This window comes from Mercenaria mercenaria, chromosome 17, assembly GCF_021730395.1.
Source record: "Mercenaria mercenaria strain notata chromosome 17, MADL_Memer_1, whole genome shotgun sequence".
Lineage (NCBI taxonomy): Eukaryota > Metazoa > Mollusca > Bivalvia > Venerida > Veneridae > Mercenaria > Mercenaria mercenaria.
This window is the reverse complement of record NC_069377.1, coordinates 57,370,895-57,435,873: the sequence shown is the minus strand read 5'-3', so window position 1 is coordinate 57,435,873 and position 64,979 is coordinate 57,370,895. Positions and strand designations below refer to the sequence as shown.

General features: G+C 35.4%; 2 protein-coding genes and 2 long non-coding RNA genes across 11 annotated transcripts in view; 2 read left to right on the top strand and 2 right to left on the bottom strand.

Moving 5' to 3' along the window:
* The window catches only part of LOC128550109 (uncharacterized), a 15,693-nt gene extending 10,551 nt beyond the window's left edge, over positions 1-5,142 (top strand). The window contains exon 12 of one of the 2 annotated variants that reach the window (XM_053528271.1): positions 1-5,142. This exon is cut by the window's left edge and continues 777 nt beyond it. In XM_053528271.1, coding sequence (XP_053384246.1) covers positions 1-3,435 — 3,435 coding nt within the window. In that variant the 3' untranslated portion in view covers positions 3,436-5,142. The other variant, XM_053528272.1, reaches the window with a different exon arrangement.
* A 2,719-nt stretch (positions 5,143-7,861) lies between these two features.
* LOC123543500 (uncharacterized) lies at positions 7,862-10,991 on the top strand. Its single transcript, XR_006684984.2, has 3 exons — positions 7,862-7,922; positions 8,433-8,528; positions 10,610-10,991. It is a non-coding gene; the product is annotated as an uncharacterized LOC123543500 (long non-coding RNA).
* A 12,338-nt stretch (positions 10,992-23,329) lies between these two features.
* LOC128550108 (MTRF1L release factor glutamine methyltransferase-like) lies at positions 23,330-47,545 on the bottom strand. 4 transcript variants are annotated; one of them, XM_053528267.1, is made up of 10 exons: positions 47,498-47,545; positions 30,907-31,059; positions 30,559-30,641; positions 29,909-30,002; positions 29,453-29,572; positions 29,063-29,177; positions 28,549-28,654; positions 25,845-25,943; positions 24,436-24,543; positions 23,331-24,040 (listed from the first exon to the last, which is right to left on the bottom strand). In XM_053528267.1, the coding sequence occupies exons 1-10, from the start codon at positions 47,525-47,527 to the stop codon at positions 23,995-23,997; spliced, it is 954 nt and encodes a 317-aa protein (XP_053384242.1). In that variant the 5' UTR covers positions 47,528-47,545; the 3' UTR covers positions 23,331-23,994. The 4 variants fall into 4 exon arrangements, with proteins under 4 accessions (XP_053384245.1, XP_053384242.1, XP_053384244.1 ...); XM_053528269.1 differs by lacking the exon at positions 47,498-47,545 and adding an exon at positions 36,710-36,834; XM_053528268.1 differs by lacking the exon at positions 47,498-47,545 and adding an exon at positions 46,253-46,488 and having other exon boundaries at positions 23,332-24,040.
* Positions 47,546-54,006: 6,461 nt separating this feature from the next.
* LOC128550107 (uncharacterized) lies at positions 54,007-62,419 on the bottom strand. Of its 4 annotated transcripts, XR_008368066.1 has the most exons (9): positions 61,883-62,419; positions 58,481-58,619; positions 58,133-58,215; positions 57,428-57,576; positions 57,074-57,188; positions 56,705-56,819; positions 56,188-56,296; positions 55,859-55,911; positions 54,007-55,396 (listed from the first exon to the last, which is right to left on the bottom strand). It is a non-coding gene; the product is annotated as an uncharacterized LOC128550107 (long non-coding RNA). The 4 variants fall into 4 exon arrangements; XR_008368067.1 differs by lacking the exon at positions 55,859-55,911 and having other exon boundaries at positions 61,883-62,417; XR_008368069.1 differs by lacking the exon at positions 56,188-56,296 and having other exon boundaries at positions 61,883-62,417.
* Positions 62,420-64,979: the final 2,560 nt, after the last annotated feature.

Genomic DNA, 64,979 nt, shown 5'->3' with positions numbered 1-64,979 from the left:
AAAAATCAAGAGGAATTAAAAAGAGCTAACGACTTGAAGAGGAAACGACCAGATAAAATATTTAAGCATTCTGTCAATAAAATCATTCCTCAGAAAATAGAGGAACTCAAGGACACTGAAATGATGTCTGATATAAGTCTTGAATCTTTCCTTGTACATTGTTTACCTAATAAGTCAAAAAGTTCCATTAACAACATGGAAGATCAGTTCATTGAAGCTGAAAATTATCAAGAGAAGTCTGAGGAAATTAAAGACTGTCTTCTTGACTTCAGAATGAACAGACTTGATGTTTCAGCCAAATGTTCCAAAGACATTCTAGAGAAAACATCTAATAGTGTCAACAATCTTTTTGAACAGTCAAAGATTTTAAATTTTCTTAGCGGAGATATAAAAGCTAAACCTGAACTTTTCAAAGGAACATCAAGATTTGAGTCAAATTTTCTTGATAACTCTCATGTAGTAACATCATTAAGAAACAAGACCTGTCATTTATATTTGAATAAAAACTTGATGGAACTGAAGAAATTTTATGCTAAATGGTTTCCAGAATTATGTGAAGAATTAAACATCCCGGACCAGACTGTTGATATTCCAATAAACCAACCAGTTACTAAACGACTGAAAAAATCCAACAATATTAGACCATTACAGATAAGAAGAAAAACACTAGAGGAGAAAGTACCAGTGTCTGTTCAGTTTCGAAAACCAGGAAATCACACAATTTATGAAAGTTTTTGTTTAGCTTTAATTGAAAGGGGAAAGTTGATTATTCAGTCAATAAATGATTGTGGCATAGTTGCTTGTATGAATGATTACAGTGACATAGATGGATCTTTTAAAGAAAATAATTTTGTTTATACAACGAAAATATCACAAGAAACTGGCGAGTACTTTTACTGTAGTTGCAGTATATACAGGACACTTATTAACTGTGATGAGACTGAAAGTAATGGTGATGAATTTCATGTAATTGATTTGGAGGATGAAAGTGTAATTACATGTATGCATTGTAAGTTTCTGAAAAATTCTGTGATTCCTTGCATAGTGAATGGAGAAGAGTTGGTTGAAACCAATCTTAGTAAATTCATCAAAAATGCTCTAAGTTTTAAAGGAAAAGATATTGTGGAATTAATACGAGGGAAGGAAACACGCAAGTTTTCTGTTTTAACTGGAGATGATGACTATCCAACATTTGTCCATTTAACCTACAAGAAACAAGTAAAAAGGTATATTGCCTCATGTTTGAATGGTTATTGTAAGGCTTTAAAAGGTCACAAAAGAAATATAGAGTATTTATCTTCTGCAGAGGTCTGTAAACATCTTTCTGTTTTGAAAAGTAATAAAGATTGCTGGGAAGACATTCTTGACTTTGAATCATTGCTAACTAATGACATTCCCAAAAGTGACTCTGTTGTTGAAGAAGAAGATGAATTATGGATAAATACAGATGTTTTGGATGCAAATTTTAAAGGAAACTTTGATGTGAACACAGGGTTATGGAATTTCGAATGTAGGAGTGATCACCCACCAAGTAAAAGAGACAGTGAACTTTTACAAAGTAACTTGATTTGCCGTGATGGCTGGAATGATAGAACTTTAACTCGACTGGATGATGGGTGTTTGAAAGGCCCAATACTGTGTCCTGACATTCCTGAAAATACATGTGAATGTGGTAGTGGATGGCTTAAAAGGGAGGATGATGATGAGTATAGTGAACTAGGTTTGACAGAAATAGAAAAATCACCAAAGAGCCGTATTTTGACTATATATACACAATTAGCTCCAGTTAAGTGCGAGGTTCATACACGGGTATGTTATAATAAAGAAAGTCCTTGTAAAATTATGTGGAATGAAGGTGAATTAGACTCACTGCATGTGCTGAGCAGGGAAACTGCTGCAGGGGATGAGATAGGCTGGGAATTTGTTTCAATGGTTATGAACTCTGGTTGTACCTTTGCGTCTTTTTGCAAATATAAGACAGAAAATTACAAAATTAGACATGGAAATGCAAAGTTTATGAGTCCAACACTTTTTATAAGATGGTGGTTCAGTTGGGCAGCAAATATGAAAATTGAGTTTAGAGTGCCTTGCAAAAGTTGTGGTTTTAAACCACGGCGCTTGTGTTGTGATGGTACAAGAGTAGGTGTGGGCTTTCGTCATGCCAGTTATGAGGAAATAAATAAAACTGATGAAGGTGCCCCTGTTAATGAAACTTTACATAGAAGAATGGATAGATGTTTTCTAAAAAACATGAAAGAATTAGAAAAACAGGAAGTTATTCAGTTTAGATCTACTTTAGATTATTTAGCACGCAGAGTTATACAAGGTGTTAAAGATGATGAAGTCATACCTGATGTTGAACTGGAAGAAAGAGTTAATTCTTTGAACGACATTCTACCTGATGAAATTTCACCTTCATTTTCTAGATTTATAGCTATGGCAGACCATGACAATGAAAAGTTGGCTTATGCTTTTGTTTTGAAAATGTTAGCAACCACAGCATCTATAACAAGTTTGTTACCACCACCATTTTGTGGTCGGTTACAGCAGTTTCTCAACAATCCAACAGTTGAAAATACAGAGTATAATTTTATTATGAGTGAAATGCGTACTTATGCACCTGAAATAAGAGATCTCATTCATGCTGCCTTAAGGAAAAATAATTCTATGTTACCACATGACTTGAGGTTGTTCTTACAGTATATAGTTAATGAATCTTTGAGTTTAAAGGTAACTGAACCAGAACCAGCAGTTCCGCAAGCAGATACATACAATCCTGAAAAGTTTGGCAGGGCGTATTACTTCAATGAATATGGTATGAAATTGAGAAATGTGAGAAAGTTCAGTATTGATACTGACAGAACTGTTAGAAATAATGTTGATCATGATGATGAAACTATGGATTTTGATAGGTGTCATAAACTGTTCTCTAAAACTCAGACCTCAGCTCGTGGAACTTCAAATTTATTTCTTTGGTTTTGTGCAGATCATGGACATTGTTATGGATTTCATATGACAGGTGCAGAAGGTAGAAAAGACCCAGCAGCATCTCTTTATTCCTATCTCGAAAAGCCTCCTCATGACATTTTTTATGATTTTGCATGTAATTTACAGGAGTATTGTTTAAACAGAGAAAGTGGTTATTACAAAGATGTTCGTTTTTTTCATGACATTTTTCATGGCTATTCACACAAATGTTCATGTGCATTTAGGTCAAGTAGGCTGCAGGGTTTTGAAACTGTAAATTCTGAAATATGTGAGCAGTTCAACAGTTTCATACAATGCATTAAAAAATCTGCTCGACAAATGTCACAGTCCCATTTCTGTTTTTATCTTCATTTTTTTTTGCATCCGTGGAATGAAAAAGGTCACCATATCAAATCAAAGGAAAAGCTAGTTAACACTGTAGAGGCCACATTTATGACCATATCTTAATGAAACTTGGTCAGAATGTTGATCTTGAAGATCAATAGCTCAAGTTCAAATCTGGGTCAGGTGGGGTAAAAAACTAGGCCACTAGGTCAAATCAAAGGAAAAGCTTGTTAACACTCTAGAGGCCACATATATGACTGTATCTTCATGAAACCTAGTCGGAATGTTAATCTTGATGATATTTAGGTCAAGTTCGAATTTTGGTCATGTGGGGTCAAAAACTAGGTCACCAGGTCAAATCAAAGGAAAAGCTAGTTAACACTTTAGAGACCACATTTTTGACCATATCTTAATGAAACTTGGTCAGAATGTTAATCTTGATGATCTTTATGTTAATAGGTCAGGTGAGTGATACATGGCCATCATGGCCCTCTTGTTTTTAAATAGCTGTGTCATTTTTTTATGTCAGCTTTAACTTCTTGTCAACTTTAACTTCCTTTATGACTGAATTTTTTTTGTAGCTATGTCAGCTGTTATTTCCTCTATGTTTTTGTTTCCTAGCCATATCAGATGTTGTTTCTTTATGTGCTGCCTTTTGTCATTCCCATATCAATTGTAATTTCCTATCTGTATTTTTATTTCATAGCGATGTGACTTTTTTTTGTTTCCTTCATGTATTTATTGCATAGCAATAACAGTTGTAATTTTCTTCATGTTCTGTATTTTTTCCTAAGACATATCAGTTGTAATTTCCTTTATGTATTTTTTTTTCATAATGATGTCAGTTTTATTTTCCTTCGTGTATTTTATTGCATAGCAATAACAGTTGTAATTTTCTTAACATATTGTTTTTTTTTTTCAGTTAGACATATCAGTTGTAATTTCCTTTATGTATTTTCATGCCCCCAAAGGGAGGCATATAGTTTTTGAACCGTCTGTCAGTCTGTCCGCAATTTTCGTGTCCGGTCCATATCTTTGTCATCGATGGATGGATTTTCAAATAACTTGGCATGAATGTGTACCACAGTAAGACAACGTGTCGCACGCAAAACCCAGGTCCGTAGCTCAAAGGTCAAGGTCACACTTAGACGTTAAAGGATAGTGCATTGATGGGCGTGTCCGGTCCATATCTTTGTCATCCATGGATGGATTTTCAAATAACTTGGCATGAATGTGTACCACAGTAAGACAACGTGTTGCGCGCAAGACCCAGGTCCGTAGCTCAAAGGTCAAGGTCACACTTAGACGTTAAAGGATAGTGTATTGATGGGCGTGTCCGGTCCATATCTTTGTCATCCATGGATGGATTTTCAAATAACTTGGCATGAATGTGTACCACAGTAAGCCGACGTGTCGCGTGCAAGACCCAGGTCCGTAGCTCAAAGGTCAAGGTCACAATTAGACGTTAAAGGATAGTGCATTGATGGGCGTGTCCGGTCCATATCTTTGTCATTCATGCATGGATTTTAAAATAACTATGCATGAATGTGTGGCACAGTAAGACGACGTGTCGCGCGCAAGACCCAGCTCCGTAGGTCAAAGGTCCTAAACTCTAACATCGGCCATAACTATTCATTCAAAGTGCCATCGGGGGCATGTGTCATCCTATGGAGACAGCTCTTGTTCTCATAGCGGTGTCATTTTTAGCTCACCTGTTATTTCCTCTATGTATTGGTTTTTTCTCTGAGACAAATCACCCGTAATTTCATTGATTAGTTTGCTTCTTAGTTAGAATAAGTGCATTCTAAATAAACAGAAAACTTTTTCGAAGTTGAATCTAACCTTCCTGATTGAGACCTTCCTTTCCCTTACTTGTCTGTCGACCTCATCGTGGTGTAAGGGTGTGAACATTATACCAATAACTCGAGTATAGTGGCCAACGGACAGACACTACTGAACAAACTTTGTATTTGAAACTCGAATACATTTTTCCATGCTATATGAAAACAAATCAAGTTTGTATTTTAGCAAATAAAATAGGGTTATTATAACAGTAGCTTGATCTGGGATGCAGTATTCGGCTCGAGTGGATTTTGCCAGATCGGATCTCACGAGGCGCGCAAGCTAGGGGTGAAAAGATGCCACGCCCTGGGGTTTTAAAGTTGTACATAGACTTAAATAGGATTTTTGTTTAAAAAATCTTCTTGTCTGAAACCACAAGACCTAGGCTTTTGATGTTTGGTATGAAGCATTGCCTTGTGGTTCTCTACCAAGATTGTTCAAACTATGCCACTGGGATGAAAAGAGGCCCAGCCCAGGGGGGTCACAAGTTTTACATAGGAAAAACAAAATCTTGTCAACATCCCCACGTGAATTATATTATTATTATTATTATACCAGATTTATATAGCGCCCTTTTCATGATCAATTTCACGTTCAAATGCGCTTTACATATTTCAAATGCAGCCACACAGGGCGCATAATTCATCCTCTACAAGTACAGACACAGAGCGATCTGACCAGAGGGACAGAGTGAGACAAAGCCCCCACGACAGAGAGATCAGAAATCAGATACAGGCTTGTCCGGCTAACTTAGCCTAGCTTGTTGCGAATAGACAGCCTGGTTCTTTAACGTGCCCAGTGTAGAGCACTGATACATGCAAGGATTGCCTGGGTTCCTGACCAGTATACCTCTAATTGGGTGGGAAACACTGAAAAGCGTTTCTGAAAATTCCCGAGTAGCTGCCGGGGATCGAACCCCGACCTCAGGATTGGAAGGCCAGTGTGCAAACCACTGAGCTATCTGTCCACATATGAGGACGAATAATATCAAGACGCAGTGTCTTTTATCAAATCGTCACTAACAGCATACACCTGCCTGGGGATTGAACTCGCAGCCCCGCGATCCATAGACCAACGTTCTCCCTACTGAGTTAAGCTGGCGGGCTCTTATATTGTTGTAGGATATGTACATATCATTCTGTATATCTGTTTTTTGCCTGTAAATGCCATTCAAGAAAGGGGGTAGGTTTGTCTGAAGAAAAATTGTAAGAAATTAATCGGATAAGCCTATATAGAATTGCTATTTTTATGTGTCTGAAATGCGTTCTTACTGAAAGAATCACATTTTAATGGTCATTTCTCAATTTTGGGTCATGTGACAGGGTAATTTCTTATAATGGAAGTCTATGGGAAAAGTAATAGGAGTGTCTGACCTAAAGTGAATTTTCTACACTAGTGAATTAAATGAAAGAACTGATTCTGAGGGAAGATTTCGTGATTATACATTCTTCTGTTGGATTGTTTTAGGATAATCAAAGCCTCTTAGGTTGTTCAGCAATAAAATTACAGGAATTAAGTCCATTAAGTAAATATTTTCAGTCATTATCAGCACCAGGGGTCCTCAGTTTTGGCATTGGTATTATTTCAAACAGGTGATTGCATGTGACTAAGGTGATACTTGCAGTATTTGATGTCTGAGAATTTTCTTTGTGTGCAGAACATAAGGAGGGGTGGAGTGTAAGATGAATGTATAGTTTTCTTTTCATAAATCTTTCATTTAGGTCTGCATACAGATTTGACCGGTTATGATTCCATGAAGATTTTATGACAAGACTGTAGGAAACCTGTTTACTGACAGTGCCAGAGTGGTTATTGTTGAAGAATAGTAAAGGTAGGACACTGAAATACATTCTTTTAGACAGGCATAACTTAAAATTTGCTCCTAAAACCTTCTGCATTATATATGGAAACTTTTTCTCTTTTCCTTGAAGCAATAACAGTCTGCGGGATGTAATTTTGTGTTTTATTTGTCCTTTTTGGGTTTTTACTGATAATGTTTAATTCATATCAGATGTTTTTCACTGATTCAGTCGCTCAAAAGTTGAATTGAAAGCAGGAGTTACATTGAAATTTGAATATTAAGATATCTTTAAGCTTCCTGCTCATAAGAGTATGTCAAAAAAGTGCTTGAAGAAGCACAAGAAGTTTAATTGTCATATATTCTCAAGAGAAAAAGACTGCCCCAGAATCACTAATCCTGTTAAGGTGTTGTTTGTTTGTTTCAATTGGAATTTATATTGCAAAATATAGCTATTTTACTTGTACTTGTAAGTGTTCAGGCTACAGTCACATTATGTAGGCATTCTGAGGATCAAATGTTGGATAGAGCTGGAAAATTATTTCTCATTCTGACAAAATGACTTCTGGATAGGTTTACACATGTCTAAATAGATTTACAGCATTATGTACAGGTTTTATAACTTATTTTCAGTGCTGGTAATACTGACTTTGTCAGAAAAAATGCCCAAATTGAATCTTGGAGTAATCAGAATTGAAATATTGGTACATATTAGAAGTGAATTATCTCCCTTTAAATCTTTATAATTATAATATTTCAACTTTTAACTGTTTCAGTAAGGTATTTTGGGCTTGGAAATGTTATTTTATGTACAAGTAGTTAGACAGACAGTCTTAATTGTAAAAATGTGTTCTAAAAGATGCATTTAGGCTGTCCATGGTCTAAAATTGTGTGATTTCAAATAAACCTAAAAATGGCACTCTAGGGATGCTTGACAGCTATTTATTTGAGAGTAAAGTACTTCTCAAGGGTAAATTTATTTATTTTTTGGCAAGATTATGCTTCTCCTTATTGAATGTTGCAGGTTATTTTGCAAGTGATTGTGTCTTTATTAGTAATAGCAGCTTTTATCTGTGGCCCTATGGCCAGAAACTGATGAAAACATTTAACTGCAGTGGGGCTTTATCTGAAAGACCTGTAAGTCCTAAAATATTGTAATGGTAGTGTAAATAGTGTGTAAGCTCTATATAAATATCAGCTAGTGTTTGTTTTCTGTCTATTTAATGCTTAAGTCACTTTCAGTAATCCCCTAGGATGAGAAAATGTGTTGACAATGAAGAAATCACTGTTTTTAGTGATGGGTGGGGTATGAAAACAGTACCCTGCTGCAGCATTTATGTTTAATATTGTATGTAAGTAGTGTTTATTTAAAGGGGACTACATGCACTCAATACAGGAGGGGTTTTAGACATCTTGCATCAACACTGACTTCCTGGTGGTCATTTGAATAAGAAAATGCAGTTTTATTTCATATTTTCAGTACAGTTGACATAAGACACTGTGACATACTATACAGAAAGTGGTACTGGTGGCTAGAATTTTGGATGGGAGTGAAAACAACACATTTGTTACTTTGGTAAGTGTTTACTTTAAAGGTATAATAACTGAAAGGCATGTATATTGAAATTTTATATTCTCTAGGTCAGAGATTTCTATTACAAGCCGGCTTTTGATTGGTTGAAAAAGTGTAGGGAAACCCCTAAGATTCAATGAGGCGTAAGCTGATTGGATAAAAAGGTTATGTTTACAATTATAAAATTTGTGTCAAAATCAAGCAATAAAATGTTTTCTGAGAAATGTGGAATATTTTACTAGTGTCTGGCTGAATGGTAGACTTTACAATTCTGTATTTAGAAAAGTAGGTGACAGTGGGCATTTTGCCTCTAAATGCCATTCAAGAAAGGGGGTAGGTTTGTCTGAAGAAATATTGTAAGAAATTTGATCGGATAAGCCTATATAAAATTGCTATTTTTATGTGTCTGAAATGCTGTCTTACTGAAAGAATCACATTTTAATGGTCATTTCTCAATTTTGGGTCATGTGACAGGGTAATTTCTTATAATGGAAGTCTATGGGAAAAGTAATAGGAGTGTCTGACCTGAAAGTAAGAGTTATACTTGCAGCATTATTTATTATCCTGTTCACAGGAAGAAACAATACCTATTTAAATACTATATAGATAATTTTACAGAGTAATCTGACTAAAGACAGATCCTACTAGCCACTCAAATTCATTAACTAAAAGAAAGAGTTCTATTTAACAATATGACCCTATATTGAATAAGTAATGTTTAATTGACCAGTAATTATGTTAAACAAATGATATTAAGTTATAAGTCAATTCCTACAACTTCTTTATGGTCAGTCTATACAAGCTTTATTAAAGATCTTTAAAATTTGTCTTTTCTTTGTTGTTTTTAGCTCACCTGAGCCAAAGGCTTATGGTGAGCTATTGTGGCCGCTCAATGTCCGGTGTGCGGTGTCCGGCGTCCGTCTGTCAACATTTTCTAAAAAAATCTTTTTCTTGAAAACCACTGGGCAGAATTACACTTAACTTCACAGGAATGATCATTGGGTGGTCCCCTTTCAAAATTGTTCAAAGAATTGAGTTCCATGCAGAACTCTGGTTGCCATGGCAACTGAAAGGAAAAACTTTAAAAATCTCCTTGTCCAAAACCACAAGGCCTAGGGCTTTGATATTTGTTATGTAGCATCATCTGGTGGTCCTCTACCAAAATTGTTCAAATTATCCCCCTAGGGTCAAATATGGCCCCACCCCGGGGGTCACATGGTTTATATAGAGTTATATAGGGAAAACTTAATCTCTTCTTGTACAAAACCACATGGCCTGGGGCTTTGATATTTAGTATGTAGCATTATCTAGTGGTCCTCTACCAAGATTGTTCAAATTATCCCCCTAGGGTCAAATATGGCCCCGCCCCGGGGGTCTCAAGTTTTACATAGACTTATTTAGGAAATAAAGTTTTAAAATCTTCTTGTCTGAAACCACAACTCTTAGACCTTTGACATTTGGTTTGTAGCATTGTCTTATGGTCCTCAACAAAAATTGTTCAAATTGTACCCTTTGGGTGAAAAGAGGCCCTGCCCTGGGGGTCCCAAGTTTTAGAGTTATATAGGAAAAACCTTTAAAAGTGTCTTCTTGTCAGAAACATGACCTAGGCGTTTGATATTTGGTATGATGCATTGTCTAGTAGTCCTTTTCCAAAATTGTTCAAATTATGCCCCTGGGGTTAAAAGAGGTCCCTTCCTGGGGTCTCTTAGTTATGTTGTGAGTTATATAGGAGAAATACTTAAAAATCATCTGATCCTATTTTCAAGACTATTTAATTATATAATTACCTGATGACCCAAGTAATATGATGTCATTTGATTGTGACCTTGACCTACTGACTTACTTTCTTGTTTTTTAAGATACAGCCTTGAAATTTTGATGACTTTCACAGTTTTGCACACAAATTGTAAAACTGAATTTCATTGACCATGAATGTGACCTACTGACTTTTTTAATATTTCATCATCAGTTTTACATTTGAAACATGTAGCTGATATTACTCAGGTGAGCGATCCAGGGTCATTATGACCCTCTTGTTTTTATGTTAATATATAATGCCTAATGTGGGTATTTTCATATTTCAGGCTTCACAGTTTTTATTTGTTTCAAGAAGAACAATGTCATTTACAGGTGAATTCCATTGGGTTTACACATGTTCATATGATGTAGCTGGAACTGAATTGAGTGCCGTGGAGAGCAAATGTAGGTTACCTTTGCAGGTTACATTGGTAGAATTACTAAGCCTTTTATTTTATTATATTTTAAGTAATCATTGGAAAAATATAAAGCGGTTATCTTCATAGTTATACATTTTTCAATCAAACTGTGATTATTAAATTTAAAACTTAAACTTTCAAGAGGGCAGAAACCCACTATGAAGATAGTTTCATGCCACCTAAAAATAAGTAAAATAATTCATCTTAACAGCACAGTGCCAAACCAGGAATAAGAACTAAAGAGTATAATGAGACATTCTTGATACATAAATTCCCTTAATTTGAGTAGAAGTATTATATAATTCCTGCTTTGTTTTAGCTCGACTGTATGAAGTATATGGAGAGCTATCCTTCTCGACCTGGTATTGGCAACACTCCAGGTTCCAACCTTGGTTAAAGTTTTTTTACACTTTCTCCTTTTCTAGCTCATCTGTAACGTAGTGACGGTGAGCTTTTGTGATCACCCTTCATCCCTCCGTCCACAGTTTTCTTGTGAACACGATAGAGACCACATTTCGTATTTTATTATCCCCCGCTGATGAAATCTGGAGAGGGGTATTGAAATGGCGTTGTCCGTCCGTGTGTCCGTCGTCTGCAGCCATTTCTCAGTAACTAGCAAATAGAATTTCATGAAACTTGAAATAAACATGAACCAACATACTGCAATTATGCCCGTCAAGTTTTTTTTTTGGATTGGTCAATTTTCATTACAGTTATTGCCCTTTACTTACTGAAAAATGCCCAAAAAGGTCCTTCCACAGCCATTTCCCAGTAACTAGCTGGTAGAATTTCATGAAATTTGAAATAAAGATGAACCAACAAACTGCGATGATGCCTGTCAAGTTTTTAGCTCACCTGAGTTTTTCTGATCGCTCGATGTCCGGCGTCTGTCTGTCATCTGTCAACATTTAGCTTGTGTATGCGATAAAGGCCTTATTTTTCAACTGATCTTCATGAAATTTGGTCAGAATGATAACCTTGATGAAATCTAGGCCGAGTTTGAAAATGGGTCATCTGGGGTCAAAAACTAGGTCACTGGGTCAAATCAAAGAAAAACCTGGTGTATGCGATAGAGGCTGTATTTTTACACTGTTTAATATGTTGTGTTAGGGTGTGTTTCTCAGGTGAGCGACCTAGGGCCATCTTGGCCCTCTTGTGTTTTTTTTTTGAATTTGCTTGTTTTTATCAAACTTGCACACAACTTGTATGGGTATAACATCTCAGTTCCTTTCGAAAACTGGGCAGGTCACATCATAAGTTATGGCCCCTAAAAAGCGAAAATTTGCCAATTTTAGCTTGTTAACACGATAGAGACCATATTTTGCGATCAACCTTAATCAAACTTGCACACAACTTGTAGTGGCATAATATCTGGGTTCATTTATTAAACTGGCCAGATCCCATGATGGGTTCCAGAGTTATGGCCTCTTAAAGGGCCAAAGTTGCTATTTTTGGCTTGTGAACATGATAGAGACCACATTTTGCAATCAACTTCAATAAAACTTGCACACAACTTTTATTGGCATAATGTCTCATTTCCTTTTGAAACTGGCCAGATCTAGTCCTGGGTTGCAGAGTTACGGTCCCTTAAAGGGTTAAGAATTGCTAATTTTGGCTTGTGAACACAATAGAGATAACATTTTGTCATCGACTATAACCAGACTTGCATACAACTTGTATTGGCATAATATCTCTGTTCCTTTGGAAAACTTAAGAGGTCCCATTATAGGTTCCAGAGTTATGGCCCCTTAAAGGCCCAAAATTTGCTATTTTAGCTTTTGCAGTCATAGAGAGACTTCATTTACGGTTTGATTTGATACAAACTTGCTAAGTATCTTCAACAAGAATAGATCTTGGATTCCATTATGAATTTCATGTCTTATGATGAACAGATTACTATATGTCTTTTCCCTTGCATCTGCCTTAGCATCTTCCCTTAACCAACATTACACTTGGTTCACATCTCAGGCAGATATTGAAGTTTCAGGGCAGATATATCTGTAGTAATCTGTGTTTGTCCATATCTGGTTATAAGTTATATAGGAAATAATACTTCATAAATTATCTGATCATCCTAGACTGTTTTATTATACGCCTGAAGGGACGTATTATGTTATACCCCCGCTGTCCGTCAGTCCATCTGTCCATCTGTCCGTCAGTCCATCAGCAATTTTGTGTCCACTCTGTAACTCATGAATCCCTTGAAGGATTTCAAAGAAACTTGATACAAATGTTCACCATACAAAGAGGACGTGCAGAGCGCATGTTTTGGATGTCTCTCTTCAAGGTAAAGGTCACACTTAGGGGTTAAAGGTCATATCAGTTTGTTTTGTGTCCGCCCTGTAACTCATGACCTGCTGGAAGGATTTCAAAGAAACTTGGCACAAATGTTCACCACACCAAGACGGCATGCAAAGTGCATGTTTCGGATGACTCTCTTCAAGGTCAGCGTCACACTTGGGGGTCAAAGGTCATGTGTGATTTCTGTAGCTACAGGCTTCAAATTTAGACCACATGCATAGAATTGTGTACCGAAACAAACTTTGACCTTGACATTAACCTAGTGACCTACTTTCACATTTTTGAAGGTACAGGCTTCAAATTTGGACCACATGCATAGATATGTGTTCTGAAATGAAATTTGACCTTGATTTTGTGACAGCTCTTGTTGAATTACTTCCCTTTTATATTACTATAAATATTTTAATTTTGAAACTTGTTTATTATTGGCCGTAAGGAAAAACCGAGACCAGTTTTCTGTGGTACAACATGGATGGTACCTCCAATTTTTATGTGTATTTTGACATACCTGTACCTAGTAAGGATTTTTTTGTGAACTTAGAATATTTTTTTCGGGAGTTTCTTCCCTTTATTGTTCCTGTTCTTTGGGCTTCAACAGTCATTTTGCTGCCATCCTCTGATGTAACCCTTCGGGCGTATATTACCCCATTGGCGAAGCTCTTTTTATAATTACATTATGACCTCTTATATAATAAGAGGTCAATTGACTGTAACCATGACCTACTGACCTACTTTCTTGTTTTTAGCTCGACTATTCAAACATGGGAACATAGTCACTGACAATATTTCCATACCTACATGTGAATATACTATATCTACAGTTGCAGCAATTCCTCTTGTGGTGGAGGTTTCTGATGAAGCTCTTAAAACACCAGTAATGCATTCAGGTCTTCCTTTCTTTGACACATCCCTGCCAGTGGCTCCTTTTGAAAAATCATACTTCGATTCACCAGCACACCTTGAACTGAAGACTGCAGTAAATCCGATGATCTGCATTGTTTCGAGTCATAAGTCAAGAGACGTAGCTGGCCTGAAAATCAGCATACGCACATGTGATTTTTTCATATTTCCAAGAGGTTACATATAATGGGGCATGATCCCCCTGAAATAATTGAAATCTGTATCCCATTAGGTGCATTCTGCAGTACTTTGCGGCAAAATTCTAAGTAAATAAATCTGAACAAGTTTGAAGGTTTTTGTTAGCTCTATACACAAAAGCGGACAAACGTTTAAACATTTCAGAAGGTATAGGTCTATATTAAACGTATGATTATATTTCCTGATGAAATTCGCAATAAAATTGGTCAGACTCTACCCAAGAAGTTACTGAGGTTTTAGCTCATCTGATTTTTTAACGAAAAAAATGATGAGTTATTGTCATCACATCATCAGCATCGGCAAAGAAGTATAAAATACACAGAATGGCAACTGGCTGTAATCTTGCGTGATCTCATGTCAGAGCGTGAATCGGCGTGATCTTAGTAAACCAAAAACAAACAGGCGAGCATGGAGTTAAAATTTGTACCTTTAAAACTACATTTAAAATACATGTTAGCTTCTAAAACAACATTACTGGTACTGATGATAAACCCGGACAGATGATAAAGTTGCCCACCTTGGAAATATTCAATTGCAATCGGTTATTTATAAAATTGAACACACCATCTAATAGTTTCCGCTGACAACACCAACTGGTGTAAATAAAAACAAAATTGGTAAATATTACATTTATCCATATAAACAATTTTTATTCAAAATTACTGGGGAAGAGGGTGTTTTTTGTGCATGCTCACTGTCGCCACATGAAGGCCTGACATTGGGTCACTTTTCATTACTTGATCAGGAATGACTGTTGCAGCTTTTTGGGGAAAGTTTCAATATAACACTACGAAGAAAATTGTGTAAATGACAAAGTGTTCGAATTTATCATCAGTCAACCTGCTTACAGTCCCCATTTTACAAACCCCTTTCAGGGCCTCACTTCGTGTGAGTTTGCTTACTAAATATAAATTTGAATTATGTAAAGTTTTCAGCAAATGTTAAGCTTTATTTTGATACCGACAATTGTTTACATATTGCAGAAATAAAAAAGTTACAGGTAAAAAAACCTCATTTTCTGTTCGGGTTTATCACCTGTCCAGTAGTTTAATGTGAAATAGTCTTAAGACACAAAGTACACGTTTCTTACATCAAAAGAAGCGTGGTCATACGGTGATAATTAATTTACCGACGAACAATTGCTTTCGCCTACAAAATGTAAGTATCCTGTTTTCTCATATTCTAGGGGGCCTAAGGGGTTGTTTTTATTCCCAGTAACAATTTCATAAACATCATTTAGGTGTTATTTTGTAGAAAATTCAATTGTCTTTCAGATAAAGCCATAAAATGTTACAGAAATTATCCCATTTAATTATTTTGTTACAGTATTTGATACCATCCTCACCCGCAGAAATGGACCAAGATTTTCTCATATTCCCGTGGATTTAGATTTGACTTTCCATCACAAATAAGTTGTAGAATTTAAAACATTGAAATTACCATTATGTAATAAAAAGGTATAATCTGTAGTAAATGTATCAAAAATTATGAAAATTAATTGTATAATGAATAATTTATGGCAAATTTGCTAACACCACCAGAAAAAAATAAGGATTTTCTTGAAAATTCAGTAAAATGCCGATAGTTTCGTCAGTTAGCATTCAAATCACTTGAAATTTTCAGTGTGTCAGTTTTGTACCATTCCTTTGTAGACAATTACAAACATTAGATTATTTGACAACTTTAAGGCAAATAACGAGAATATGAGAAACCCTGAGAATACGAGAAACAGGGATAATGTAAGTAAATTGTGTATCCAGAATAGCGATAAACTATCTCATTAACTGTGTATTATTAAAGAAATAAATTTAACTGTTCCTCAAAAAGTGTATATACCGTTCCACTGTTGTAAGGTGTACATAACATTCTATTTTGGTGGAGGGATTCTACGACGTTTACACAGTAGACGGTTCTCCTATACTGGAGGTGAAGACTTGGATACAGATACAGAATGGCGCATGGAGAACGCATCACTTCCGGTAAACAAATCTCATTCAGTTCTCACGTTTTTTTGGTGAGATTTGCTCTATATGACTTTCAAGTTGCCGATCTATTTATTTTTTATAGCTCTTTGGCGTCGGCCTTCTCTGGTTAAGTTTTATGTTTAGGTCAGCTTTTCTCCTAAACTATCAAAGCTATTGCTTTAAAACTTGCAACACTTTTTCACCATCAAAATTTGACAGCAAGAAACATAACTCCATCCTACTTTTCGCATGAATTATGACCCTTTTGGGACTTAGAAATATCAGATTTAATTCTCGGTTAAGTTTTGCAATTAGGTCAATTTTACTTCTGCCTTGAAACTTGGGAGCAAATATTTGCCATTAAAAGCTGACTCTGCACAACAAGTACAGTTACTCTACATTGCTTTTTGCAAGAATTATGGCCCCTTTTGGACCTCTGAAGTGAAAATCATGGGTGGAACAATATTTCTATTTTACAGAGGCAGAAAAAAATCAGATGATTGTCTGCATCTGAATGGCAGTGCATTTTTTTTTTTAAATAACACATTCTTACACCTTTGATATGTTGAGTGTTAACTAGTTTCTGTGTCTGTACCAGGTTAGGTATAGATAGTTATTGCATTTTTGGGACACTTTATTTTTCATCATCTTTTTAAACAACGCACGCTTGTGCGTATTTGTGTGGGTGTGTTCGGGTTTAATGTCTTTTCAACAACTTTTCAGTAATATAAACGACGGTGTCTACTTGTAGCAGTGAGCACAATGCCCAACTTTATAGACTATAGTGCTGCCTCACTGAAATATCACACTGTAGACACGTGAAATGATACCCCACCTAGTCACATTATACTGACACCTAGTCATAGCTTCTATTCCGTCTAAACAGCTGATCCCATGTACTGACATGCTGCTTTTTGACTGAGGCCCGATAGGGGTAGCCGAATTAAGAGATCTATGTATAGATCTAACTGGCACAGGGCTGACCAGTCCTAGCACTACCCTCTTAATGCTGAGCGCCAAGCCTTAGCGTGCGTATTTGTGTAGGCCTGGTAAGTGGGTTGTCCACGAGAGATATTGACCTGTCATAGCTGTCAAGGCTCCACAAATGCCATGAGTGTGATCGGGGTTCGAAGGAAAGTTTGTCCCTAGTGGGGGTCTGGAGGGTGACGATCCCTAAAAGCCGGAAACGCCCTCAGATGGAAAATTTAGATTTTTAACACAAAATAGATCTGGTTTTGAATAGTCTCCCACCATGTTTACTTTTTGTCACGTTTATTCATGCGGTAGAAATAACATGTTGCACCGGTGAATGTAAAAGCTGTATTATACGGCATGAAAACACCGTGTCAACGGCGCCTCACACGTTTGAATCAATAATTTTCTACGAAAAAAAAAACACTCGATTGCTTTACTTATATAAAATGCGTGTGACCTTGAATAGTAGGCGTGTGAGCGTGATCTAGGGCCGAAATGTGTGCGTGTGTCTTGACAGGTATGACCTGTGCCAAAATAACCATGATATCACGTCTGGCGTACAATTAGTTGAAATAGTTGTCATTAATTGAAGCGTGCTGTAATTGATTTGGCCTACTGCTGGTCTGAGATCATATTTCAACATAAAAACAAAATGGTCAACAAAATATACAATTTATTACATTATTGTAGTAAATGTCTTTTGATGGAGATTTTAATGTATAAACTGACCAACTCACCAAGACAGCCCTCATGACTCAGAACATTTTTTTAAATCCATTCCTCTATAAATAACTACCGGTAACCCACTCTCGACGCCATACGCTTGGCGTTGACGACTTCGTTCTAAACTTTGCCCGCTTACGAAAGTACAAAAAAGTTAAAAAAATCTTTAAATTTAGTCCAAACAATTAGACGTGAAAAAGTTGTCATTTGACATCAAAGAATACATTTTTATAGCTCTTTGTTTGACATTTCAACATTCAGTATTCTGACATTTTACTATCAAAGCCTTTTTCCACACATGGAAAATAAAAAATGTAAAATATCAATTAAAATGAACTTATAAAGTGATATGAGTTATGTCAGGTGGTCTTATATTTAGGACTATGTTACTTTAAATTTAGATTATCTGTAAATTTATGGAAAATCTGTAAATATTCCACTTTCCTAGACCCGGTTAAGGTAGGCAGTCTGATAGTAGACAAGCTTACTGTCGCTGAGTAGCTGCTTTTTAATTTCTGACTTTTGCAGCCGTTACAGTTTGACCGTCACAATATAAAACAAATTGTATACGTCGGATTTAGTTCGACTCTGGACTAGTCTGATAGCTCCAGTAGCCTTCATTGCATAGGGGAATTGAATACCCGCTTCCTTTAGCCTTTTCTTTGATATTTACCAGTCGAGCAATCGGTGTGACTTCTGTCTGTAAGAGAGTACTAGCCCTCTTGTTAAATGACGATTGTATAAATTTAATATATCATACGAAATTTAATATGTTAACGTGCTGCAGCAGCCATCTTTGCATGGCTGACGTCACTGCGCCGCCGAGCATGCGCATTGATTTCTTATATCAGCTTTGGGCATTTCTGGTGAGAGACCATAGATCAAGTGATCAGACAAATACGAAGAAAACCATCTGATAGAGGACTCTGTGAGACCCAATGCTCATAGTTTCATTAAAAGAATTGAGTGGTTGACGGTATCAAACGCCTTTTGTAGATCTAAAAGAACCATACCCACAAGATGACCTTTATCCATCTGAAAACGAATATATTCTGTGAGGTGAATAAGGCATGTATCAGTTGAAAACCCATGTCTAAAACCTGACTGATATTCATACAAAAGACTATTTTGAACAAGGTACTGTTCTAACTGATCATAAATTCTACCATTGATATGCATGCTAATAAATTTTACTACTATTTTAAAGAATTTGAAATATAATTTACCGTATTTTATACACATCAGTTTACCGCAAAAGCTTGCACCAAAAACATTTACGGCGTATTCGCCGAAAACATTCACCGAGTATTCACTTCAAAAGCCATGCAACACCAAGTATTCGCAGCAAACGTTCACCGAGTATCTATTTCCAACAAACATTCACCATTTCTTCGCGCAGCAAATCTAATTTCCATGCGAAATCTGAACATAACGTTAATACATAAAGTGGACGTATTTTGACATAAGAACAACCAAACACAAATAATTTCACAATGCATTCACTTCTTATTCGCAGGTAGCATTCACATTTCGTAATTTGGTTACTACAATTCATACCCATCCTCGTAATATAACAATAATAATATCTTTGACAAATATTTAGATTAAAATAACCATGAACAGTGTTATTAGTTTTGAGAAAAAAAATGTACAAAATAGACGACATGACGTCCGTTAGGACGGCAACGTCAACGTGACAAAAAGAACAGATATTTTGCAAATCAGACCGATAATTTTGGAATAGACGAAAGAAATCACCAATACTGTATCGTCACTTCATTATAATTTATATATTTATGTCCAATGTGCTTTAAATGTAAACTACATATCATCTAGCCGTCTGCTATAAGAGAGAATGCACTTGCTTATTAGATAATCGTGAATGGGAGAACTAAATTTCTTTCTCTCCTAAAAAGTGCTTTTTCTCAGCTTTTACATGAATACAGTACTGAAAATGTTTCAGTAATAAGATAGAAAAAAAAAATAGACATAATATAAAAGTTATTGAAGTATGTTATTACAGTGTCTCAACAGCATGTAAATTAAACATGATAACTTTGTTAGGTAATTAACAGGCGCCCCTCAAAACCTACTTACACTTATACGTTCAGCCTGTTAGGTGGTTTCGGTCAGGTGTTTGATATCTCCTTCGATCTCAGTTACGTTGCAGTTACAGACTTCCTTGGACCGCTATAGACTCTTTTCTTTATATTTTTCTCTTTACATTATATATACTCCACTTTTTCTTTATGATACTTTTAGTACGAATTATATGCTTGTCTTGTTGTGTTAATGATTTTTCTGTATTATAAGGGTGATTGTTTTATGTTCATTTTTTGAGTTTTCATTTCGATATGATAATGTTTGTCAACGAGTTGTTTTAGGAGAGTTTCATTGTCCCCCGTAAATGTCGTTATATTGTCAAAAACTGGAAGGTATGTGAGAAAGATCGTCATTAATTTTTTTTCCGTTAACGGTTTTGCCTTCCTGATTTCTGATTGACTGAGTGTTTATCAATAGCTATAATCTATAAGCCCCTTTTTCTTTCATTTAACTTTCTGTAATTCTATTAAATGGTAAGATCATTAAAGATTTTTGTCCCTTTTATGTAATTTAGTATAACATCAACAATGTTAGTGTCTACAATTGCAACGTCTAGTACTTAGTGTGAAAACGGCATGGAAATCCTCACAAAATAAGATACTACAATATGTTGCTCTCGGTGTGTTACATGGATTGCATGATAGTAAAACAAGATGGCAATATCTTTTGATATCATTTTAATCAGGCTTGACCGCCATGGGAGGAATGGCTTCGGCAAGTCCTGCGTCTTCCTGCGAATATCGATCTCGTCTCTCTAAGGATAGCAGCATGATATGCTATACATTTTACAGTCTGTGTTTCATTCGGAAAATTCTGTCTTATATATGAGAAAGGCTTGTCGTACGTGGCTCACGCCCGATTAGAAATTTTGACCGGTTTTAGTTGAGCTAGCAAAAGCTTTCTACAATAATACTTTTTTTTAAGAGTGAGCCACATAATTTGGGTCGTTGTTTATAAATAATTGTTAAAAACACGAAAAGTAACGCATTTAATTACTTGTCAGTGAATTTAAATTGTGAAGGAGAAAAGGTGATATGTTCAGTAAGTTTTTTCCCACCAAGGACCAACAAAGCCGGTAAAACTAATTAAAATTATGCATGTTCAGGTCAACAGATTTATTATTCTGCTTGTTTGATTTATTATAAAATTAAATATAGTTCACGGGTTGCAAAGTATTATAACGATTTGACGAAAAATGAGCGTGTAGGCAGGTTTTAAAAACTGTGGTACAGGTCACACCCGTGTATTATCAAGCAGGCGTGGGGGCGTAATCGAGATATAAAGAGTCCTAATCTCTCTTCTTTTATCGTGCTTGTTCATAAAAGTACCGCGTTTTCTTTTATTCTAGTGTTATTTAGTCTGCATTTGTAGCATTCTGTCGAAACATGCGTTCTTCTATCGCATGCTAAATAAAATGGCTGCGTAAGAAATAGTAGTCCCGAAAAGCGACACTGAAAGAAGCAAAAATACTTTATTTTAGGGGGGTGTATTAGAAGCAGTTAATGAAATATAATGTTCTTACATAAAGGCCAACAACCTTTCCTTTTACTTTTTTCTGTAGTAGATATACAATTGTTGATGGGAATATATGTGCCTGGGAATCTGATATCTGAAATAGGCCGAAATATAATTATCAAGTGAGTATCTTGTATAAGAAATAAAGAATACCTCTATTCTATACCTACGTTACCTCAGGAGTCTACCATTATTTTGCTTGATTGCGCCTTTGCTTTCAAAAGATTTTTTTACAGTTTTCATTATTATACGTTTTACACACATATTCGATGTGGGTTTTGAAGTATCACGGTGAAAACATGTCAGACAAATATCGCTCTTAAAGGATACATGACCTTTTGACGGTTTTGGTGTTGTTGGTGTTTTTGTTTTGTTTAAAGGTGATTTATGAAAACAAGACAAGTTATTCTTTCGTTAAAATGGGGTTGGCTTTGTATATATCTGTTCTGTGTGTATTTTACTATATAGCGATTGGTTAATTTGTTACCAGTAAGAAGATACACTAGATGCTGAAACCAAACTAAAGGAAAACAGTTACTTAAACATATGGTAACGTTAATTGGGCACCCGAATGTTGAGGTAATGTGGTTTGAAATCGTCTTGTTGTTTGTAGCATTGTCGACTTTAACACGGTATCTCATAAATTATTTGTCTACTTGATGCATTAATGTTTCTGCTTTTTCCAATTATTTTGATCCTTAATGTTGTTATATTTAAGCAATATACCAGACGTTTTTTTAATACAAAACTGTTCTTCTTGACATGTAAATACAATGGAACAGGTCTTGACGAGAAAAAGGATCGCCTCCTGGCGACATGATTGGGTTATATCGACATCTGTTTTTACAGAATGCCGTTATAATCTAAGTAACTCTAGATATTTTAAGTCGGATACTTAGATTATAACGGCATTTTGTAAAAACAGATGTCGATATAACCCAATCATGTCGCCAGGAGGCGATCCTTTTTCTCGTCAAGACCTGTTCCATTATATCTACATGTCAAAACGAACAGTTTTGTATTAAAAAAACTTCTGGTATATTGCTTAAACATAACAACATTAAGGATCAAAATAATTGGAAAAAGCAGAAACATTAATGCATCAAGTAGACAGATAATTTATAAGATACCGTGTTAAAGTGGACAATACTACATACCATAACACAGGTAAGTATCAACATTCGGGTGCCCAATTAACGTTTCCATATAAACAACACAAAAGATTGGAAACTTTTCAAACTGATGATAACTGAAAAATCTATACATAGTCCCAGTAGAATGTTTATCTTCTTTACTGCATTTTTCCTTGACCCGAAATATTACTACGCTAAAACCAAGTCACTGAAAACTTAGATTGTTTGCAACTTAACAGAAATTACGCCTTTGTGCATAAGAACTCGCTAAAAGTGCAAATTTTGATGATAAACTTGATTGTATGTGTGTGATTTATGTACATGGTTTATCAATAAAATTTTGTTTAATCTTGTTTAAACTAACCACACTATGTGAGCTTATGGGTATATACGCAAGAGATAGTAAGTGACACCAATTGCACCAGCATCATCTTGGAACTTACTTTGAATTTCATGTAAACCTTTTTTGCGGTTACTGTTCTATATTCTATGGTACTTTATTAACTAGTTGTATAATTATTTACTTTTTTTTAATTTTGTATGAAAAATTGTTGTAGCCAATATCATCGCATAATACGTTTTTTTCCACCATCATTTGATTTTGTTTGCAGTATAATATGTTTTTGTACGTCAGATTCTGACTGGAACGTCTTTGTCACAGGATTAAGAAAATATCAACCATGTAAATGTCACTCAAAATATGTCAAACATTTTGCATTTTCGAATGCAATGTATAATCTGTATTCATTCCGTACCTTACAGTGGCATGGAAAAACAAAACAAAATATTTTTTTTATGTCAGTATCGTATATTGAGAAAAGAAGTTCAGCAAAAATAAACATGAAGCCTATTTACTGCATGTAATATAAACAATCAGCAAACTAATTTATGTCACAATGCGGGGTACTGAATGGCGTGTTTAACTGTAGTAGTATTTAAAAACTGTGGTACCACACATTTTATTTAGCAGACGAAGTGGACCATTGGTAACACTGTCTGACCACGAAACCAAGGTCGTGAGTTCATGCCCCCGCTCCTCCAACATAAATTACAAACATTCGGATGAGAGTCCCGTACATGTATGGGTGATTTACTCCTGATAGTCTTAGAACAAGTGAAGCTTCTGGAATTGGAGCGACGTCTGCATCTTGCACTACCATTCAGCTAAAATTTCTTATACAAGGGTTACTGCATGGTGGCATTATAAATAAGCTTTAACACAAAAGAGTCAAATTACGTCATTGTTGCTGCTGCCTTCTCATAAAGTCTTACAGCCTTCCTGATGGTATTCGGTTTCGTAAAAGAGGTATGAAAGATATAAACCAATGGCATGTTCAATGATGAACACAGTTTCGTAAGACTAAAAACTGCCACATCAACGTCAATAAAGATGTCATCAAGATCTCTGGTCTCTCAGATCACTTTATTGTTTCCGTAGTTTCTACACTGTTTGTGCGTCATTCAACTGCAACTTACAACACCTATCCCTATAACGAAAATACATTCACATATTATTATACATGCAACATCTGCTTCTTTCCGTAAGGAGTTCGCTTTTAGAACAGGTTTTAAACAGACCTTTACAAAAATCATCGGACCATTTCATATATTTATAAATTGTACACATCATTACATATTGCAATGAATTAATAACCACAGTATTCTATACATATCAATGAATTGCTTGCATCAACCAGTCAATAACTAATGAAAACGTTCAGTGCTATTATAACATCCTTATGTTTACTGTACCAACTGATACATACTTGCTTCATTAACTTAACCAACTTATCAATAAACAAATAAATGAATTAATTACCTAGTAATTAAAAAGCGGTAATGTAAGCTTCACATAATTAAATATAGCTCTGAAGCAAATTACCTTCCTCTGAAATCCTTGAAAGTCTCCATATATGAAAGCCTGATTTCATGATGTGATTCAAGTAGTCCCTTGATTCTTTCAGGCTCGCCCATTTCCAGCCAAACAAAACTAAAGGTACAAGAAAAACAGGTGGCTTAAAGGCAAGTACACCACAAAACAATTCAGTTATTATATAATACAGCACAGACATTGACATGTCAACATCAGCTTGGTTTATTACCCGTGAAAGTCAAGCAGAAAATGTAGTGGTGGATTAAGTGTCGCCGGTAAGCCAACTGTCACCAGACCTAAAATAAAATGTTATTGTACATAGTACCCAACCCCCGTGTATGGAATGACAAACAAGGTCATAAACGGGAAATATACAAGCCATTTTCAATCGAACATTTCCCGGAAGTTTACTAGAGGACCTTGTGCAAAAAGTCTGTAACGTTGATGAAAACATAGAAACATGTTAAATGTCTCACTGATAAGAACATTGAGAAAACGTGATCCCTACAAAGATAGGACATTATTGGTTGAAATAATTTTAACTGAAAGTAAATTATCAATTCTTCAATATTTCCTGAACTACGCGTTTATGGTCGAAATGCGCGAATGAAGTTTCCCTATTCATGGGCATGTCTTTCATACCGTGCATAGGGTAGAATATCATGATTTTTGTCATTTTATTTCTGGTCTTGTGGCTGTGGCTAAACCTATAAATTGAGCATTCGAACCCAGCTAGGGTCAAGTCTTCTTTACCTCTTATATGACACCACTATTAAATGGTGTTCCGGAAAGTCATTCATTCAAGCGTAAAGCTCCCCCCGTAATCGAGTTGACTCTTAATATTATAAAATGATTGGGGGACAGACCACCAGAAAATGAGCCTGGAGCTTTGACTACAGATTCCTTGCACATGTATATGCTTTCATAGGACAAGATGTCTCCAGACAAAGCAGCCTGTCGCTAAATGGGATATAGGTCACGAGTTCACTCCTTTAAAAATCAAATTCTTTCTTTCAAGTAGGCGTAACTTATTGTAAGGTATGTCGTCGTCCAAAGAAACTCAGTCGAGTAGAAGTACCTACCAGCATACACTTAAATAAAACAATATCAATAAACCATAAACTATGTTCTCTTCTTATAGCTTATATCTTACGATAACCCGGATATATCCCTACAAGAGTATGGAGATTTCGACATTACAAAGTGTAACATATATCTAAAAAAAATCAAGATTGAGCCATATCGGAGCAAAAATTTTGTTTCTTTACACACATTACCGAATGATGGTTAAGCATTATGGTTTAGCATTTGTATTAAGTTTTAATAAAACATTTCATAAAAAAATGCTTCCGGTACGAAATAATTAATAACACTTGACCGAACAAGCTAATGGAACAAACCAGAATCTGGACACGTACCTTAGGTTATCATATAGGAGAGTGTGTGATATAGCAAGTATCCTCCGAATAATATCTAGACCATCAGTACCAGCATATATCGCATCAAGATCCTCATACCTAGAAGGCCGGTCAGTTGCATTAAAAACTAGGATTATTTCTAAATTGACAAAAATATCTATTTATACATTTCACAGAACAAGTTTACAGTAATAATGTATAACATGTAAGAAAAAGGTTAGTTCTGGCTACCGTGATTTTACTGCCGCTGTATTTATTTTCCGATGGTCATTTAATGTCTGTGTTAATAGACTTCCGCTCAAGCTGTTGCTTGGGAGCTTGATTGGGTGTTGTTGTTCATGTCAAGCCGAGTCTGCTATTATTATCCCCCGACGAAAGTCGGAGGGATATAGTTTTGGCGTTGTCCGTCCGTCCATCCGTCCGTCCTTCCGTCCGTCTTTCCGTCCGTCCTTCCGTCTTTCCGTCCGTCCGTCCGTCCGGAGCCATATCTAAGAAATGGTTGGGAGTATTTATTTAAAACTTCATATACATGTTCACCACTATGAGTTCTTGCGGCCCGTCAAGTTTCATTCAGATTGCCCAAGTAACACCAGAGTTATGGCCCTTAGAAGTTTCTAGTGTTAACTATATAGGGTACTATAAATATGGCAATTTCTGCATCATAACTTTTGATATATTTGACCTAGAACTATGAAACTTAAACAGAATTTAGATCACCATAATGTGGTTGTGCACAGACAATTTTGTACGGATTTCTTTTGTAACTTCAGAGCTATTGCCCTTTAATTGTCTAAAAATCCACATATTTGTACATAACAAACTTACCATTTGGCAGAATTTCATTAAATTTCTTTCATTCTTTTCTGTGAACATTTATTATAAACATGTGAAGTTGTGTACCCACACCTGGTCACCCCCTTACCTTGATCACACACCTTCCCCCTATCCCCCGACACCCTCCCCCCACCCCACAAAAAAAAAATCATTCCTTATTTTAGATTCATATACATGTTCACCACTATGAGGTTATGGGGCCCATCAAGTTTCAGACAGATTGCCCAAGTAACACCAGAGTTATGGCCCTTAGAAGTTTCTAGTGTTAACTATATAGGGTATTATAGGGTATTATAGATCTATAGATATGGCAATTTCTGCATCATAACTTTTGATGTATTTGACCTAGAACTATGAAACTTTAACAGAATTTAGAGCACTATAAATGTGGTTGTGCACAGACAATTTTATATGGATTTCTTTTGTAACTTCAGAGTTATTGCCCTTTAATTGTCTAAAAATCCACATATTTGTACATAACAAACTTACCATTCGGCAGAAACATGTGAAGTTGCGCACCCACACCTGGTCACCCACTTGCCTTGGTCACACCCCCTCCCCCTTCCAACCCCCCTCCCCCCCACCAATTTTTTTTTTTTTTTCATTTCTTATTTTAGATTTTTTTTCAAACCTTCCAAGTTGTACCATTCCCCCACCTCACTTCTCCACCCAGTCATACCCACCACTGATCATGCATCCTCTGCCACTCCCCCCCCCCAACTTCACCCTTTTACCCTTTTTTTTTCATTTTTAATTTTCAATCAATATTTATAATCAACATGTGAAATTTTGTTTCCTCTCCCGTTCCCCTGCACCCCCACCCCCTAAAAAAATAAATATATACATATATCTATATATATAGATATATATATTTCCATTCCCTTTTTTTTTTAAATGTTCAAACCTTCAACATGTTAAGTTGTGACTGCACAAACCTTGCCCTGTTCAAGATATCTTACCTGTGTTCTCTTAAGGACATCTGTCCTTTTAAGTTCAAATGTACATGTTAAACAGCAACATCTGGTGCCAAACCACTCGAAGACAATATTTCGTTCCAGTTAAACTTCAAGCTCACATTTCAATTAACTGCATTTAATTTTAAAAGCTAAGCTTATTACAGTAAGCATATCCCATTCAAAATAAATTCTTTAGTCAGGATCAAAGTATCACACATTTATTATGTACTCTTTAATTAAACATTTGTTTTCTGTTAAATTGATTTTGACTAATGAAATTATTTGCTTCTTATTAACATCCTTAACTTTTTGCCGGATATATCTTTTTGCCATTCCTCACCACAAACCTTTTCGGCGGGGGATACCAATTCATCGAATTTGCTTGTTTTACTTGGTTCCGTTCGATGTTTCCAAATGATCTTCTTATATATTTTATTGGCTCCATTTGTTAACCTAATCAGAGTCAGCCCAAACATTTGCGTACTGACTCTTGTTAGAAACTGATTTTATCACGAAATACTCGTTTTCTAACCTTTCATATTCATAAGTTTAATAAAATTATAAACAAAGTTTATGAAAACATACCGTAGAAAGTTTAGATTCGCAAAATAGTACTACATCCGACCTTTCGTTGACAATTAAAATGGTGGACAAAATATTGTAGAAAGCTATAATCGTTTGAAATTTGTGAGTATAACTCGTCTGCAAATTGTGTTGCATGATTTGTTTAGTCAGATCAAAAGAAAAATGGATTAAAATCCTATTAAAGTGAAAGATGAGTTTTGAGTACTTGAACGGATGAAATAATACCGTGATAACGAGGCTCGTTTCAGCTCAGAGATGTGTTATAGTTTATACACATATCTGAAGCTGAATCTTATAGCTATACGATAGAAAAAGCAAAGTTTACGTACTCTAGTTCAGGTCCAAAAGATCTCATCTTATCTGTTGACATAGAAGGCGGATTGCTTACAAGAACATTGTAAGGTCCACATCGAGACAGCTCTGATATGACTCGATCTGTGAAATTAAAGACATTGTATAATACCCCTTAAACAATGCACAAAACATAATATCGCCCTATAAGTTTACAAAAACTCAAACTGGACAATTCTCGTAATCATCCTGTATATTTACGGTTATGAATAATACTAGCGTTACCGTACGTATTTCGAACAGTAAATTTGTAGACAATGAACACCTTTGCATATTTTCTGATCATTTACACAAAAGCCTACCTAAACTAGTAACTCCTATCGTGCAAGGGTTCCGCATAAACTTATTTCTAGTCAAAGAAAATGGACTCAGCGTACGATGAACGCATGAACATAATCACGCCTACCATTCCAAAACATCTTTTACTTTCAGGGGAATATTACTCTTAAATAAAATGTATTCCATGTAACATATGAACCATCAAAATGTTACCTTGTAATATATCTCCATGGATGACGTGTATTCTTTCTTCTAGATTATATCGTGTTGCATTGGCGACGGTTAATTTACAGGCAATTTCATTTTTATCCACCACAACACATTTTACCTAAAACCAAGAGAACATTAAAGATGCATTTAAAAATTCAATGACTGCTTACCTATACGGGTTTTATGGATGGCGAGGTAAATAAACAACATTTTTAAAATTAAAATCGTTAGGATATCTGTAATAGCGTAGGAAAGTTAAGTTATGTGGTAGATAAATTGTAGTATACAAGAGTTTTTGAATGAATTACGTAGAATACAAGAACATATATTTTTAATTTTTAATCCGGATACAAATATAACATTGGACCTTTCTTTGATAAGTAATTGTCATACATTTGGCAATTTTCTGAGTATATAAAGAGACACTGCTCCCGTTCCACAGCCAATCTCTAGAAATCTCCCTGTCTGTTCATGCTCCAATGACCATTCATTCACTATAATGCTTGCGAAGTCCTGTGTAATTTAAGATAAACTAGTTATTACAAAATTATAAAAAAAGGCTTGAACAGCACCGTAAATTTGGATAGCAACACAGTTTATCACCTCCAAATATATCATTTTGTAGGGAAGAAAAAGGCAAATAAACGTATCAGACCCTATGTTTAGTTTACAGCTGATAACTCCTCATCGTATTGAAATTTTATATTATTATGTTCCTTTTCACTCAGATTCAAGAAAAGCCAAGTCCAAACCAAGAAGAAAGAAACATCAGGGCATTTTTTAAATCATGTTACCTAAGAACACAGTTGAATTTACTGAAATATGCGCTTAGTTACAAATTGTAATTGCCTCTGTTGTCCGTCGTGGAATAAAAACCGGCGGTCTCATCTCCAGTGTCATATCATGAAAAGTCCATTCACCGATGATATACTGCACTGGTTTCCTTGAAAAAGAAACTTATCTTTCAATTGATTGATATAAATGAAATCTATAGGCTCATTTAGAACCTCTTAACATAACCAAGTCAAACTATAGAAGATTCAGTTACGAACTGTAAAAACAGAATAGACAGCAGTGGCATGAAAAAGCGTTTTGATCTTTGCCTATTGCCTGCTTAAAGTTCTTTCTTGCTTAATTTGTGTCACACTAAATGTGTTAGTTGGTACATAAGATCTAAGTCCATGTCTGTCTTCTAAACTGAACACAATGCCACTGTTGCGTTTATTTTCTTAACATGTATTTAGTATAACATGTGATCAAATTATAATTCAGAAATACAGTATTACTTTTTCTACGAATAACATAAGCTGGACAACCGAAACTTTTAAACGGAATACTTATTCGAAAAATAAAACAACAACGCATCTACAGATTAAAATATTTAAAAGCGCACATATCAGGGGCATTTTAAACAGTAATGTTTGCAACTTGTTAACGAATGTCAAAAGAGCTAAGTTGGTTATTTATAAAGCATCCTGATGTTAAGTATTACTTATTACCTTTTCATTCTCTCCTTACACATTTCTTCTATTTTTCTTTGTGTACATTCAGAAGGAATAAAATTCATATCGGTCACATTTTTCTGAAATAAACATTATCCATTACTTACGAAGTACTTTCAATACTTATATACGTCATTATTGGTCAGAAACAAAACCTGTGTTTTACAACTGATTTGAAAATAATCAAGTCTAAAAGTATGCCATCATGGGTTAATTACTAAACCTGGATTATCCAAAATATGATAGCATAGTAAAACACTAAAATGTCTTAAACTCAAAATTGCAACAACGGAAACATATACTTAAATGTAATGCATGTGTTACTACAATTCCCTGTTTTCTCACCATTTTCGATCCCAGTACATGGGCAACAATGAGATTTACAGAACTGTCTGCGTCCGGTTCACCTGCAAACTGTACACCTGCAAGTGACAGATTCTCCTTCCATACCTGTATATGCTTTGAAAGTAGCATAGTAACCGTTGTTTGCCCGGGAACCTTTAAAAGAAACACGGAACAGTATTTCAGATTACCGTGAAATTAATATTCATGGTTTCGCAATAACGACTTTTTGTAAGTCATTTTTTTTGTTGGGTTTAACGTCGCACCGACACAATTATAGGTCATATGGCGACTTTCCAGCTTTGATGGTGGAGGAAGACCCAAGAACCATCCGTGCATTATTTCATCACGAGCGGGCACCTGGGTAGAACCACCGACCTTCCGTAAGCCAGCTGGATGGCTTCCTCACATGAAGAATTCAACGCCCCGAGTGAGGCTCGAACCCACATCGATGAGGAGCAAGTGATTTGAAGTCAGCGACCTTAACCACTCGGCCACGGAGGCCCCTTTTTGTAAGTCAATGATATTAACGAATACATGTAGTTACTATATGCATAGAAGTCCATTTTTTCAACTTAAGCATTGATTGTTGGATGAATAAACATAGATACTGCTTTTTTGCCCTCCCTGTTGTTCCATTGTTCTGAACAGTGACCAAGTGGTTTCAATGATAAAATGACGTTGCAATGAAGCAGGAGTGACACGCATGTGCCCTGCACTATTTATTGTTCCTCTTAGGTCTATTGTTTTGACCTTCCAAGTATCAACCCCTTTTAGTGAGTGCAAATGGTAGACCTCCATACCCTGGTCAAAGATGCCCCGCTTAACCCTTAGCCTGCTGCAGGCGAATTTAACAGCCTTTGCAAACTGCTTGGAACCAGATCAGATCAGGTTCCAAGCTGTTTGCTACTCTGACAATATTTCTTCAAATTTTGGAGCAAATTGAATGAACTTTACAATTTTAGCAGACGACATTTCCAGCAGACGATAATTTATCTAGCAGGCTAAGGGTTAATATATACGGTTTAATGTAATCGTCCAATATTTTGAAGAATGTCTCTCCTAAACGATACTACCCTTACAATTCATCTACTCATAATTTTGTACATTCTAATAATAGTACAATCCAAAACATGCCCTGGAATGGGGACAGTCAAAACTAAAATCAAAGGCCTGAAGGGCCTGAGTCGGCTAATGATTGATGTACTGACAGTATAGTCTACCAGTTTCAGTTTTTTTTTTTAGTTTTTTCCCCAACTAAAGAGAGATTTTGTTACAATAAATGAAATGAACATTCGGTCGATGCCTTGTAAAACTTTGATTGACATTATACAAGTATTTAAACCCAATATATTTCTCTAAAATTGAAGAATGGTTCGCCGAAATAAAAATGTTGAAAGTACAAACTACAATTTGACAGCTGACACTAAGATACTGCCCATGACTTTATTTTCCAGTAAACATTTGCCTCCGGCATTGCCAAAAGAGGCAATTATCGGCTGGTATATATTCGCACATGTGACAATTTATAATATTAAAATTTTACAGCGCGGATTGCCACATACAATTTGTAACGGATGGACGAAAGAACTGATATTTTACAGATATTATAATGGGCCTGGCGATAGCCTTGTCATATGTTAGATATTGTTCAATCATATTATAAGTGATGTCAATTTAAAGTATACTTACTTTTGCGTTTAGAGATACTTGTATGTAAATGTTGCTGAGTGTCAATATATAGTGTAACCGATATTAATAAATGCAGTTCTTTTTTAGTTAAAACTATCATTTATTCTATTTCAGACTTGTTAACCCCTTAAAAATCATGTCTGTTATCCCGACGTCCATCCACTTTCAATTATCCATTTTGATTCATGTAGACAGACAGGCCCAGACTGGGCAGAAAAAATGTTTGAGCCATTTTTACGTGGTCGGTAGCAGGGTGGGTGTAGGGAGAGGAGTTTCTTTCCGCTTTAAAGAGTCAGATTTTGAAATGGGCATTGCGGCAGGTGGTAAAAGGGCAAATGTATCAAACTGTAAAGTGGCAATATGGGGGAAGGGTGTGGGAGGATACCCCCTCCTGCAAGAAGGGTTTGAGGTATTACCACAAGAAATGTTTGAATATGTAGACCCTTGATACAGCCTTTGGTGCGACTTTAACTGAAAATCTTCTGTTTCAATTTCTAAATATTACCTAGATTCTTTCTAGTATTACAATATCCAAAGTATGACTGTCACTTCATCTTTTTACTTTCAGATCATGCCTCAGGACTAGAATATGAGTCTGATATAGATTATTGTAGGTGTAATAAAAATAAATTCTAGAATCATTTCTGTTACAATAATATTTATCATGTATGTTACTTGAATGTTAAAATTTCATAACACAGCTCGATATTTACCCAAAATATTATATCCGGATACGATTACACTTTTCTCCAGTTTCAACAATATATTTTACAAATTGTGATGATACGAAGACATTTAGCAGCAATTGGCAGTATCTGACATTGAAGTTTACGGTTAAATTACCTCTTATTTAAATCTTTTCATAAAAACGTTATTTCGTTTCGTCAAAGCAGCCAAACATAGACGATCTACTTTCGATTTCAAAAACTACAAGAAAATACAATTTAATATTTCGCCGATTTGTTTATTTCTCGAATAATCAGAAATAAAATCATTTTTAATATCAGTAGTACCTAAACAAACCAGTAAGAGCTTCTTCTTCCGATAATTTATCTGTTTACTGACTGCAAAATTCAACCCACGCAAAGTCGTAGAAGCGTTGTTATAAACAGGTCACGCGTGTTCGCCGACAAGTGTCCAGAATGTAGTTAGAATTCATCCGCGAAGTCTCGCGGAAGAATTAACGTACTGCACATATCTTATTCGGGTCATTTAAAATGAAGCTGTCATAATTCAATTTCATCGATGTGGTAAACTCTTTGTAAGAGACATTCAAATGCTTTTAGAGATACCCACTCAATAAAATACTAGCAGTATGTTCTGGAACGATATTTTATCTTTCGCTGGATGTTACGCAAGCTTTGTAAGTCTGCGCAATTCATAAAATGCACAGCGCAATAAATTTGTTATTTACGTAATGATTTTAAAGATTATTTTTTTAAACGGACAGGGTAACAAATGGATAATTTGGCTAAAAAGTTAATATGCAGTTTTTATTTAAATTTGTGAACATCATATTTGCTATTTTGTGACAAAAGGGCATAATATTCGTCACCATAATCATATGCGCAAATGTATTACCAAATCCCGCAGAATCGTTATGCGTGTTTATGCTTAATGAGTTACCTCGGAAGAAAATACGTGGCTTTATTCGAGTATTGCACAATTACAAGTCATAAATATGACAGATTACATCGTATACTTGTCATGGCAAATAGGATTGATATAAATGAACTTCATTCGATCAATGAACTCTTTGAAATTAGAGACAAACTAAGGGAACTACATCACTTCGCTGTGTTGTGAGGCCATTTAAGAATGAGAAATCGTGCGATAGCAAGGACTCGTCAAACGCTTGACAGCGTTTAGCCGACTCAAAAATGGTATTACTATAGCAGAGCTATTTCTGTCTCGTGCAAGTATATGATAATCATAATGCAATGCAGCTGCATACAAATGAAAAACGGTCGGAAGCAAAATATCGGTCTTAGAAGCATTACATTTGTGTTTACTAACCATTTCATAAGACTAGACAAATAACCTTGACAACTGATACTGATTAAAGTGATTAAATGAATACGACAATTGGCTTTAGTTGTTAATATTTTGTCTGTTTTTTTTTTCTTCTTGCTGATATACTGACGAGAAGGTTCAGATTAAGCTTGGTCGCGGGCGTTTGCTTAGAAGTTCACGTGTTGTTTCCAGTTATTAACATTTTCGTTAACTTCCTTACCTTGCATTTTTTTCTTGACTTTCAACGCCCCTGGTATCTTTTTGACAATGTCTTTCATAGTTCTAATAGTACATCTAGCGTTTATACACATTTTGAAAAAGTATTTTGTTGTTAACATATAACAATTTCAACGCAAAAACATCATTTCATTTATTTTACCGATTTCTAAATGTTGCAAAATACATGTACCTTTTTATAAAACGAGCAAATATAAATATACATAGGGGGGAGATAGTGACTTTTCGCTGATAAATAATCAACTATCAAACGAAATTGAAACTTGTTCCAGAGATATGACAGGATAAAGAAGTTATTTTGTTTTTGTCACGATGTCACTGTCTTACAAAGAAATTTTTTGCGCGTTTCTAAATGTTAGATATTTGTTTGTATAGTTTAATGATGTTTTAAAGGAGTTCATCACAATATTTTGTGCGCAGCTCAATCGCGCAGCAAGCGATAACCAGGATTCTCCGCCGAAAGTACATAATTGTCCGATATGCAGCGCACTCGCGCAAAAAACATCGTATGTATTGACAATATACTTCGTGCATCCATATTTTACCTTTAAAAGTGATGATGTTTTATCGGAGGAGTAGACGTAGGAAGTGCTCGAATCGAATACATTGTGGGCAGCCAATTTGAAAGTAAACCATTTCGTCCAGTAATGATGCAGCCGACTCCAAGTCAAATAAAATTCCAGAAAATCTTAACGTAGATCTATCTCCTTCAGGTTCAAATGTGACTTCCTAAAAATGTTGTTTTACTTTTTGTGCCCCATCCCGCATTTCACGTAGTAAGACCAGAGTTATGGCCCTTGACAGTCAAATTGTACAAAAAGGTTCTAAACATTTGTGTCGCATGTACCTCAAAAGTATATGCGCCAGGAGTCATGAAACCACACAAAAATTAAATTCAGCATGCGAAATTGTGCACCAATGATTTTGATTTGAGGTTTCACTCAGTGAAAACAGATTTATGTCCCTTGACGTGGTCAAATATATACTGAAATGGCATGTGAAAGCTTGTGTAGCACGTTTCTCAAAAAGTATTTGACCTAGAGGCATGCAACCTCAAAGGAGTATCATTCCGATTATTCCGCATGTGAGTAAGAAAATTGGTTAAGAAACTGATAATAACATTGTGCAATTTGTTTTGTAAGAAAAAAATGTTCATAATTTGTAGGTGGGTGGGGTAATGAAAAAATACTTTTGTGGGTGGAGTAAATATTTTTTAATTTCTCTTGAAAACAAGCACGGGTTGGTATTATTTTTTGGGTTTAGATTTTTTTGTCTTAGTTCTAACTTACATAATATAAAATTTGGTAAAATTCTGTCCGCTAGATTTTTCATATCATTAAGAAATACTTCGTGTTTTTCTCAGTTTCAGATACTTTTGACATCTGTCAAGAGTAATTTTTCTGAGTTAATATATCTATATGTTGACATTTTATGCATAGTTATAGTGGTTTCATTAATTGTGATGCATAAACAGTAACATCAGAGTGAAACTTTGAATAAATAGTTGTTTGCAGTAGTTTTGTTATAACATGTATGTATTGTTTCTTCAGACAAAAATACCGATTTGGTGTTCTTAATAAACTTTAAATATTGAAAAAAGAAGCACAGGTACCTATCATTTTTATTTTCTATTTTAACTTGTCATACATCAATCTATAAATATGCAAAGTTACAAAAAATTCTGTCCGCTAGAAATAATTGTGAAAAACATCTTTAAGTGCAGTTTTATCGTCAATCCTATGGAAAAGTACCATATAGATGTTTACCTCGATTATGAAATTGTCAATCAATCAGTAGCTTTCCATCTGACCAAGCTTTTCTTTTTTATTATTTTTACAAAATAATAAAGAAAAGTAAGACTTACGGTAATGATAAGTACAAAAATCCTTTTGCTGCTTTATTGTGAAAAATGTCCTATATTTTGCACTTTGGTTCAGGCACGTTTAAACACCGTAGCATAATAATGATTTAATGTTTTATTCGTCTAACCGATGATAGGCAATGCAAAATTATGGCACAGGTTTCCGTGAAAGCGTCACGGTGCCAGCACAGGGATTTGTAGTAAGTTATACGTAGAATTTACTAATTCCTACGTATGACAATACCTGGGGACAACGCACGTCTTACTATCTCGTACTACGATTTAGAAACTTCAACGTACAACTTAGTAACTCCTAGTTAGGACCGAGTAACTCCTTGGTAGGACCTAGTAACTCCTACCTAAGTTTGCGTTGTCCGTCAAGTGTTAGATGGGCCAAACATGAAATCAATATCTGCTTAGATTTTAACCCGTATCTGGAACAATATAGTGCATAAGTAAAAAATACTACAATTTGTTACTCTCTCTATCTCTCTCTCTCTCTACTCTCTCTATGTCTCTCTCTCTCTCTCTCTCTCTCTCTCTCTCTCCCTCTAGTTGATCTATTTTCAAAATTGTCAGATTTCAATGTCAGTAGTTATATAAATAGTGGTAACACGCTTGACTGTCAATCCAGAGGTTCGAATCCCGGTCCAGGCACTGGAAATTTCTGAGATGCTGTCGAGTGTTGAGTGTCTCCCACCTAACTGGAGGCCTGTACTGGTTCTTCCCGGGAAAGACGGCTTTGCGTGTATCGGTGCTATACACCGGGCACGTTAAAGAACCAGGCTGTCTATTCGCAAAGGGCTAGGCTAAGTTAGCCGGACAAGTCTTATCTAAAAAGGATTCTCTCTGTGTTCTGGGGGCTTTATCTTACTCTGTCCCTCTGGTCAGATCGCTCTGTGTCTGTACTAGAAGAGGATGAATTTCGCGCCCTGTGTGGCTGCGTTTGCTATATGTAAAGTGCCTTTGAACGTGTTTATCATGAAAAGGGCGCTATATAAATCTGGTATAATAATAATAATAATAATAATAATAATAATAATAATAATAAATAATAATATTACTAAAAAGATAATACGTAGGGTTAGATTTTCTGGAAGCACAGAGCACCCCTTGGAGCCATGCATCGCAAAGCAGGCCCGCAACAAAGAGAAAATTGTAACGGAAAAATAAAGTAGACGGGTTGCTTCAAAAATCCAACACGTACTTTTAAAATTATATGCAAAATATAAAAAAGGGGAAAGGGGTAGATAAAAGGGTGGTGGTTTTTGCGTACTCCGTAGAAAAATCTAACGATGTGACTTGGTAAAGGCTATCAGGTGATTCACTAAATTTTTCAATCTATCCCAAATATTTGAAAAAACACACAACACTAAATAGGTGAACAAATCTATGTTATTAATTCCTTTAGTGTTACAAACAGAAAGTTGGCGAAACACCCTTATGCAGCCGAAATACATGGAACGAAGCAAATGTGGAAAATTTTCATCTTAAGTACGAATGTAATATCACTGATCGTAACACATAGCAAATGAACAAAACAATCGTTCGGCATTTCCGTACATAACTAGATTATTGAATTCATTTTAACAAAAGCGCTACTGTTAGACTGGACGTTACCTCAGCACGATCCAATGAAATAAAGTTTAACATAACCTGAATTCTAGATAGCATTGCAAACCATGCCTATAATTGCCAAACTACCGTACTTTTCAAGTTCGGCAACATAAAAATTGCTTAGTTATTTCAGGATTTTGTTGATATTGCAGCTTAACCCATATTTAAAGCTATTTTATTGTTTATTTTGATATCATGACATAAAAAGTGTTTGTAATCTATGTGTCCAATTTGTAAAATGAAAAGGAAACCAAATCTAACATATTTCTTCTACAAAACAGAAATAGGTATAACTCTGCGTATAACTTTGTCCGTTTGATAATGTCATAATGTCATATGTCCATGTTATGGGCTATTTCTCCGTATGTCAGATCCAGGTTCTCCTCTATGTTGCCCAGGTAAATATTTACATTCACCATGTACACATGTATTTCTTATAGAAAAAAAAACGTTTATTTTTGTAAAAATAACATTGGTGCAATAATATCAAGGGCAATCTTTTTCCGCGATACTTAACATGTGATCTGACTTCGATCACAAGCAGATCAAAGAACATGTCGTTAAAAAATCAAATCAAATTTTTTTAAAGAAGCAGTTAGTGATAGCTAAGACAGTTTATCAAAACTGAATCCTTTTCCCTGGATTTCAGGTATTTTTTTACCAAAATCAGGAACTGTATTTTATCGGTAGGCGAATCAAAATTAAGCGTGGTCGCGACTGTTTTGCTTTTTTATCTATCTGTTGTAAAGGTCTACAGTCGAAGTTTTATTGTGTGATTTTCTTGGAAAGAAGCCTTTTATTTTTGTACTCAGCTGCTGTAAAAATGTAAATATAAGGTCCTAGAATGTTCATACTGGTATAAACTACATCCTCCAAGAATCGCTAGCGCGATAAATGGATTTGCCAGAAGTTTCAATGTGGGACGCGCAAGAAATAACGTTCAATCCTTAATTAAAAACCTGGAAGTTCGGCTAGCATTTCTTTCCCTTGTCTAAACGGCGAATGAATATCGAAACAAAAACAACTTAGAGTATGGCATCCTTTCAAATATTCATCTGTTCAATCTGGTGCGAATGTGTGATATTGGCGTCATTTCTTTAGTTCTTGCAACACAAAAAGGCGAAGTCGTTGCATATTCTGTGTATTTCCATCCATCCGTCCGTCCATCAGTAAGGTATATTTAATTATTGCATGATCGTTTTACTGCCATTGCCTTCTGAGTCTAAATTATTTTTAGTCATAAAGTCAAGTGTGTTCCAAGTCGTAAACTCCAAAACTGCGAGATAAGTCTTAACACTTTAAGTTCATCTACATGCGAGTTTAAATCTTATCAAGGTCAGGCTATTTTTAGATTTAATAAGATGTTTAAAGTTTTGCACATAACTTTTCATTTTAGGGAGAGGTTTATCTAATTCATGGAGGTAAAAGAACGTGTGGATGAAATAGTTCGGCTGTATGAAGATGCTGGACAGTCGCAGTATCTTGGAGAGGATGTAACAAAAACACAGCATTCAATACAATGCGCCATGTGTGCTGAACGGGATGGCGCAACTAGCGAAGTAAGAAATTACAATTTTACCACAGTCATTTACAAATGTTTAAAGTTTATTAGAATCATTGTGCGATACTCTGTCAAAAAATGATAAAAATAAAAAAATATGGGTGGAGAAGTCATGCGTTAAATTAAACATTGACGAAGATCTCAAAAACGATAACAACAAAAAAAGCTAGTATACATCCTTAATGTGTGCGTAAACGTTCCATTCATTGCCTAATAAGTATGCAATCTTTACGTTTCAGTGACGAAAATATTTTGAATCATAACTATATATCTACTGTTATTGTTGATTTAAAGTTGTTTTGTCCTGGAGTGTTTTGTATAGAGCAATTCACAGAAGTCTGAATTTTCAACATATCAAGTCCGGCATAATTCATTTTGTTATTTATCTTTGTAACGAAGTAACAAAAGGAAAAATCTGCGAAATAGATATTCAACATTTTAAAATCTTAGATAAGATTATTAATGAATACTAGTAGGAGCCAAGTATCGTGCCAGAGCGATCGAGCTCTTGAAGCACACAATTTGCATGGTAAATTACATAGAACTCTATACGGAAAATGGTTATATTCCTCAAAGTATCCGAGGCTGTTCCAGTTACTATTTTAAATAGACACTGTCACGATCCCTACTAGTAAGCGTGTGCGGTGTGATAAATTGTGAATTCAAATGATTATCGTTGTAATATGAAGTACAAATGTGACAAACAAAATATATTAACGCTGAAATATAGCAAGAGAACACATCCCTTGCCGAAAATATTTCAACATTTTCAAGGGGAGGCCCCAAAACCCCAATACGCCGGGAGATTCAGACCCCCTCCCTCACCTACCCCACATTCGCAGCACATCTGATTGGTTCGTAGCTATATATGCTGCTCATATTCGGCGTACATTTCAAAATCATCCAGGTACGCCCCTGGCGGGAATGGTTCAGTTTGCTTTAAGTTTGAGCCCAGACCTAAATCTTAGAAAAATAGTTAATTTGTTTCCGTTATAACATATCGATACAGCTACTTTAAAAGAAAACGTGTAAAAAAGGATTTTTCTATCACCGACAAAAACAAACAACCTTGACGTTACCGGTTACGGAAGGTGCGTTATATTTATAAATTTGAAATTTTGACTTCTTACCTGTATTTAAAGTGTACAAATGATTGTTGGAAAGTCGCCATAATGACCTAAATAAGGGGCGTACCTGGATGATTTTTAACTGTACGCCAGATAGACGAGCAGCATAACCATGAGCCAACAGCAATGCTGCGAGGGGTTAGGCGAGAGAGAGAGAGAGAGAGAGAGAGTCTCGATTGGATTGTGTAAGGATAATCTATTTTTGTTGTTATCGTTTTTGAAATCATCGTAATGTTTAAACTTTAGTTTCATGCATGACTTCTACATCCGATTTTGACAGGTTTTTTGATAAAATTTAATGCGTCTACCCATACATTGCGAATGTGTCAGGTTTTATCAAATAATCATTGATTAATCTTTCTCACATGAAAGTAAACAGTTTCTAGAAAACGTAAACAACATCAATTTTTGCAAACGAAAATTCAACTGCGTAAATTGCTTTGGTATTTCGGTATCCTGATCTGGATGTAGATTGATATATTGAATTGCACATCGATATTGACGTTAAATGTTATATTAAGCGCAAGCTTTTTTTACTTGAAACCACGGATGACTCAAGTATATTTATTTTCCATTTGCATGCTTGAATACAAATGTTTTACCTGGAACCTCTATGGCCGAGTGGCTAAGGTCGCTAATTTTGAATCAGTTGCACCTCAACGATGTGGGTTCGAGCCTCACTCGGGGCGTTGAATTCTTCATATGAAGAAACCATCCAGCTGGCTTACGGAATGTCGGGTGATAAAATAATGCAAGGAGGAGGACCTTCGGAAAAACTCAATGAAATGTTGCCAAAAGGACCAGCTTTTATCAATAAAATAATTATCATTATTTTTATTTTTTGAAAACAATATATGATTTCGATTGAAGAAAAATATCGAAGGTGTTACCATTGTCCGTTCCTGGGCAGTGCCAACAGTGTTCCTTTTGTCATCGCAGTATGTTTGAGTGCGTGCATGCACGTGTGCGTCTGTGTTTCTATTTAAGGCGGGCCTATTTGGCGATGTGCGGCTCTGGCAGTATTTGCCGTGCCTTAATTAAAACATTTGTAACTATAGCATTGTTGAATAGCCTTTTCACGATTAATAGGACTTACCATCATATTAGCCATCTTGATACATAAGGAGAAAAAAAACAAAGACAAATATCAAACAGGGAATGCAACGTACCAAAAACGCAGCCTCCCCAAAACGAAACCCACAGCACGCACACGTACACCACACACACACACACACATACGCGCGCGCGCACACACACACACGCACGCACGCACGCACGTACACACAAAGCCAACACACGAGAACAAAACGAACAAACAAAGGAACACAGTGGGGCACCGCCTTGGAACGGTCAGTGGCAAAAACACCACTGGGGAGCTTAAACTGGTTTATGGTGCGCACCCAACCTCACTCTTACCCCCACCATGTTCCAAAGACACGGGACAGTGTAAATAAAAGTAATCCCCTCCAGATGAATCTCTAACACACGTAATTGTAACAAAAAGACATGGCATGTAAAACACAAAAATGCTCGTGTATAAATACATATATAAAAAGCAAACCCTAAGAACCAAAAACGTTTGTACTCAATGCCTTTACAGAAGACAGAACAACAAGAAAACCACCATAATTAAGGGCCCGACGAAACAGGCCAGAAGACAGATATCAAAACAGTGCAGTCCTGGTAGGGTTTAAAAACTGCTTATCATAGAGTCCTCCCCCTCTTCCGTCAGACATAATCAAAGAGGGAAGCGTAGTGTCCAACTGTAAACGGGTTGAACACTAAACATGCGGTATAGTCGACCAATACTGTCATGGACATCCTGGGCGACACCAACTATATTGATAAGCCGCAAACAGGGGCGTAGTTGGCATTTTATAAATTGCAGGCCCGATGCGCCGAAGAAGCGACTTTGGTAGTTGGGTATTGGGGTATCCTCCCCACGAAAATTTGGAAAAACTAGAGTGTCTGTGGTGCATTCTGAGCCATTCTGGCGGAATAAAACCAATGCTAAGCGGAAGAGTTTTAATTCAATAAAAAACACATAAAAAAACGATCAAAGTTCAGTTTATGTCTAAGTTATCATAACTAAGTATAACTGACCCAACATCAGTATTATCAGTTCCATATCAGTCACACTGTGAGTGGTATAGGTTTTCTATTTCTTTTATTAGCATTCAGCAAAAAAATAAACAGAATTTGTTTGTTGTGAATGGGGTAGAATTAAATCAGTTTTTTTCCCCCTTCGTAATAGGGGCCACTGATAGGCCCCTTCCCCTCAGTAAATTTCTTTTAAATCATGCAGTTTTCCACAAAAATTGACTTTACATCAGGTTTTTATTCCCCTTTGCTTAAATACCTAGCTATTTCACCCCCCACCCACCACCCCCGCCAAAAAACAGGCCTGGACCCCTTCCCCTCTTGGTAAAAAAAACCCTGTAAGTACCGTAGGACTCTTAACCCGGAGGTCGCGGGTTCGAATCCCGTCCGCGTAATTTGATCATGACATCCGCAACCCCTTTTTTCGGCGCAAGTACTGTCTATTTGCCAACATTAATAAAGTTGTGGGGCGATAATTGGCGGGGCGGTGGTATACGAGCGAGAAAATAATTAAAACTACTGGTATCTGTTTTATTTTTTTAATCATGGAAATATCTAATAAATACGCTCTAATTACATGTTCAATATTGGTCAGGCGCGTATCTGGGCATACGCCTATACATATAAAGGAACACAGTGGGAACCGCACAGGAACGGTCGGTGGCAACACCTTCGAACAATACATCTATGTGTATTTTTCTTCCTTCTAAATTACACATTGCTTACAAAGCTGGCTATACGGATAGTGCTTCATTTCTGTATATCATACTTATCTTCTTTGCAGTTTGCACTTCACATGATCAGTGGCATCTGTATTATTGTGATCTATAGCGTAAAGTGAACAAACCTTGTATAGAGAGTACGGACATATTATTTGACGAACATATATTGTGAATCGTTTTAAGTTTCGTATATTTTAAATGAATCCGTAATGTCATATGATCTTAATTACATATGTGTATATTGTGCATCCGTTTAGTTGAAGTTTTCTATACATGTAGAAGACATTTCGCATAGATATGTCTCACAAGAACCAAAATTCTGTCTGCCTAAGTGACAAACTTAAGTAGAAACAAGCGAAAAATGAAAGTAAAGGAAGTGTTTTAATGCCATGGAAAACAATTATGTAGGTAAAACCCTAAACAATTTCAGAGGTTTAGTATGAAATCATCAACTGTAATTTTTACAAGTACGTGTTTATGTCTCAAAAGAACTGTCCAGCTTTTAACAGTGTTTAATGTTGGGAGGAAGACCCCGGATGTCTCCTTCGTACATAACTTTAGGCATGAACTGAAACCTGGATAAAGCCATAAATTGTTCACAAAGCCAACCTGATGGTTTCCTCACAATGAAAAATGAAAAATATTTTCCTCACAATGAAAAATGAAAAATAGACATCTCGGCGAGGTTTCGAACATACAAAGATACAAGCGGATACAAGTTAAAGACTATGTCTCAGGGGTATACTAGATCTGAGTTTCATATTTGAAAATACGAACAGTTACTACATATAATTTAGGTAAACAGAAAGTAGCAGGGTAATCTGTATTAACAGTACTGTATGCCCTAGCTTTAAAATAAGACGTAATGCATGTATAGCTAAACACAGTATAAATATTTGCTGCTATTACAAAAAGTTTAGCCAATGATTTATATTTAATTGACACTAAATCTCAGCACCGGTACATGTATATAAACTGGATGTTTGGGTGTTTTAGATTTAGACCACCACTTCAGGCGAAACATTTTGCCACAAACCCCTAGTCAGTCTATGGAACAAGCCCAGGAAAAGCAAAAATACTACAAAATCTCTTTCCTTCTCACACCAAGGTGTTAATTAAGTTCTTACTGAGGGCATATGATTGCTAGCAATTAGCTTGACTATAAAGTCAGCACCACTGCAACTATACTAATTATTCTTATCTTATGTTATCACATTATTTGTACAGGCTGCCTTTCATTCTGTGTGTGTATCAATAACCACAATCAGCGAAATGTGAAAGATTAGATTTTATATATAAAAACACGGTCAAAACTTTTTTATATATAAATAATTCTGAGATTGAAAGATTATTTTAAAATTATTGCAAAGTGACAAGATATATTTTTATCACAGTCATCTTGATTTTTCATCCCACATAATTATCATTTTTATTTGATTATCTAGAATGACTTAACAATTATTTACGCACTTTAAATTTGAAATACCCTTGTTCACTTTTGTATTCTGTTAGTGTGTTTATCCGTGAAATAAGGTTCAATATTTATGAAAGGCAACATATAGGTCCGGGTGTTTAGAATTTGTAATATTTTATATGTATATATCGACGTCATACACAGTTCACATCTCGTCCTTTTAGCAATTGAAATAAGTTCTAATCAGAAATTCTTATCATTTTCATTTTTAAAAGAAATGTGTCACCATATATTAACTATTCATGCTTTTCATGCTTAAGAATAAGTCTTTTTTATATATGCATTAACCAATTCTTTTATAGTAAAAATATCTTTATAAATCATTTCTATAGATAAAACTTTGTTTCAATTTATTACTGTTGTTAATAATATTTTATTACCATACTAAAATGGAAAATAAAACTGTTTTTAAAAAGAAAAATGTTTATCTCTTTTTACTTACTGCAGTATGTATAAAACAAATAATTTTCTATTGCAAACTCATATAAGAGAAATGTGTTTTCTCTTTATCATAAGCAATCTAAAGATCATTATCTAATCATGCTTACTATCATGCTGATTTTTCTCTGCCACAGTGCGAGCTACATGTAATTATAATTATCTATTAATGATGCATGCCCTTGAGGTTACCTGGCTCAAAAAGAGCGATATTTCGGGCAAATTCGTAAGACTGTAGTTGCGATACTCAGTCAAAAGCGAGATTCTGTTGTGCATGCAAGTTTCTACGGCAACTACCGAGCGCTCGTTTTCTACAAACATACCTACATAGCACTTTGCCCATTGAACCTCGGTATACTCAATTTGGGCATGTCGGAATCTGTTTGCACAAAGGATCACCCGCCTGACTGCTATTCAAGTATCAATAAGATGCAATAAAACAGAGCAGTGGGAGAATAAAAATGATAGTATTCCGTTATCTCGAGTAAGAAAAACGTGACTACTTACGTGATATCGAAGACTTTATTAATGGTTGCAATTCTATCAATCTATATCCAGATCTTAATACAGAAATACTTTTAGCAATTCGCGCAGTTTAAATTTGCATTTGCCAAAATTAGATGTTTAATATGACTATAAATATTAAGTTTCACATGAGAAAACTTGAAACGTTTGCAATGTGTGCATAAATACATTAATCAAAAACTTGCCAAAATGTTGATGCAGACGCAATGCATTAAATTAAACACTGACGAAGATTTCAAATACGATTACAACAAAAATATAAAAAACCTAGTATACCTTTAAAGCGGCATGCCTCCAGATCGTTCGACAACAAAAAAATATTTTTTTAGATATCTTGAAATAAATGCTATATTTCTTAAGAAGGCTTTAAAACTTAATTACTGACAAACTATGTTACGGAAACACATGAGAATTTGCTGTTTTTACTACCTTTTAAGATGAAAATCCAAAAGCCTTTGTCACGCTTTTACTCTGAGTAAACTGTCTCGATTATAAATATCTATATTTTTGAAGTCATTAATCACTACTTCAGCTATAGCGCTATTGGTTACGACGACGGGAAAATGTCTTTATTGCCGCGGCGGTCCGGGGTTCGATTCCAGACGCGGTCATCTTTTTTTCTTGATTTGGAACTTTTAAAATATTTTAGATTCTAATGTTCATAATATGACCAAAGTTCAATTTGAAAGAAAGATTATTTTTAGCCAAATCCGGAGGCATGCTGCTTTAAAGTGCGATGTATCAAAAACTTATTCTAACACGGTCCGATTCATTTCCAGTTAAACAAAGTAGGCAGGAAACGGTGAATTATTATACAACAAATCACTGTTCTGACGTCATAATTATTACGTCATGGCGTCAAACGCATAGCGGCGCGCTGGAAAAGAAACCGATTGAAAACGGGCAAATATTTAATGAATGTCATCAAGGATGTACTTAAAAATCCTTGGTAAGGTGTTAGAATCGAAATAATATATCTCATTTAGTGATTTGCTCTTGAATAAATCATTGTTAGTCGTTCAGATGCGTATTATTATATCACTCGGGCTGCGCCCTCGTGATATAATTCCTTCGCATCTGAACTCCAAACAATGATTTATTCAACAACAAATCACTGCATGAGATATATTATTTCTTAACCAAAATGCTGATGCAGAGGCAATGCATTAAATTAATGCATTGACGAAGATTTCAAATGCGATAAATACAAAAAAAAACCTAGTATACCTTTAATGTGTTAGGTAACGTTCCATTCATTGCCTATGTAATCTTGACATTGTGGAGGATATTAAATGAATAATAAAGAAATGAATGAATAATCATAGTGACAGCTTTGCACACGGTTCGAATATTCGTTTTTTTCACGTGTGTAGCAGTTAGATGTAGTTACCCAAACTGCCATAGTGTTAGGCCCCTTTGGCGTGAGCGGGTCTTGGCAGTTGTACAATAAAATATATCATAGAATGACACAGTGTTTCAGTGACACAAATATTTTGAAACATAACCATATATCTACTGTTACTATTGATGTCTAATGTACGAAAACAGGGAGTATATTGTGTAGAGCAATTCACAGAACTCTGATTCTTCAGCGTTCTAAGTCTCAGCCGTGCTAGAGCGATACACAGTTTCATGGTCAAGTTAATTAGGACTCTTAATTGTAAATAAAGTATACGAAGAAAGGTAGTATTCCTCAAAATATCCTGGGCTACTCGAGTTGCAGTTTTTGCTTTTAGACAATGTCACGATCCCTGCCATTAAGCATGAGCGGTGTGCTAAACTTTGATTTTAAATGATTACCTCCGTAATATGTAGTACAAATGTGACAAAACAAAATAGATTAACGCTTGAATATAGCAAGAGAACGCATCTCTTGCCTAAATCATTCTCTAAATCTCAATTTTCTGGGAGATGGAGACCCCCTCCCTCACCTACATCGTACTCGCAGCATCGCTACTTCGTTCGTAACAATGCTGCTCATATCTAGCGTACAGTTCAAAACCATCCAGGTACGCTCCCGTTAGTGACTGATTCATTACCTGCTACAGCCTAACCCCACTTACCCTTCGATTTTTATTGCATATTTGGCATTTTTATTTTTTGACTTTCTCGGATAATCTGCAGGCCCGGGCCTGTGGTGCCTTATAGAAGCTACGCCAATGGCAAAAGCAGATCTACCATCAACAGCTAGTTAAACACAAAATATATTTAAGTATTTACATTGTTTATGTAACAAACGTGGTGCGTTGTTCCGTTATCGAAATCATCGCGTTTGCAACTAATATGCGAGCATTAACAAGCAATATATGTTATAAAATCTTTTACAAAGGACTTTCTAATGTTCGATTGCTTGGAAAGTCGTTATGAAATGTTTTTGGGACTTTAACTTCGCACCGATATAATTATATGTCGGTCATATATAGCGACTTTCCAGCCTTTAATGATGGAGGACGACGCGAATTAAGTGCACCGCGTGCACTATTTCAGGCATGAGCAGGCACCTGGGTAGAACCATCGGCTTTCTTCACATGAACGAAGTCTACATCCAAGCGAGGTTTTGAACCCGAAGTGTTGAAGTGTTAGTAATACTACCAATTCAAATGTAAGTCTAAAAAGTCATACTCTTTCTTCCTTTCCTCGTGCCCTTTCTTAATAGCATCGTGTTTCCTTTTACTCTACTGCATTTCAGTATGTATGTGAAATCGGCATGCTTCTATATCATACTAGATGAAAATGGCGTGGTAAGTCTTAAAAAGAGATATTGAAAGAAATGAAAAGGTGAAAATTCAGGGGTTGTAACTTTCTTATAAAAGCTAACATCCCCCTTTCTCCTTTTCTATAGTTGCGATATTGTTTGCGATGAAGGCTCTGAAAATTTTATATTGTAGAAAATGCTGAAATAACGTTATTAAGTACGTGGATTTTATATGGAAAAAAAAAGAACAGCCGGATTTAGTGATGTCCAACAATAACAACCGCGTTGCAGTATGTATGTGTAGCGTTCTATCGAAATCGGTATGAATCGCATGTTAGGAAAAATGGCGGTGCAGTTGTATGCCTAGAAAATAGACTCTTCCATGCGTTTATACTACATATTAACATTGCAAGAAGGGAAAAGAAGTAACAACTGAGGGTTGTGTTTAATGAACTGTAGTTTTCTTATTTAAAAGTTATCACCCCTTTCTGTAGTAGCGATACAGTTCTATGCTACACCGATTATCCGTGATGAAAGTACTTCTTCTAACTCCCAAAGTCCAAATATTGTAGATAATTTAAACTTGCATGATTATGACCAAGAGGAGTTTAACCTGTGTAATAATTACAAAAACTTAGATGATAGTTATTTTCCTGAACCCGACCCAGGGAAGGACTGGCTGAATGAGCCTGAAAAATCAGAAACGGAAGATTCACAAGATAATTATAAAAGTGATAGTTCATTTATCTCTAATTCTTCAGAACAAAACATATATGATATTTTCGGTGAATTAAGGAAACTCAGAAGTGAAAATAAAAAAGACCAATCTTTAGTCACCTACAAACATCAATAGTGTACATCTTTAATTAATAAACTGGTTTGGCATTAATAACATGTAAGCAAAGTCTATTTGAGTATAAAGCAAAAGATAATAGGTAAGGGTAGATTTATCGGAAGCACAGAGCACTAAAAACACAGCCCCAGAGCCACGCATTTGCATAGCAGGCCCACAACAAAAAGATGCTGTAACAGAAAATTATTTCAGACGGGTTGCTTCAAACATCCAACAAGTACATATTAATTTATGCTAAATATAGATGAAGGAGAAGGAAATGGTAAGGGGCAAAATTGGACCTAGTGGTGTGTGTGTGTGTGTGTGTGTGTGTGTGTGCGGGGGGGGGGGGGGGGGGGGGGGGGTGAAAGAACCCGAAGGGGAATGTTGAACAAGGACGAATATACAAAGGGAATGCCACGTTCCTTAATAACGCGGGGGGGGGGGGGGGGGAGGGGAGGAACCCGAAGGGGAAAGTTGAACAAGGACGAATATACAAAGAGAATGAATAGCGCAGACACTCATGTACCAAAGATAAACAGACAACCACGACTAATGGTAAAACGAACAATCAACACATAAGAAAACAGTAGGGCACCGTTATAGACTCAAAAGCATACAAACGCACCCACACAAGTAGGAAAACCGTGTACCGTTTTAGGATTCCGGCTGTCAAAACAAAGGTGACCCACGAAAACTTACTCAAAGTAAAGGGGTAGGGGATGCAAAAAGTAGCGTAAATGCAAGGGAAATGATGGTGCAATGGTGTGTGTATGTGGGGGGGGGGGGAGTAGGAAAAAACGCTTACAACAAACAAGAAAACAGACGCAACAGATAATACAAGACAGACAAAACAACCAGTTGAAAATAGGGGCACCGCCTTGGAACGGTCAATAACCTATATAAAGGAAACTGGGGGTTTAAACACGTTTAGGGCATGCCAACCTCGCACTTACCCTATTTTCAACAAGTTAGACAACACAATGCAAATAAAATCCCCGCTGAGAAAGGCTCTAACATTAGTGCAAAAATAACAGCCTAACTTTTAAGGGCCCTTCACTTCTGAGTTTCCTTAATTCATCGAAAATATCATACATGTTTTGTTCTGAAGAATTAGAGATAAATGAACTGTCACTTTCAAAACAAATTAGGTAATAAAATCTTTTCAAATTGACAATAATGAATTATGTGAAAATGAAGTTAAACTTTTAGAATTTAATCTTGATTACCTCTTAAATTTTAACAGTCCGGTTTACTTACTAATTTATGTCAAAAGGCAGCAAAACAACTTAATGTCTTAATTAAGTAAATTTTTACATTTTGATACTAGACTAGAATAGTATTTTTTAAACCATTCATTAAATCAAGCTTTAATTATTGTTCTCTAATTTGTCACTTTTGTAGCAAAAGTTATAAAAAAAAATGGAAAAAATCAATATAGAGCACTTAGGAGGATAGTTTTTGATGATTCATATGACATCACTTCATTTAGGTAGGCTCAGAACTATTGCCACTGAACATTTAAATTAATTCATAATAATAGTATGTGACCAGAAAATTTAAGACCTCTAATCAATGTTAAAGACTTTTCTTACAAAGTTCAGGTTTGTAAATACGTTAGAATTACCCAAGGTGAAGACTGTCAGGTATGGCAAAAAAGGTGTGGAACAGTCTGCCAAATAATATTAGGATCATTGATAATTTCAAGCACTTTGTCAGATTTGTCCGCACCTGCACTAGCCCCAAATGTAAATGTGCCATGTGTTTATAGTTTCTGTTTTAGTTGTTTTTCCCTTTGTTACATTTTTTTTTAGTTTTTATTACATTTTTTTTTAGTTTTTATTATGCTTTGCTTGCTTTGGTGTCGCAATGCATATTGAAACGTACACGGGGTCTGCTAGCCCGCGCACACATCAATATCCAAATGCCGTTATAATCTAAGTAACTCTAGATATTTTAAGTCGGATACTTAGATTATAACGGCATTTTGTAAAAACAGATGTCGATATAACCCAATCATGTCGCCAGGAGGCGATCCTTTTTCTCGTCAAGACCTGTTCCATTATATCTACATGTCAAAAAGAACAGTTTTGTATTAAAAAAAACTTCTGGTATATTGCTTAAACATAACAACATTAAGGATCAAAATAATTGGAAAAAGCAGAAACATTAATGCATCAAGTAGACAAATAATTTATAAGATACCGTGTTAAAGTGGACAGTACTACATACCATAACACAGGTAAGTATCAACATTCGGGTGCCCAATTAACGTTTCCATAAACAACACAAAAGATTGGAAAGTTTTCAAACTGATGATAACTGAAAAATCTATACATAGTCCCAGTAGAATGTTTATCTTCTTTACTGCATTTTTCTTTGACCCGAAATATTACTACGCTAAAACCAAGTCACTGAAAACTTAGATTGTCTGCAACTTAACAGAAATTACGCCTTTGTGCATAAGAACTCGCTAAAAGTGCAAATTTTGATGATAAACTTGATTGTATGTGTGTGATTTATGTACATGGTTTATCAATAAAATTTTGTTTAATCTTGTTTAAACTAACCACACTATGTGAGCTTATGGGTATATACGCAAGAGATAGTAAGTGACACCAATTGCACCAGCATCATCTTGGAACTTACTTTGAATTTCATGTAAACCTTTTTTGCGGTTACTGTTCTATATTCTATGGTACTTTATTAACTAGTTGTATAATTATTTACTTTTTTTTAATTTTGTATGAAAAATTGTTGTAGCCAATATCATCGCATAATACGTTTTTTTTCCACCATCATTTGATTTTGTTTGCAGTATAATATGTTTTTGTACGTCAGATTCTGACTGGAACGTCTTTGTCACACGATTAAGAAAATATCAACCATGTAAATGTCACTCAAAATATGTCAAACATTTTGCATTTTCGAATGCAATGTATAATCTGTATTCATTCCGTACCTTACAGTGGCATGGAAAAACAAAACAAAATATTTTTTTTATGTCAGTATCGTATATTGAGAAAAGAAGTTCAGCAAAAATAAACATGAAGCCTATTTACTGCATGTAATATAAACAATCAGCAAACCAATTTATGTCACAATGCGGGGTACTGAATGGCGTGTTTAACTGTAGTACTATTTAAAAACTGTGGTACCACACATTTTATTTAGCAGACGAAGTGGACCATTGGATACACTGTCTGACCACGAAACCAAGGTCGTGAGTTCATGCCCCCGCTCCTCCAACATAAATTACAAACATTCGGATGAGAGTCCCGTACGTGTATGGGTGATTTACTCCTGACAGTCTTAGAACAAGTGAAGCTTCTGGAATTGGAGCGATGTCTGCATCTTGCACTACCATTCAGCTAAAATTTCTTATACAAGGGTTACTGCATGGTGGCATTATAAATAAGCTTAAACACACAAAAGAGTCAAATTACGTCATTGTTGCTGCTGCCTTCTCATAAAGTCTTACAGCCTTCCTGATGGTATTCGGTTTCGTAAAAGAGGTATGAAAGATATAAACCAATGGCATGTTTAATTATGAACACAGTTTCGTAAGACTAAAAACTGCCACATCAACGTCAATAAAGATGCCATCAAGATCTCTGGTCTCTCAGATCACTATATTGTTTCCGTAGTTTCTACACTGTTTGTGCGTCATTCAACTGCAACTTACAACACCTATCCCTATAACGAAAATACATTCACATATTATTATACATGCAACATCTGCTTCTTTCCGTAAGGAGTTCGCTTTTAGAACAGGTTTTAAACAGACCTTTACAAAAATCATCGGACCATTTCATATATTTATAAATTGTACACATCATTACATATTGCAATGAATTAATAACCACAGTATTCTATACATATCAATGAATTGCTTGCATCAACCAGTCAATAACTAATGAAAACGTTCAGTGCTATTATAACATCCTTACGTTTACTGTACCAACTGATACATACTTGCTTCATTAACTTAACCAACTTATCAATAAACAAATAAATGAATTAATTACCTAGTAATTAAAAAGCGGTAATGTAAGCTTCACATAATTAAATATAGCTCTGAAGCAAATTACCTTCCTCTGAACTCCTTGAAAGTCTCCATATATGAAAGCCTGATTTCATGATGTGATTCAAGTATTCCCTTGATTCTTTCAGGCTCGTTCATTTCCAGCCAAACAAAACAAAAGGTACAAGAAAAACAGGTGGCTTAAAGGCAAGTACACCACAAAACAATTCAGTTATTATATAATACAGCACAGACATTGACATGTCAACATCAGCTTGGTTTATTACCCGTGAAAGTCAAGCAGAAAATGTAGTGGTGGATTAAGTGTCGCCGGTAAGCCAACTGTCACCAGACCTAAAATAAAATGTTATTGTACATAGTACCCAACCCCCGTGTATGGAATGACAAACAAGGTCATAAACGGGAAATATACAAGCCATTTTCAATCGAACATTTCCCGGAAGTTTACTAGAGGACCTTGTGCAAAAAGTCTGTAACGTTGATGAAAACATAGAAACATGTTAAATGTCTCACTGATAAGAAACATTGAGAAAACGTGATCCCTACACGATAGGACATTATTGGTTGAAATAATTTTAACTGAAGATAAATTATCAATTCTTCAATATTTACTGAACTACGCGTTTATGGTCGGAAATGCGCGAATGAAGTTTCCCTATTCGTGGGCATGTCTTTCATACCGTGCATAGGGTAGAATATCATGATTTTTGTCATTTTATTTCTGGTCTTGTGGCTGTGACTAAACCTATAAATTGGGCATTCGAACCCAGCTAGGGTCAAGTCTTCTTTACCTCTTATATGACACCACTATTAAATGGTGTTCCGGAAAGTCATTCATTCAAGCGTAAAGCTCCCCCCATAATCGAGTTGACTCTAATATTATAAAATGATTGGGGGACAGACCACCAGAAAATGAGCCTGGAGCTTTGACTACAGATTCCTTGCACATGTATATGCTTTTATAGGACAAGATGTCTCCAGACAAAGCAGCCTGTCGCTAAATGGGATATAGGTCACGAGTTCACTCCCTTAAAAATCAAATTCTTTCTTTCAAGTAGGCGTAACTTATTGTAAGGTATGTCGTCGTCCAAAGAAACTCAGTCAAGTAGAAGTACCTACCAGCATACACTTAAATAAAACAATATCAATAAACCATAAACTATGTTCTCTTCTTATAGCTTATATCTTACGATAACCCGGATATATCCCTACAAGAGTATGGAGATTTCGACATTACAAAGTGTAACATATATCTAAAAAAAATCAAGATTGAGCCATATCGGAGCAAAAATTTTGTTTCTTTACACACATTACCGAATGATGGTTAAGCATTATGGTTTAGCATTTGTATTAAGTTTTAATAAAACATTTCATAAAAAAATGCTTCCGGTACGAAATAATTAATAACACTTGACCGAACAAGCTAATGGAACAAACCAGAATCTGGACACGTACCTTAGGTTATCATATAGGAGAGTGTGTGATATAGCAAGTATCCTCCGAATAATATCTAGACCATCAGTACCAGCATATATCGCATCAAGATCCTCATACCTAGAAGGCCGGTCAGTTGCATTAAAAACTAGGATTATTTCTAAATTGACAAAAATATCTATTTATACATTTCACAGAACAAGTTTACAGTAATAATGTATAACATGTAAGAAAAAGGTTAGTTCTGGCTACCCTGATATTACTGCCACTGTATTTATTTTCCGATGGTCATTTAATGTCTGTGTTAATAGACTTCCGCTCAAGCTGTTGCTTGGGAGCTTGATTGGGTGTTGTTGTTCATGTCAAGCCGAGTCTGCTATTATTTTACTTGGTTCCGTTCGATGTTTCCAAATGATCTTCTTATATATTTTATTGGCTCCATTTGTTAACCTAATCAGAGTCAGCCCAAACATTTGCGTACTGACTCTTGTTAGAAACTGATTTTATCACGAAATACTCGTTTTCTAACCTTTCATATTCATAAGTTTAATAAAATTATAAACAAAGTTTATGAAAACATACCGTAGAAAGTTTAGATTCGCAAAATAGTACTACATCCGACCTTTCGTTGACAACTGAAATGGTGGACAAAATATTGTAGAAAGCTATAATCGTTTGAAATTTGTGAGTATAACTCGTCTGCAAATTGTGTTGCATGATTTGTTTAGTCAGATCAAAAGAAAAATGGATTAAAATCCTACTAAAGTGAAAGGTGAGTTTTGAGTACTTGAACGGATGAAATAATACCGTGATAACGAGGCTCGTTTCAGCTCAGAGATGTGTTATAGTTTATACACATATCTGAAGCTGAATCTTATAGCTATACGATAGAAAAAGCAAAGTTTATGTACTCTAGTATTTCAGGTTCAAAAGATCTCATCTTATCTGTTGACATAGAAGGCGGATTGCTTACAAGAACATTGTAAGGTCCACATCGAGGCAGCTCTGATATGACTCGATCTGTGAAATTAAAGACATAGTATAATACCCCTTAAACAATGCACAAAACATAATATCGCCCTATAAGTTTACAAAAACTCAAACTGGACAATTCTCGTAATCATCCTGTATATTTACGGTTATGAATAATACTAGCGTTACCGTACGTATTTCTAACAGTAAATTTGTAGACAATGAACACCTTTGCATATTTTCTGATCATTTACACAAAAGCCTACCTAAACTAGTAACTCCTATCGTGCAAGGGTTCCGCATAAACTTATTTCTAGTCAAAGAAAATGGACTCAGCGTACGATGAACACATGAACATAATCACGCCTACCATTCCAAAACATCTTTTACTTTCAGGGGAATATTACTCTTAAATAAAATGTATTCCATGTAACATATGAGCCATCAAAATGTTACCTTGTAATATATCTCCATGGATGACGTGTATTCTTTCTTCTAGATTATATCGTGTTGCATTGGCGACGGTTAATTTACAGTCAGTTTCATTTTTATCCACCACAACACATTTTACCTAAAACCAAGAGAACATTAAAGATGCATTTAAAAATTCAATGACTGCTTACCTATACGGGTTTTATGGATGAAATCGATTAAAATCGTAAGGATATCTGTAATAGCGTAGGAAAGTTAAGTTATGTGGTAGATAAATTGTAGTATACAAGAGTTTTTGAATGAATTACGTAGAATACAAGAACATATATTTTTAATTTTTAATCTGGATACAAATATAACATTGGACCTATCTTTGATAAGTAATTGTCATACATTTGGCAATTTTCTAAGTATATAAAGAGACACTGCTCCCGTTCCACAGCCAATCTCTAGAAATCTCCCTGTCTGTTCATGCTCCAATGACCTTCACTATAATGCTTGCGAAGTCCTGTGTAATTTAAGATAAACTAGTTATTACAAAATTATAAAAAAAGGCTTGAACAGCACCGTAAATTTGGATAGCAACACAGTAAATAAACGTATCAGACCCTATGTTTAGTTTACAGCTGATAACTCCTCATCGTATTGAAATTTTATATTATTATGTTCCTTTTCACTCAGATTCAAGAAAAGCCAAGTCCAAACCAAGAAGAAAGAAACATCAGGGCATTTTTTAAATCATGTTACCTAAGAACACAGTTGAATTTACTGAAATATGCGCTTAGTTACAAATTGTAATTGCCTCTGTTGTCCGTCGTGGAATAAAAACCGGCGGTCTCATCTCCAGTGTCATATCATGAAAAGTCCATTCACCGATGATATACTGCACTGGTTTCCTTGAAAAAGAAACTTATCTTTCAATTGATTGATATAAATGAAATCTATAGGCTCATTTGGAACCTCTTAACATAACCAAGTCAAACTATAGAAGATTCAGTTACGAACTGTAAAAACAGAATAGACAGCAGTGGCATGAAAAAGCGTTTTGATCTTTGCCTATTGCCTGCTTAAAGTTCTTTCTTGCTTAATTTGTGTCACACTAAATGTGTTAGTTGGTACATAAGATCTAAGTCCATGTCTGTCTTCTAAACTGAACACAATGCCACTGTTGCGTTTATTTTCTTAACATGTATTTAGTATAACATGTGATCAAATTATAATTCAGAAATACAGTATTACTTTTTCTACGAATAACATAAGCTGGACAACCGAAACCTTTAAACGGAATACTTATTCGAAAAATAAAACAACAACGCATCTACAGATTAAAATATTTAAAAGCGCACATATCAGGGGCATTTTAAACAGTAATGTTTGCAACTTGTTAACGAATGTCAAAAGAGCTAAGTTGGTTATTTATAAAGCATCCTGATGTTAAGTATTACTTATTACCTTTTCATTCTCTCCTTACACATTTCTTCTATTTTTCTTTGTGTACATTCAGAAGGAATAAAATTCATATCGGTCACATTTTTCTGAAATAAACATTATCCATTACTTACGAAGTACTTTCAATACTTATATACGTCATTATTGGTCAGAAACAAAACCTGTGTTTTACAACTGATTTGAAAATAATCAAGTCTAAAAGTATGCCATCATGGGTTAATTACTAAACCTGGATTATCCAAAATATGATAGCATAGTAAAACACTAAAATGTCTTAAACTCAAAATTGCAACAACGGAAACATATACTTAAATGTAATGCATGTGTTACTACAATTCCCTGTTTTCTCACCATTTTCGATCCCAGTACATGGGCAACAATGAGATTTACAGAACTGTCTGCGTCCGGTACACCTGCAAGTGACAGATTCTCCTTCCATACCTGTATATGCTTTGAAAAATAGCATAGTAACCGTTGTTTGCCCGGGAACCTTTAAAAGAAACACGGAACAGTATTTCAGATTACCGTGAAATTAATATTCATGGTTTCGCAATAACGGCTTTTTGTAAGTCATTTTTTTGTTGGGTTTAACATCGCACCGACACAATTATAGGTCATATGGCGACTTTCCAGCTTTGATGGTAGAGGAAGACCCCAGAACCCTCCGTGCATTATTTCATCACGAGCGGGCACCTGGGTAGAACCACCGACCTTCCGTAAGCCAGCTGGATGGCTTCCTCACATGAAGAATTCAACGCCCCGAGTGAGGCTCGAACCCACATCGATGAGGAGCAAGTGATCTGAAGTCAGCGACCTTAACCACTCGACCACGGAGGCCCCTTTTTGTAAGTCAATGATATTAACGAATACATGTAGTTACTATATGCATAGAAGTCCATTTTTTCAACTTAAGCATTGATTGTTGGATGAATAAACATAGGTACTGCTTTTTTGCCCTCCCTGTTGTTCCATTGTTCTGAACAGTGACCAAGTGGTTTCAATGATATAATGACGTTGCAATGAAGCAGGAGTGACACGCATGTGCCCTGCACTATTTATTGTTCCTCTTAGGTCTATTGTTTAGACCTTCCAAGTATCAACCCCTTTTGGTGAGTGCAAATAGTAGACCTCCATACCCTGCTTTCAAAGCAAAGGTCAAAGATGCCCCGCTTAACCCTTAGCCTGCTGCAGGCGAATTTAACAGCCTTTGCAAACAGCTTGGAACCAGATCAGATCAGGTTCCAAGCTGTTTGCTACTCTGACAATATTTCTTCAAATTCTGGAGCAAATTGAATGAACTTTACAATTTTAGCAGACGACATTTCCAGCAGACGATAATTTATCTAGCAGGCTAAGGGTTAATATATACGGTTTAATGTAATCGTCCAATATTTTGAAGAATGTCTCTCCTAAACGATACTACCCTTACAATTCATCTACTCATAATTTTGTACATTCTAATAATAGTACAATCCAAAACATGCCCTGGAATGGGGACAGTCAAAACTAAAAAAATGGTATTACTATAGCAGAGCTATTTCTGTCTCGCGCAAGTATATGATAATCATAATGCAATGCAGCTGCATACAAATGAAAAACGGTCGGAAGCCAAATATCGGTCTTAGAAGCATTACATTTGTGTTTACTAACCATTTCATAAGACTAGACAAATAACCTTGACAACTGATACTGATTAAAGTGATTAAATGAATACGACAATTGGCTTTAGTTATTAATATTTTGTCTGGTTTTTTTTTTCTTCTTGCTGATATACTGACGAGAAGGTTCAGATTAAGCTTGGTCGCGGGCGTTTGCTTAGAAGTTCACGTGTTGTTTCCAGTTATTAACATTTTCGTTAACTTCCTTACCTTGCATTTTTTTCCTGTCTTTCAACGCCCCTGGTATCTTTTTGACAATGTCTTTCATAGTTCTAATAGTACATCTGGCGTTTATACACATTTTGAAAAAGTATTTTGTTGTTAACATATTACAATTTCAACGCAAAAACATCATTTCATTTATTTTACCGATTTCTAAATGTTGCAAAATACATGTACCTTTTCATAAAACGAGCAAATATAAATATACATAGGGGGGAGATAGTGACTTTTCGCTGATAAATAGTCAACTATCAAACGAAATTGAAACTTGTTCCAGAGATATGACAGGATAAAGAAGTTATTTTGTTTTTGTCACGATGTCACTGTCTTACAAGGAAATTTTTTTGCGCGTTTCTAAATGTTAGATATTTGTTTGTATAGTTTAATGATGTTTTAAAGGAGTTCATCACAATATTTTGTGCGCAGCTCAATCGCGCAGCAAGCGATAACCACTGTAAAGTTCAGGATTCTCCGCCGAAAGTACATAATTGTCCGATATGCAGCGCACTCGCGCAAAAAACATCGTATGTACTGACAATATACTTCGTGCATCCATATTTTACCTTTAAAAGTGATGGTGTTTATCGGAGGAGTAGTCGTAGGAAGTGCTCGAATCGAATACATTGTGGGCAGCCAATTTGAAAGTAAAACATTTCGTCCAGTAATGATGCAGCCGACTCAAAGTCAAATAAAATTCCAGAAAATCTTAACGTAGATCTATCTCCTTCAGGTTCAGATGTGACTTCCTAAAAATGTTGTTTTACTTTTTGTGCCCCATCCCGCATTTCACGTAGTAAGATCAGAGTTATGGCCCTTGACAGTCAAATTGTACAAAAAGGTTCTAAACATTTGTGTCGCATGTACCTCAAAAGTATATGCGCCAGGAGTCATGAACCACACAAAAATTAAATTCAGCATGCGAAATTGTGCACCAATGATTTTGATTTGAGGTTTCACTCAGTGAAAACAGATTTATGTCCCTTGACGTGGTCAAATATATACGTAAATGGCATGTGAAAGCTTGTGTAGCACGTATCTCAAAAAGTATTTGACCTAGAGGCATGCAACCTCAAAGGAGCATCATTCCGATTATTCCGCATGTGAGTAAGAAAATTGGTTAAGAAACTGATAATAACATTGTGCAATTTGTTTTGTAAGAAAAAAATGTTCATAATTTGTAGGTGGGTGGGGTAATGAAAAAATTCTTTTGTGGGTGGAGTAAATATTTTTTAATTTCTCTTGAAAACAAGCACGGGTTGGTATTATTTTTTTGGTTTAGATTTTTTTGTCTTAGTTCTAACTTACATAATATAAAATTTGGTAAAATTCTGTCCGCTAGATTTTTCATATCATTAAGAAATACTTTTTCTCAGTTTCAGATACTTTCGACATCTGTCAAGAATAATTTTTCTGAGTTAATATATCTATATGTTGACATTTTATGCATAGTTATAGTGGTTTCATTAATTGTGATGCATAAACATTAACATCAGAGTGAAATTTGAATAAATAATTGTTTGCAGTAGTTTTATTATAACATGTATGTATTGTTTCTTCAGACAAAAATACCGATTTGGTGTTCTTAATAAACTTTAAATATTGAAAAAAGAAGCATAGGTACCTATCATTTTTATTTTCTATTTTAACTTGTCATACATCAATCTATAAATATGCAAAGTTACAAAAAATTCTGTCCGCTAGAAATAATTGTGAAAAACATCTTTAAGTGCAGTTTTACCGTCAATCCTATGGAAAAGTACCATATAGATGTTTACCTCGATTATGAAATTGTCAATCAAGCAGTAGCTTTCCATCTGACCAAGCTTTTCTTTTTTATTATTTTTACAAAATAATAAAGAAAAGTAAGACTTACGGTAATGATAAGTACAAAAATCCTTTTGCTGCTTTATTGTGAAAAATGTCCTATATTTTGCACTTTGGTTCAGGCACGTTTAAACACCGTAGCATAATAATGATTTAATGTTTTGTTCGTCTAACCGATGATAGGCACTGCAAAATTATGGCACAGGTTTCCGTGAAAGCGTCACGGTGCCAGCACAGGGATTTGTAGTAAGTTATACGTAGAATTTACTAATTCCTACGTATGACAATACCTGGGGACAACGCACGTCTTACTATCTCGTACTACGATTTAGTAACTTCAACGTACAACTTAGTAACTCCTAGTTAGGACCGAGTAACTCCTTAATAGGACCTAGTAACTGCTAGGTAGGATCGAGTAACTCCTAGGTAGGACCTAGTAACTCCTACCTAAGTTTGCGTTGTCCGTCAAGTGTTAGATGGGCCAAACATGAAATCAATATCTGCTTAGATTTTAACCCGTATCTGGAACAATATAGTGCATAAGTAAAAAATACTACAATTTGTTACTCCTTTATCTCTCTCTCTCTCTCTCTCTCTCTCTCTACTCTCTCTATGTCTCTCTCTCTCTCTATCTCTCTCCCTATCTCTCTCTCTCTCTATCTCTCTCTCTCTCTCCCTCTAGTTGATCTATTTTCAAAATTGTCAGATTTCAATGTCAGTAGTTATATAAGACTTATTATTTTATTAATATTAAATAATAACATTTATTTTGGCGCATCAAGCTTGGTGTGTATCCACGGTTACCAAATTAAATTTGGTATTTGGATACACTCGGCATTTTCCGTATCCAGTAATCATTAGCGTGTGACCACTGGTCAGTCAATAGTCGGCAGGTGTACAACCAACAGAAAATGAAATGGTTTCAAAATCCCACCCACCACTCCCATTTAGGTGCCATGCCATTTACTTGCCATATTGTTAGTGGTACATGTCAGTGAATATCTAGTAGATCACCATTTGCAACCTATAATATTATATATATATATATATAAAAAAGATGCAAAATTGATCTGTTTTAAATGGTTCGGGATTGCAGGTGTTTGGCAGTTACATGTCTCTGTATAGTATGGAGCATAGTTTAAATTATTCGAGATCAGTTTAACAAGTTTGTTTTTAGTAGAGTAGCTGGTACATGTATGGTGACATATTTTGTTATTTACAATGTTTAATATCCATGCATTTTGCAGTATACTGCCGGTGGAGTTTTATATATTTTCAGGCTGTTTATGCAGTAAGGAAGGAAAGTTGTGAACAGTCAGTAAATAAAAATGGACAATATACCAAGCACAAATGGTATACCAAGCACAAATGGAAGGAGTACAAACAATATTTAAAACCATTACGTGATGCCTGTTTAACACGGATATACATACAAGCTAAATTACTAAGCTAGTCAAGTGGATTTTATAAATCAAATTTATCCAGAGCCTCTGGGAATGTGGAATAGAAACTTGAAAGCAACAAGTTTAGAAACTAGAATGACTTTAATTAACAACAGCTACAAATGTCACAATAATTGTTTTAACATGAACTTTCCATTTGATCCATCACAAAGCAGGAAAATTCACAAACGCTGGAATCCTAAAACTTATATACAAATTAGACACACCTTGTCTATTGGGACAGGCCTTGTCACAAACAAACAGTAATTGCCTGTAACAAAACTAGGAGACATACAAAAGGAATTGTTCAAAAAATATCAGCTGCGTGGCACTTACCAGGACATTAGCTTATTATGTCATGACAGGACAGTGAGTAAGATGACAATATTACAATAGCAAGAGGAGAAATATAAATATACTCTCTTATAGTAATATGTATTACTTATTGTTTGCAAAAGTGTTTTAATAACTTGTAACACTAACATGTGTAACAGAAAACACTAATATATGTAATATAAGTAATTAAGCCGAGACTGGAAAGATGTTTGTTCAAATGTAGTTTTATCAATAGACTTACGCAAATGGAAACCAAGAAGCGGTCAGCTCCTTAATATCGAAGAACAATTAATCAAGGGATGTCTCAGTAATGGTATTCACATAAACATAAAATACTTTTTCAGCAGTGACAATATTATTCCATGCTTCATTTCTGGGATGTTCAGTTGCAATGATACTGATTATATTGTGTGAATTAGCCATATTTTGTTTTTACATGTTGAAAGTTGCATAAATAGTGCAATGAACTTTGGGCAGTATGAACTTTGAGCAATCAATGTTTCCTAAATTCAACTGATGTACTTTTATATGTTATATAAATTGCATAGTCAGCCAGGTCATGTAATCCAACGCTTTCCCGTACTTTTCTCTCAAAGAGTTTTTAGGGTTTTGGTGCGCGGATTACAAATAAAACTTGTACATGATTTTATTTTGCTTAATCTCTGTTCATTGCACTATTTACTGTTTATGCCACGAAGAACTAACTTGTTCATAATAAGTTATTCTGATTCATGTCATTCACATTACCGTCTATGTTACATATTTTGGATGGACTTTTACATATTTATGTTTTAGGACCATGTTAGACTGGCTGTAGCCAAATATGCTATTCTACTTTATAAAAAAAAAAAAGTTACTGATTTGAATATGAAATCATTCTGATATTTATCTTTTTCCTGGAAAAATGTTTTACGAAGTTTCAGTTCTATATATAATTGGAAACATTATTTCTTATGATTCTGTTGTTACCTCTGAATGTATTGAGTAGAAAATGAAAAGATAAATGCAATGATTTAACTTTTAAGATTAAGTAAACTATTATATACATTAATTAAGGATTCTGTCGCATTGATAAGATCTCCAACTGAAATCGAGTAAGCATGTGTATTTACCATCACTTATCCAATTCAAGCCTAAATTCATCTCATTGATACGTTGAATCTTGTAGATTTTAACTTTAGTCTACTACGGGTGACTACGGTCGCAATGCTCCTTGTCCTTGGTAACTTGGGTGGCTGTGGTCACAATGCTCCTTAAGTAGTTTAAGTTTTGGCGTCTACATGCTAAATTTGCCAGGAGTTAATTGATCTAAATCAAACATTTGAGTGGATAAGGCAGTTTTTGCAGTGATAATTGAGATCTTGTAGA

What these genes read in the sequence shown, in the direction of transcription:
- LOC128550108 (XM_053528267.1), bottom strand. Translation starts at nt 47,527, where the DNA reads ATGAATGGAACGTTACCTAACACATTAAAG. An exon ending in ATGTACTGGGATCGAAAATG is followed by an intron (nt 30,642 to 30,906) that starts GTGAGAAAACAG and finishes TGTTTATTTCAG; the next exon opens with AAAAATGTGACCGATATGAA. An exon ending in TTCCACGACGGACAACAGAG is followed by an intron (nt 29,573 to 29,908) that starts GCAATTACAATT and finishes TAAATTACACAG; the next exon opens with GACTTCGCAAGCATTATAGT.